The 71,614-nt window shown below is 46.1% G+C and overlaps 2 protein-coding genes across 6 annotated transcripts in view; one reads left to right on the top strand and one right to left on the bottom strand.

The window, feature by feature from the left end:
• The window catches only part of MED6 (mediator complex subunit 6), a 16,439-nt gene extending 15,312 nt beyond the window's left edge, over positions 1–1,127 (bottom strand). The window contains exon 1 of one of the 3 annotated variants that reach the window (XM_059692130.1): positions 893–1,127. In XM_059692130.1, coding sequence (XP_059548113.1) covers positions 893–914 — 22 coding nt within the window. In that variant the 5' untranslated portion in view covers positions 915–1,127. Of the gene's footprint in view, positions 73–892 lie in introns of those variants that run through there. The other 2 variants (XM_059692121.1, XM_059692110.1) reach the window with 2 other exon arrangements.
• Positions 1,128–36,265: 35,138 nt separating this feature from the next.
• Positions 36,266–71,338, top strand: TTC9 (tetratricopeptide repeat domain 9). 3 transcript variants are annotated; one of them, XM_059691847.1, is made up of 4 exons: positions 36,266–36,885; positions 61,578–61,760; positions 63,763–63,836; positions 70,193–71,338. In XM_059691847.1, exons 1-4 carry the CDS (start codon positions 36,480–36,482, stop codon positions 70,247–70,249), a joined length of 720 nt encoding a protein of 239 aa, XP_059547830.1. In that variant the 5' UTR covers positions 36,266–36,479; the 3' UTR covers positions 70,250–71,338. The 3 variants fall into 3 exon arrangements, with proteins under 3 accessions (XP_059547830.1, XP_059547824.1, XP_059547827.1); XM_059691841.1 differs by lacking the exon at positions 70,193–71,338 and adding an exon at positions 37,162–37,302 and having other exon boundaries at positions 36,267–36,885; positions 63,763–67,315; XM_059691844.1 differs by lacking the exon at positions 70,193–71,338 and having other exon boundaries at positions 36,269–36,885; positions 63,763–67,315.
• The last annotated feature ends 276 nt before the right edge of the window (positions 71,339–71,614 follow it).

Here is a 71,614-nt window from a genome sequence, read left to right as displayed (position 1 = left end):
TTCTGCAAGCGCAGGAAGTGTTGTGGAGACAGCGCCGCACGAAAAGGTAACGATCATGGCGGGCGCTCCGCGCTGAGTTTTTTGGGGGAGCTTCCAGGATCCCTCTTCCCGGCCTGGGGGAACCCGGCCTGTTGGGAACCAGGTTCCCACGCCTCAGCTGTTCTTCAATCGCCCTTCCGGCTGGTTCCCTCGCGGGAATACCAGAGCACAACTTCTAGGCTTTTTTCGTTTGGTTCGGTTCAGTTTTCAAATTCACTGAAACGGGGGGTGGAGGTGGGCAGAGAGGAGGATGCATGTATAGCTTCATGCCTCCGAGATCGCGCAGCGACAGGGGAATGCGCCTCCATCTATCTATTCACCGGTCGGCAAATATTTGAGTGCCTTGGCAGTTCAGCGGTAAAAAAGACACGACCCCTACGTAACTGCTGGGTGTTTGACGGGAGGTACTGCAGACTCAAACATAAAACTTCCCGAAGAAAATCTTCGGGGTTCAAGCTCAGGGGCGCCAGGGGCGCGATGTCAGAAAGAAAGCAGCCGCGACGCCAAGTCCCCAGGGGTGGACCGAGTCCCGCCGGCCGGTCACCCCAGCTCCCACCCCGCCCACAGGCCATCCCTTCACCCGGCAGCCCCGACGTTCACCGCAGAAACATGCGTGTGAAACAGCTCTGCGGTCTGAGGGCTCAACCCCAATTTCCCCAAGGCCTCGGCTTCCACGCTTCTAAGAGACACCGCGAAGCGGGGAAAACCAGGCTACTTTTCGCCAGTGAGGCTTTGAGTCGTCCACAGAAAGAGCTGGGAGACATCACAAAGGAGCCTGACCCCTGCCCCGCGAGCTAGAGAGCCCCAGACCAGACCCGACCAGCAAGAAACGAAGGCTGACAGCACGGGTTACCTCGGATATCCACCGCCGCCATAATTCCAAAAGTGTTCGCGGTTCTCCTTCCGGCGCAGAGAAGACGTAACCACTATGACGACGGAAGCGGAGGGGTGCAGGTCCTCGGGACCCTGAGGAGAAATGCAGAGGGGAGGACAGTGCGGGACCCACGAGAGGGCAGGGAAGGGGAGGACGCCAGGAGCGCAGGGGAGCTGCTGGGAGGTGGAGGGATAATTGTGCACTGGGGACAATTCCGAGAGGAGAGGGAAGCCGCTGGGAGGGGGCAGCGGGGGTGGGGGGAGGAGTGGGGCTGGGAAGTGGAGGGGCGGGGCTTGGAGGTGGAGCAGGACGGGAGCTGAGCGGCTGGGCTGGGAGTTGGGGCGGGAAGGGAAGGGGCGAGGCTGGTTGATGGAGCACCACAGGGGGGTGCTGGGAGGTGGAGAGGGGTGGGGCGAGGGGCGGGGCTGAGATGTTGAGAGAGGCGGGAAAGGGGCGGGGCTGGGAGATGGAGAGGGGCGGGAAAGGGGCGGGGCTGGGAGATGGAGAGGGGCGGGGCTGGGAGATGGAGAGGGGCGGGGGAAAGGGGCGGGGCTGGGAGATGGAGAGAGGCGGGAAAGGGGCGGGGCTGGGAGATGGAAAGGGGCGGGGCTGGGAGGGGAGCGCGGCGGGTGAGGGAGAACTAGGAAAAGAGGAACCCTGCGGGAAGGGGAACGCCGCGCTGCGGCCAGTGAGGAAGGAGGCCGGGCATGCTAGTGAAAAAAAATGTTGGAGACAGCGAGTCCTGCCCAGGCCCACCAGTGAGAGATTCGAATATTCGAGCTTACTTTCCTGTGATCGTTTTAAAAAACAAATGTTGATTATGCAGAGTTAGGGGTGGGAACATCTTCAAGTTACAAAGCGCCCTCCGGTGCATCCCATGAGCTATTAGATTTAGGAGCTATTGGCCATTTTCTACCCTCCCTTAAGGGTAGGGATGGGAAAGAACTTAGCTGAAAGAATTTGAAAGTCTTTAGCTTTTACTAGTATGTCACTTAAGTCCATTAAAAGTCTCGACCCGTTAAGTAAATGTATTAGATGCCTCTGAGGCAAAAATTTCACAAGACAGGAAATGTTTCAGAAGTAAAATATTAACAAAAGTAAAAGAAAGGGGATAACCCTGGCCCTATGTAAGGACCTTGTATCTGCATGCCAGGTCATCTGCGATAGGTCGCAAGATGCCAGAGAGGGAATAATTCTGTGGTAAGGGAAGCTGTAGAAAGATTCTCAAGCTCCAGCGTGGCCCCGTAAAAAGCAAAATCATATATCTACAAGCAAGACAAATACTTAGAAGAGAACCCCAAAATCTGAAGGTATGAGAAGCAGGTGCCTACATCTCCAAAATTTAGGTACTGGGAAGGCTTCCCCAGAATTTAACCACAACCCAGGGGCAAGAGGAGAGCATCATGAACTTACTGGTATTCCCCACCTCATAGACTGGAAATCCAAATTTTAAAAATCTAGGTGAAATAAAATTATATTGCTTTGTTGCACTTCAATTTTTGAACTGGAATTTTATACCTGAGATGGGATGGGATGTATATAATGAATGCCCCAAGAAAGTATGGAGGAAATTTTCAGGGGGGCTTTGGAGGGATAGTGGTACAGAGGGCATTTCAAAAAGGGGGAACATCATGTCCAATACACAGAAGTGTAAAACATCAAGATTTTGATTTTGTTTTCTTATGTTTTTATTAGGAGAAAAGGAGATTAGGAAGAAAAACAATAGAATAAGGATTTGTAGATAAAAAAATACATGGTAAACATCCGAAGCCAGACCTGGAAGCTCAGCCTTTAACTTACAGGCAGTGGGAGAAACGTGATTGGCCTTCCATTTTAGAAAGACTATTCAAGGAGAATGAGTTAGAGGCATTTATACAACTCAAATAGGGAGTCAGTTTAGGAGACTTACAAACTAAATGATGTCTATACTCATACAAAGGCAGTGATAACTGAGGGGAGAGAAAGGATTACAGACATTTAGGAAATAGCATCAAAAGGGAATTAGTGACTAATACAGTGGTTCTCAACCTTCTGGCCCTTTAAATATAGTTCCTCATGTTGTGACCCAACCATAAAATTATTTTCGTTGCTACTTCATAACTGTAATGTTGCTACTGTTATGAATTGTAATGTAAATATCTGATATGCAGGATGGTCTTAGGCGACCCCTGTGAAAGGGTCGTTCCACCGCCAAAGGGGTCGCGACCCACAGGTTGAGAACCACTGGACTAATAGATGAGCCTAAGGAGGGAGAGAATGGAAATAAAACATGATACCCGCCGAAACCGGTTTGGCTCAGTGGATAGAGCGTCGGCCTGCGGACTGAAAGGTCCCAGGTTCGATTCCAGTCAAGGGCATGTACCTTGGTTGCAGGCACATCCCCAGTGGGGGGTGTGCAGGAGGCAGCTGGTTGATGTTTCTCTCTCATCGATGTTTCTAACTCTCTATCCCTCTCCCTTCCTCTATGTAAGAAATCAATAAAATATATTTAAAAAAAAAAAACATGATTCCCAAGATACTGATTTATAAAACTAAGTGCTATTAATCAGATTAGGAATAACAAATAAGTGAGTAAGGGGGGGGGGGGAGAGCGGTAATAATTTAAACATGTCCATGTTGTGCATGAAGTGTCTACAGGACACTGTGCGTTAGGATTTCTCAGCCTTTGCACTATTGACATTTTGGGCCAGATAATTCTTTTTTTAAATATATTTTTATTGATTTCAGAGAGGAAGGGAGAGGGAGAGAGAGATAGAAGCATCAATGATGAGATAGAATCATTGATCAGCTGTTCTCCTGTACGTCCTCTATTGGGGATTGAGCCTGCAACCCAGGCATGTGCCCTTGACCAGAATGGAACCTGGACCTTTCAGTCCGCAGGAGGATGCTCTATCCACTGTGCCAGATAATTCTTTCCTGGAAGTATGGGTGTTATGCCCAGATTTCAAGATCCCCCAAGACAGACCACCAGGGAGCCGAGCCTGATGCAAAAGCATAGAGTCTTTTATTCAAGCCCGGGCTTGGTCCCCCTCTGCCTCCATGACTGGATTCGAGAGAGAGCCCCGAGTCCCAAGAGAACAAAGAATTTATAGGGCTTGGGGTTGGGGGTGGAGGCACTTGGTTGATTCCAGTTGGTTGAGTGAGGGCCGGGGGCTAGTTTTCCTTGCTTTCCCATTGGCTGAGATAAGGGCAGGCTGAGTAACTGATACATTCTGTGGCTTTCCTGGGAGAGGAGTTAGAGACACAGCTATCAGTTCTGTTCTGTTCTTTTACTATCAGTTCCGTTCTGTCCTTTCGTTAGGGACACAGCTATCAGTTCCGTTCCGTCCCTTCATGGGAAGCTGTCCTTTGCATTATAGGATGTTTAGCAGCATCCCTGGCTTCTATCCACTAGATGCCATTAGCAGCCTTCCTCTCAGTTTTGACAACCAGAAATATCTCCAGACATTGCTAAATATCCCCCACCCCAGGCAGTGGGAGCAAAACTACCCTCAGTTTGATAACCATTACTGTACACAGGTATCTACAGGAGTGTGCAATCAAAGCAGAAGGGTATCAGGAAGAGAGGAGTACTCAACAGTGTCAAGTAGACAAGTGGAGTAGGGGCTAGGATGCAGGCATCGGATTTGGTAAGTAGAAGGCCTCAAACAAGAATAGTTTCTGTGGGATGGTCGGGGCAGAAGCTAGAGGAGAGTATATGTTCAGGAGTAAAGGGAAATGGCCTTGGGTATAGACTGTGCTTTCAGGAAGCTTGGCTGAGAGGGAAGGCTAGACAGAGTTAGAGCCACTACCTGGACGTTGTACAGAAATAATGATGGGAAAATGTGGACATGTTGATAGGCTAAGGTGAAAGACCCAGCTGGGAAGATCTATTTGTCTTCAGTTAGTTCATTCCTTCATTCAGCTGGTCACCAGTTATGTCATACCGACTAGATGTTTTGCTTAGCTCTATCAGCGGTTCTCAACCTGTTGGTCGCGACCCCTGAAAATACATCCTGCATATCAGATATTTACATTACGATTCATAACAGTAGCGAAATTACAGTTATGAAGTAGCAATGAAAATAATTTTATGGTTGGGGGTCACCACAACATGAGGAACTGCATCAAAGGGTCACAGCATTAGGAAGGTTGAGAACCACTGCTAGTTGGATAGAGGATAAAGTTGTCAACAAAGCAAGCTTCTGGCCTCAAGCAGCCAACAGGTCTGATGGAACAGACAGATAATAAACTAGTAAACAAAGATGAGTAAGACAGATTAGGATACAAAAATGGTGGGAAGATGAGGTAGGAAATAGCTGGAGGAAGCTACTTTGGGTAGGATGGTCAGGACAGACCTCTCTGAAGAGGTGATATATCTGAGCTGAGACCTGAAAGAAGAGCATGAACCAGCCACATAAAGAGCTGGGGTACAAGCTTTCCAAGCGGAGGAAACTGCAGACCCAGTGGTGGGAAAAGGTTGGTCTGAGAACCAGAAGAAGGCCAATATAAAGAAACTGGAGGTATATAGCTGAAGGGAGGAATGGAGAGTAGAGACTGGGAATGTAGGCAGGGGCCAGATGATAGAGGGCTTTGTAAATAATTTTTTATTCAAAAAAATGAGAAGCTATTATAGATTTTAAGGAATAGAATGCCACAAAGGTATTAGTTCTAATCAAAACTTTGTTTAGGAATGTCAAAAATATTTGCTGTTTATTGAACCACTTGCTATGCCTCAGGAGGCACTGTGCTAAGTAAGCACTTTGATGAATTATCTAAATTTTCTCTCACAATTTTATGGGGCAGAAGCGATTACTCCCATTTTGCAAATGAGACTGTGGCAGATGAGCTAGCTGCTCTCAAACTTATCTACTTGAGTACAAAGCTAATCTACATTTTCCATTCCCCTTACATCTAGATGGAGCCACATAGCTAATTCTCATCAATGGAATATGAATGGAAGTGATGAGTTTTATCTCCAGGTCAAGGTGGTTAAAAACATTGGTGCCTTTCTCTCTCTCTCTCTCTCTCTCTCTCTCTCTCTCTCTCTCTCTCTCTCTCTCTCTGTCTCTCCAGCCACCAGCCAGATCTCTCTTACTAGTGAAAGAGTCCTTAAAGCCATACATTGAAAATGGGAGGGAGCTGGGGTCTCTGAATGGCTGGCCACAGGTGGTGAGCCACCCTGCTGACCTCCATTGGCCCTTGACAAAATCAGGAAATAAGATTTTATTGGGGGAGAACCAAGATGGTGGCATAGGTTAACGCCGGAGTTTGCTGCTTTGAACAACTACTTCAAAAGTGAAACCAAAAAACGGAAGGGACATCACCCAGAACCACAGGAACGCTGGCTGAGTGGAAGTCCTACAACTAGGAGGAAAGAGAAACCCATACGGACACTCAGAGGAGGTGCAGTGCTGAAGTCAAATTCTGAGGTGCGGAGTGCGCAGAGCGGGCTGGCGGCGGAGGGCGCGGTTGGCGTTTTCAATCGGGAGGGAGTCGCAGACTCTGAGCTCCAGATCCGGGAGAGTCTTTAGGGACCCAGACTCAAATGGGAGAAGCGGGACTGTCTGGCTTCGGTCAGAGCGAGTGCAGCTTTCTCTCTGAGCTTTGCAGCGGGTGCTGGGACTCAGAGAGGCAGAGCCCCTGGGGACAGGACTGAGAGCCGCCATAACTGCTCTCTCCGGCCCACGCTGTTGATCCTGTTCGACCCGCCCCGCCCAAGCCCTGCACAGAGGCATTTGCCGGATAGCCTCAGGCAAAGGCTAGATTAGCACCTCCCTAGAGGACAGAAGTTCTCTCACTGCTGACACAGTTGATTCTCATAGCCACTTGGCCTGGAGGTCAAACCCTCCCTGGAATTAGCTACAATAATCAAGATTTAACTATAAGACTGCGAACAAAGACCACTAGGGGGTGCACCAAGGAAGCATAACAAAATGCGGAGACAAAGAAACAGGACAAAATTGTCAATGGAAGATATAGCGTTCAGAACCACACTTTTAAGGTCTCTCAAGAAGTGTTTAGAAGCTGCCGATAAACTTAATGAGATCTACAAGAAAACTAATGAGACCCTCCATCTTATATTGGGGAACCAACTAGAAATTAAGCATACACGGACTGAAATAACGAATATTATACAGAGTCCCGACAGCAGACCAGAGGAGCGCAAGAATCAAGTCAATGATTTGAAATGCGAGGAAGCAAAAAACAACCAACCGGAAAAGCAAAATGAAAAAAGAATCCAAAAATGCGAGGATAGTGTAAGGAGCCTCTGGGACAGCTTCAAGCGTACCAACATCAGAATTATAGGGGTGCCAGAAGATGAGAGAGAGCAAGATATTGAAAACCTATTTGAAGAAATAATGACAGAAAACTTCCCCCACCTGGTGAAAGAAATGGACTTACAGGTCCAAGAAGCGCGGAGAACCCCAAACAAAAGGAATCCAAAGAGGACCACACCAAGACACATCATAATAAAAATGCCAAGAGCAAAAGACAAAGAGAAAATCCTAAAAGCAGCAAGAGAAAGAAGCTCAGTTACCTACAAGGGAATACCCATACGACTGTCAGCTGATTTCTCAACAGAAACTTTGCAGGCCAGAAGGGAGTGGCAAGAAATATTCAAAGTGATGAATACCAAGAACCTACAACCAAGATTACTTTATCCAGCAAAGCTATCATTCAGAATTGAAGGTCAGATAAAGAGCTTCACAGATAAGGAAAAGCTAAAGGAGTTCATCACCACCAAACCAGGATTATATGAAATGCTGAAAGGTATCCTTTAAGAAGAGGAAGAGGAAGAAAAAGGTAAAGATACAAATTATGAACAACAAATATGCATCTATCAACAAGTGAATCTAAGAATCAAGTGAATAAATAATCTGATGAACAGAATGAACTGTTGATTATAATAGAATCAGGGACATAGAAAGGGAATGGACTGACTATTCTTGGGGGGGAAAGGGGTGTGGGAAATGCGGGAAGAGACTGGACAAAAATCGTGCACCTATGGATGAGGACAGTGGGTGGGGAGTGAGGGCGGAGGGTGGGGCGGGAACTGGGAGGAGGGGAGTTATGGGGGGGGAAAAAAGAGGAACAAATGTAATAATCTGAACAATAAAGATTTAATTTAAAAAAAAAGATTTTATTGGGTTAAACCATACACACAAACACACAGAACAAAATGTTTACTATGTACTATCTCTTCTATAAAAGTTAGTAATCCTTGTTAATCTACTCCCTTCTCTATAGATATGCTAAAATTTTATACCTGCCTCCCTTATGTACATTGCGTACTTTGTGATTTGGGGACTTATATCATTTGATATGCAAGTACGAGAATACAAGTGAAAGAGAAAAATAAGAAGCTCTTCAATAAAGGGGTGAGAATGACTTCTGATTAGTTAAAGGAAATGATGCTTCTGGGTGATTGATAATGCACTATAGCAGTGATGGCGAACCTTTTGAGCTCGGCGTGTCAGCATTTTGAAAAACCTTAACTTAACTCTGGTGCCGTGTCACATATAGAAATTTTTTGATATTTGCAACCATAGTAAAACAACGATTTATATTTTTGATACTTATTTTATATATTTAAATGCCATTTAACAAAGAAAAATCAACCAAAAAAATGAGTTCGCGTGTCACCTCTGACACGCATGTCACAGGTTCGCTATCACTGGTCTAGGTCAGCCGTGGGCAAACTATGGCCCGCGGGCCAGATCCGGCCCGTTTGAAATGAATAAAACTAAAAAAAAAAAAGACCGTACCCTTTTATGTAATGATGTTTACTTTGAATTTATATTAGTTCACACAAACACTCCATCCATGCTTTTGTTCCGGCCCTCCGGTCCAGTTTAAGAACCCATTGTGGCCCTCGAGTCAAAAAGTTTGCCCACCCCTGGTCTAGGTGGATCTTCCTGTGCCTGGCTGAGGCCACAGAGAGATCCAGACAGCAAGCTGGGCCTTTATTTTATAGCCAGAGGTAAACAAGGTAGTGGTCACCATAGTTACAATGTTCTGGTGAGTTTCACTTGTTTTGGCGGCACTTGCTGCATCTCCCACAGCCCATTAGCTACCCAGATAAGATCTAGGTAGGGAGTGTCATAAGATCAACCTAATTATGCTAAGAGGGCTGTGCCCTCTAAGCTGGGACTTGTTTGTGACTTTGCCAACGGGTCAGTCCAAGGCTTAACCCTATAGCCGCTCCCTACACAAGGCTATACATTTTCCTTAAAGAAACATTTTCATTGTACCTCAAGATTTGATGTAGTGTTTTTATGATCATTTACTGAGTATTCATTAAGGTTAATTCCATTTCTTCTTTGACATTGGATTACTTATAAATATAGTTTTTAGCATCCAAATATATGAAATTTTAAAATATTTCTGTTAATAACTTCTAACTTAAGTGCACTGTTCTCAGAGAACATATTCATTCTATGTAATACCTATCCTATATAATAAAAGACTAATATGCAAATTTCCCCCTTGACCAAGAGTTCGACCAGGGGTGGGGCTGGCTGGCCAACCACCTGCAGCCCCTCCCCCTGGCCACCCCCCCCCCCCCCGTCACCCCTCCTGCCCCCTGAAACCCTGATTAGGGGTGGGGCTGGCCGGCCAACCTCCCACAACGCCCCCCCCCCCCCCCGCACACCAGCCGGACCCCCCCGCCCCCCGTGCACAAATTCTTGCACTGGGCCTCTAGTTCTTTTATATTTGTTTAGATTTGCTTTAGACTTATATGATCATGTACTTAAGAAGGAAATGCATTCTTTAAGTGTTGGATACAAAGATTGCAACTTCTCAAAACTATCTTTTCCTGGTCTCCATGGCCATACACACCTCCAGTATTTCTGTTGCCTCTCAGACCATCCCTTTTAATTATCTCTTACATTGCCTTTTCTTTCTTTTATTAGAATTAGGATTCCACAAATTCTATAATCCTTAGTTCCATGTCTCATCTTTTCCATCTTCCTGTATTTTACTCTCCTTTCTAGAGGATCTAACGCACCCTGTGGCTTCAGTCTCCATCAGGGTTTGCAACCCAGACCTCTCTCCTGCGCTCCAGGAACATATGTGTCCTTGCTTACTGGACAGCTCTCACCTGCTGTTTTGTGTCCCAGACTGAATGATTTTTCACTCCTGCCTGGATTCTTGATCTTAGCTAAGAAACCTGGTATCTCTGCTTCCTTACTGACCACATCCAATTAGCACCAAATCTTATCCATTCTTCTCATGCCCCTCTTTTTTTATCAACCTCCTTCTCTGCATCCCCATTGCTGCTCTTTTAATCCCCACACCCATTCTGCCTTATCTGATCATTGTCCCTAGGGGAAACTTCTCTTCAAAAAGTGCTTTCCCGCCCAGCCAGAGTGGCTCAATGGTTGAGCGTCAACCTATGAACCAGGAGGTCACGGTTCGATTCCCAGTCAGGGTACATGCCCGGGTTGCAGGCTAGATCCTCAGTATGAGGTAAGCAGGAGGCAGATGATCAACAATTCTCTCTCATCACTGATGTTTCTATCTCTCTCTTCCTCTCCCTCTCTAAAATCAATTTAAAATCTATTAAAAATAATAATTAAAAATAAAAAGTGCTTTCCTGTTCTAAAATATCCACGAACTCCCTATTTTCTAGCCACAGGATGAAATGTAAATAGTCCCCAACTTGCTTTTCAGCTTTGCCTCGCAACCCCCAACCACCACCCCACAGCATTGAGCTTCTCTCGGACTCCAGAACTGCATAAGATGCTTTTATTCTTGAACCCTTGAAGTTGGTTCTACCTGGAAACCTTGAATGCCCTTCTCTCCCTTCTCTCACTCATATCCTCAGCACAATACTACACAGGAGAGCAAATGTGTATGTGTACATATGCGAACACACACATTTACACGAACACACAAAAATCTACTCATGTATAAGCATGATTAGAATGGGAAGAAAAATCTTTTTTTTAAAAAAAGTTTATTGCTGTGTAGATGCTGCCAATTAGTAATTAATGTGATTTTATTTGGAGGGAAGTAGATTAGGAAATGGTTAATAGAATCTGAGTTAGCAAATCGTTCCCCTTTCTTCTCTCTGATGACTTGTTAAGAAATTTTCTTATGCCTCCATGAAATGATAACATGTTCATATCACTTCTTTCAGACACCTGATTGCCCAGGCATTTGGATGATTGGATGAGTCTATCTCCCAGTCCACTTTCATGTTACGTTCTCTTGGGATTGGTTGCCTGGTAACTCGGATACCAGGCTTGCCTTCCTAGTAATTATGCTCATTGTATTTTCCAATAATTATCTTCTGCTGAATTTTCCTGCAGTTTACATTTTATTTATTTCTAAACCTAAAATTGTGAACATAAGGAAATAATTTTATTTTCTTAGGGCCATCTGTAGAATATATATAATAACATTTACCAAATATTTGTTGGTAAGAAGAAAATTTCTGGGTTTGTTTCATTTCCTGCAAGATAAAGTGACCCTTTTATTCACAGATCTCGGATCTTGTGAGGATGGCTTTCTGTGAACCTGACATATAATCTGAGCTACTTCTTTACTTTCTTATGGGTAATTATGTGTAAGATGCAAAGTCATTTCACAGACCAAGATTAAAAAAAGATTAAACACAGCCAAGTAAAACTAAAAACAGAAAAGAGGTTTGAAATGATAGACTTTGTAATACAGCATCTTTTCTCCTGTCATCAGGCCATGCCATAAGTTATTTCCAAGTTATATGCAAATGAAGACTATCTGCATATATTATTTGGATATACAATGCACCCATGTAAAATGTAAGACCATATTGTATCTGCGGTAGCATCCAGGGCTTTGTTTTTTAATATACATCTACAAACCTGAGAATATCTGTCTGCTTCATGGACAAATCACTCAGAAAAATAATTTGTCTCCTCAGTATTCACTCATCTATTCATTTGTATTTGTCTACTCAGCTGTCAGTTGTGGGTGGGTACAGAATGGTCATGTGAACCAATCTATATAATAGAGGTAATATGCAAATTAACCCTCACGCCCTCACATCACAAGATGGCCACCCCACATCGTCACAAGATGGCCACGCCAACATTTTCACAAGATGGCCAGCAGGGGAGGGCAGTTGGGGGCAACCAGGCCTGCAGGGGAGGGCAGTTGGGTGTGTACCAGGCCTGCAACAACCTCATTTTTTCATTAAAAAATTTTTCAATTACAGTTTATGTTCAATATTATTTTGTACTGGTTTCAGGTGCACTGCATAATGATTAGACAATAATATACTTTACAAAGTGCTCCGCTGACACTTCCAGTACCCACCTGGTTCCATACACAGTTATTGCAATATTGACTATATTCCCTATATTGTACTTTACATCCCTGTGACTGTTCTGCAAGCATTAGTTACTATTAAATTTCCAACTCACAGAACCAGAAACTAAAACAGGGTTGACAGGAACTGGGGTAAATGGGGAGATGTTGATCAAAGGGTGTAAACTTACAGTTATAAGATGCATAAGTTCTGGGGACCGAACTGTTCATGTGCAGCATGCTGATTATAGTTAACTAGAGGCCCGGTGCACAAAAATTTGTGCACTTGGGGTGGGGAGAGGAGGTCCCTCAGCCCGGCCTGTGCCCTCTTGCAGTCTGGGACCCATCGGGAGATAACGACCTGCTGGCTTAGGCCTGCTCCCAGGTGGCAGAGGGCAGGACCAATCCCTAGGTGCAGCCCCTGGTTGGGCTCAGAGCAGGGCCGATTGGGGAGTTGGGGCACCGCCCCCTGTCACATTCAAGGCAGGGTCGATAGGGAGGTTGCGGTGCCACCCCCTGTCACACACAGAGCAGGGCCCATCAGGGGGGTTGGGGCTCCGTACCCTGTCACACACAGAGCAGGGCCCATCAGGGGGTTGGGGAGCTCCCCCCTGTCACACACAGAGCAGGGCCGATCAGAGGCTTGGGGCTGTGCACCCTGTCACACCCAGAGCCCGCAGGGCGATCAGGGGTTTGGTTGCTGCCCCCTGTCACACTGACCCCGGTGCTGGGAGGCCTCGCTGCTCCGCTGATCCAGGGGCCAGGACGCCTCTCAGCTCCGCTGATCCCAGGGCCAGGACGCCTCTTGGCTCCACTGATCCCTGGCTGGGAGGCCTCTCGGCTCCGCTGATCCCAGGGTCCTGAGGCCTCACGGCTCCTCTGATCCCGGGGCCTGGAGGCCTCTTGGCTCCACTGATCGCAGGGCCGGGAGGCCTCATGGCTCCGCTGATCGTGGGGCTGGGTCGCCTCTGGGCTCCGCTGATCCGGGGGCCAGGAGGCCTCGCAGCTCCGCTGATCCCAGGTCCCTGAGGCCTCTCGGCCTCGGCTCTGCTGATCCCCGGGCCCTGAGGCCTCTCTGCTCTGCCGCTTCAGGGCTGTTTGGCTTCGCTCCGCTTGGAGCCTGAGTATGCAAATTAACCGCCATCTTTTAGCTTCTATAATTGAAACATTGTATCTTTTGGAGTTGTTGCTTCAGGAGCTCAGAGCCCCGCAGCTGCAGACGGGGAACCTTGGCTTCCTCCATCGCTGGGGCACCCAAGCTTCCTGTTCTCAGCTGCCTGGCTGCCAGCCGCCATCTTGGCTGACAGTTAATTTGAATATCTCACTGATTAGCCAATGGGAAGGGTAGCGGTCGTACGCCAATTACCATGTTTCTCTTTTATTAGTGTAGATAATACTGACTTACAGCCTTGAATTTTGCTAAGAGAGTAAATTAAATTGTTCTGGTGCATTCATCATGTATACCTATATGAAATCATCACATTTTACAACATAAATATTTTTTAAAAATAGATTTTTTTTATTTGTCAATCATCCTATCTAATAAAAGAGAAAAATGGTAATTGGCGTACGACGATACCCTTTTCATTGGCTAATCAGGGCTATATGCAAATTAACCGCCAACTATGATTGGCAGTTAACTGCCAACTATGATTGACAGTTAACTGCCAACTATGATTGGCAGTTAACTGCCAACAAGATGGCGGTTAATTTGCATATGTAGGCACAATGCAGGGAGGCGAAAGGGAAAGCAGGAAGCAGCCCCCTGCCACTGACAGTGATTGGAAACCCAGGGGGGAGCTAAGAGCTGGGGGGCAGGGCAAAGGCGGCCCTGGGGGGCAGGGCAAAGGCGGCCCCCCAGCCATGATCGGAGAATCAGGTGCCTTTGCCGCCCTGGCCAGTGATAGCAGGAAGTAGGGGTGGAGCCAGCGATGGGAGCTGGGCACGGTCGAAGCTGGCAGTCCCGGGAGCTAGGGGTCCCTTGCCTGGGCCTAAAGTGGAGCCCACGATCGCGGGGCCGCTGCAGCTGCGGGTCCCCGCTGCCCGGGCCGGACGCCTCTGCCGGAGGCCTCAGGCCTGGTCAAGGGGCCGATCCGGTGATTGGTGATCGGAGGGTGATGAGGGTCAACTCCTCTGGCCGAGGCATCAGGCCTGGGTGGGGGGCTGAGCCGGGGATTGGGGGGATATGATGGTCCCCTTGCCCAGGCCTGAAGCCTGGGTCAGAGGCGTCAGGCTTGGGCGGGGGGTGGAGCAAGCGATCAGAGGGAGATGGGGGTCCCCTGCCCAGGGTTGACTCCTGGGCCAGAGGCCTCAGGCCTGGGCGGGGGCCAGAGCCAGTGATCAGGGGGAGATGGGGGTCCCCTGTCCAAGCCTGACACCTCTGGCGGAGGCGTCAGGCCTGGGCAAGGGGCCGATCAGGTGATCGGAGGGTGATGGGGGTCTACGCCTCTGGCTGAGGCATCAGGCCTGGGCAAGGGGCCGATCCTGCGATTGGAGGGTGATGGGGGTCAACGCCTGAGAGCTCCCAGTATGTGAGAGGGGGCAGGCTGGGCTGAGGGACACTCCCCCCCACACACACCCAGTGCACGAATTTCGTGCACCGGGCCCCTAGTACTTCAATAAAGTTGGAAGGAAAAAGTCGCTAACTTACACACGAGGAAACAGAAGTTTAGGGAAGTTAAACAAGTATTCAAGCTTTCACTGATCCATGGTGGAGCCCACATCCCCATACCTTTACTCTCCCATTTTGCTGTTCTTCCTTTAACATATGGAACACAACAAATGAAATCTGAACTAGTATCAAAAAAATGAGTATGGTTTTTTCCTAAGAGAGGGACAGAAGATGGGCACTTTGCTCTGACCAGAAGAATAGCTGCTGAAAAGTCATACAAGTGGAGGAATTTTGTTCAAAGGACAGCAAGTATATTGTGCCTTGAGTGTACAATGTGATGAAGCTGGAGGACGAGATGGAAGTGACACCTGAGACCTGTTTGTTTCAGATCTTATTTGGTTAGGAGGTTGACATGATCCTAAAGGCATTGGCTAATCCAGGGGTGAGCAAACTTTTTGACTCGAGGGCCACAATGGGTTCTTATAAACTGGACCGGAGGGCCGGAACAAAAGCATGGATGGAGTGTTTGTGTGAACTAATATAAATTCAAAGTAAACATCATTACATAGAAGGGTATGGTCTTTTTGAATTTTATTCATTTCAAACGGGCCGGATCCGGCCCATGGGCCGTAGTTTGCCCACAGCTGGCAATAGAGGCTTACATTTGATAATGCGAACTCAGATGTCAGTATAGAGCAGTGGTTCTCAACCTTCTGGCCCTTTAAATACAGTTCCTCATGTTGTGACCCAACCATAAAATTATTTTCATTGCTACTTCATAACTGTAATGTTGCCACTGTTATGAATCATAATGTAAATATCTGATATGCAGGATGGTCTTAGGCAATCCCTGTGAAAGGGTCATTTGACCGCCAAAGGGGTCTCGACTCACAGGTTGAGAACCGCTGGTGTAGAGGGTGAATTTAGATACATACTAAGCAATAGGTCCTAGCAATCCTAACAAGAGGTGATGATATACAAAACTAAGGCAGGAAATATCGAATTAATAGCAATAGAGACCTTGAAGGGATAAAAGAAATTTACTCTCTTCCTCCCTCAGGCCCACAGCCTTAAATGGCTATTGGATATGTGCAAAGATGGTAACACCAGCAAAGGAGTGTGGTCCTCGGTTTTTTCACACATCAATAATGTTTCCTGCTGTGGGTTCCTCTTTAACAATTCAGATGGGGAATCATCACTGTGGACTTCAGAGGAAAGGGTAATTATAAAATTCATTAGGCTTCCTGAAGGAAGAAGTATATTGTCTTCCAAGAAAATAATTGAACCACCCTGGGCAAAGAGCTTCATCTGTATAATTTAAAGCTATGCAGTGGGTCGCTGTCTAGTGTTTCAAATCTAGTCTACATGTAGCTAATTCATAATCAGGCTCCATCTGGCCAAAATTAGTCACATTATTCTGTAGGCCAAGCAACACTATCTAGAGGTTTCAATAGTCTGTCCAATGTAGTCTAATGTGATCTGGATTATCCATTCTCCTTTTCTCAAAATATTTGAATCTTGCTGGAGTGAAAAGAAAAAGTAGAATCTATGTATGGCATGTATCATAAAAAAGCTCTTGTTTCAAGAGCCCAAGGCCCTTACTAGAAGGGGGTTAGGATGGAATAGTCTTACACCCTTTTCAAGGACAGGGAAACCAAGCAGATGTGTGCTGAGCTGCCAGGTGTGGAGGTGGTCAATTAGGATAAGCCAAAATGAAAGTAATAGACAAACCGCTTTATTCACTTACTTCAGTAGTGCAGGCAAGAGGCAAAAGAGAAAGGCACTGGCTCTGTTGTTCCATTCCCCACCCCACCCCCCTGAACTCCCGTCCCCCTATGGAAGAACAGCAGGCAAGGATCAAATGGAAGCAGAAATGGGGAGACGTCACCTCACTGCCAAGTACCCTGAACAAAAAGCTCCTGCTTTTGTATGGACCTGTGGGGCCACAGCCAGGAAGAGAGGGAAAGACTAGGTGTCAAAAGGCAAAACTGCCTCCACAATGGTCCCTGATAATGAGGTCTCGGTGGAGGTGCTTGGAAAATGTCTCGCTGAAGCTCCCTGATAAAATGGACTCCAAATAGAAGTGCCTGGGCTGGGAATGCAGGATGCATTGGAGCATGGCTGGCTCCCAGGGACCTCCGTTCTCATCAGTAATTCCCTCCAGGTAACTACAATGCACAGGCTGTGCACCTTCTGGTGTGAGGAGGGCAGCTTTCCCTCTGAGGCCTGCCAGTCAAAGCCTTGTCATTGCCTATGCTCAGACCTGACTGATCACACAGAGAATATTGTTCTGGAGCCACGTTCCTCACTGTAAATCCAGAAGAACTCAGATCTGGTAATAAATGAAGGTGGTTTTGGGTGTCTAGCATGCCAGTCTGTCAAAAGCCATAAATTGTGAATAGAGGGCATAAAGGACATTTTTTGATCTGTCATGCAATCACTAAGAATAGTTGGCATGCCCTAACCGGTTTGGCTCAGTGGATAGAGCACCGGCCTGCAGACTGAAGGGTCCCAGGTTCGATTCCGGTCAAGGGCATGTATCTTGGTTGCGGGCACATCCCCGGTGGGGAGTGTGCAGGAGGCAGCTGATCTATGTTTCTCTCTCATCGATGTTTCTAACTCTCTATCCCTCTCCCTTTCTCTCTGTAAACAAATCAATAAAATATATATATTTTTAAAAAGAGCCCTAGTCTGTTTGGCTCAGTGGATAGATAGAGTGTCGGCCTGCAGACTGAAGGGTCTCAGGTTTGATACCAGCCAAGGGCACATGCTCAGGTTGTGGCTTGATCCCAGTATGGGGCGTGTAGGATACAGCCAATCAATGATTCTCTCTCATCATCGATGTTTCAATCTCTCTCTTCCTCCCCCTTCCTTCCTCTCTGAAATCAATAATATATATATTTAAAAAGAATAGTTGGCAGTCTTGATTTTATATATTATGTCTTTATATATTATATAAATGCAAGACCAAAGATTATATCTAGAGCTCTAATGGGGAGAAGAGAAACTGGAATTTTACTTCCTGTTCCCCAGCTCTGTTGGTTTCCTACCCACCTGTATGTCAGACTTGGAGAAGAGAAGGGAAGGGGGAAGGAGTGGTGCTCTGAAAATATTGGACTTTCCTCTGTCCTGTGTCAGCCTTCACCACAGGGGGTGTAGGCATCTGCACACATTGTGGGATTTCAGAGCACTGGCAAGAGCCTTCCTATCTGGCCTGGATGCAATTCATATCTCAGAAGTCTCTTAGATGTGTTCGTTAATTTCCATTCTCACTGCCTCCCACTTCGATTATTGTAATAGACTTCTGATTATTGTCCTTGCCTCTGATTTATGTTTCCACTGGGACATCTGATAAGCAATAAGAGACACAGCACTGGTGCTTCTTTGGAGGTTGGTTATGGAAATTTGGTAACTGTAGCCCTTGAAATGAACAAGCTCTCCTAGACAGTGAAGCAGTATTTAAAAAAATAACCACCACCAACAAACTCTCCTACTAATGAACTCGGGAAAGAGTACACACCATGTTTTCTGTTATTTAATAATAACTATACGTATTTATTATCACAGTATATTGTTACTATACTCTAGTGACTAAGAAATTCTACCCAGGAAACAATGGAGGCAATGGGGTCTAGTTTTCAGCAAAGGATTTGTTAATGGATGGTCGTTGGTGCCAACTCAACACCAACAGAAATCCCCAATTTGGGGTGTGGTGAGGAAGGAAACTTTATTCAGTGCAAAACAGCTCAATTGTGATGTGGTCCTGAGGCCAGGAGTCCCTGCTCCTGGTCCCTGATTGGCCCATCCTCATGCAAATGAGGACTCCAAATTTGCCCAGTTTGATTGGTCCAAAAGCCACTCTCCTGATTGGTCAGAGTAGAGCTGCTCTGAATGGCCTGAGCTGCATGGCTCTGATTAGATGGAGAAAGCCTCAGTCCTATAGAAATAGGATACCCAGGAACTCTTTTATAAAGGTTAGTTGAGATGGCAGAAATAGGTCAGGCAAGCAATTCAGCACAGGCTTCTCCATGAAGTGCAGTTTGTGTGAGAGGCCCCTGTAGGAAATGGCTGCTAGTCCCTGTGGGGTTTTTTTTTGTTGTTGTTGTTTTTTAAAATTTGAGCCCAGCTAGTGTGGCTCAGGGGTTGAGTGTCGAGGTCATGAATCAGGAGGTCACAGTTTGATTCCAGGCTCATGTTTTGGGCTCAGTACTCAGTGTGGGGCATGCAGGAGGCAGCTTATAAATGATTCTCTCTCATCATTGAGGTGTCTCTCTTTCCTTCTCCCTTCCTCTCTGAAATCAATAAAATTATTAAAATAAAAACTTGAGCCCAGTAAGCCACCAGGAGCCCTTCTTAGTAGATGTCTTTCTCCTGCCCCCTCAGAATTCACAGATTTGTATAGGAAATGACATTAGAGCTGATATAAAAGATAAGTTTTTTCCAGATGGAGTAGGAAGGGGAGAAGAGAGAGAAGAAGGGAGCAGAAAGGAAGGAATATGTAGACATAAAGCATCCTGGCATACTCAAAGTTTTGCAAACATTTCCCTATGTCTGGACATGGGGTTAAGTTTAAGAATGAGTGAGATGAAGGTTATAAGATACTAGAGGCCCGGTGCATGACATTCATGCACTTGGTGGGGGGGTATGGGGGTCCCTCAGCCCGACAGGCACCCTCTCCAATCTGGGAGCCCTCAGGGGAGCCCTATCCAATCTGGGAGTTTCTGTCTGTCTTTGCAATCATATGAGCGAATTGTCTGAGACCCCCAACCCAGTTTGGTTTGTTGCTCACAGAATAATAAAGGCATTTTTTTTCTTTGCTTCATTGGTGGATATTTCTTGGAAGTTTTAGGATATCTTCCCTTTAATTTTTCCTAAACACTCTGATTTTACTTATGTCTCTCACCTTTGCTTTCTATCCATCTGCCACCGCAACAGTAACTTGCTCCAGGCTCACTTTGCTCTATGTCTAGGTCAAGATCCGTCTGCCACCAGAACTATGATTCCCAGCATTCCTGGTGCTTCCCACACTCTGGGCTTCCACTTCTGGTCATGGGGCTGCCACCAGAACTACTATTCCCAGAATTCCTGGTGCTCCCCATGATCTTAGTTTTCCTTTCCTGCTCTGTCTCCGTCCCATGGCCTCCCACTCTGCCAAGTCCTCCAAGCCACCAGCTCTCCCTCTCTGCTCTCTGTCTGGTGGCTTGAGGAGCCAAGTTCCCTAAGCCGCACCACTCTCCACCAGCTCTCCCGCTCTGCTCTCCACCTGGCACCTGTGTATGCAAATCAACCTGCCATCTTTGTTGGGTTAATTTGCATACTCACTCCTGATTGGCTGGTGAGCAGAGCGAAGGGATGGTCAATTTACATGTTTTTCTTTTATTATATAGGATATAAAGGGGCAAATGAAGTCCTGTACCTCAAAGGCTTGTATTCCACAATAAGTAATTTGGGCTTTATCCTATAAGTATTAGGGGAACCATTGGAAATTTTTTTTATTTGGAGTAATTAAATGTCAGATTTTTTTTTTTAGAAAGCCTGATTTGGCAGTTATATGAAGGATGGTTGAAAAGGTATGACTGGAGACACTACTGATTATTAATTTAAGTAAAAAAGGAATATGGGCCTGAATAGGAAAAATAGCAACGGAACAGGCAGGATATTCAAAGCTATTCAGCAGGTCCATTCAAAGGTAGATGCAAGTAAAAGGTAAAAGAGGACAGATTTTAGGATCAGGTTTCTTCATTTGTAAAGTCATATTTGGGCTTAGTCAGGAAAATTGCATTCACTTCTATTTAAGATCACGAAAAATTCATTCTCTTGTACCCAGTTTCTGGGGGTGGTGGTAGTAATTATAACCAATTACAAAAACACCTCATTTTGATAATCATGTACTGTCAACAAATGACTCACAGTTTTGCTATCTGCAGCTGGTTGGGAAAATTCTGTGGAGAAACCACATGGCACCTTGGATGGTGCATTCTCGGTGGGGTTGATAAAAATTGATTCTTTGAAGGGGGGTGTAAAAATATCTGTTTATGTATAAAGTACAGATATAAATGTAGTACATAAGCAATTATATAGTAGAGTTGTTCTATTAAAATATCATATGGTCTTCATATTATATGATTCCTTTTATATGAAATGCCCAGAAAGGCCAATCTATAGCAAATAGATTACTGATCATCTAGGCTTGGGGGTGGGAAGGTAGGAGATGAGGCTAGGGGACTGGAAGTGATAACTAATGGGTACAGGGTTTATTTTGGGATTGATGAAAATGTTCTCAAGTTGATTATAGTGATGATTGCACAATTCTGTAAATATACTAAAGCCATTAATTTGTACACTTTAAATGGGTGAATTGCATGGTATATGAATTATATCCCATAAAGATTTTATTTAAGAAAATGTCATGGGGGGGGGGTGACTATGAACAATATCTAAAAAGTCTTCTTAAGGGGCCTCTGTGAGAAATCTAGAGACCAGTCATTTTAAAACAAAGACAGGATTCCAACAAAAGAGGTACAAAATTCTGAGCATTTGGCATAACTATCCCTGTTCTTCTCTTATGCAGTATAGTGCTGAGCAGCCAGGAAGAAATCCATCATACCAGGGCTCCCTCCCAGGATGGAAACAAAAGTGTAGACCATGTATCCAACATTCTAGCTTGTTTGGGGGCAACCTGGAGGACTGATTTCTATCTTGCCTGATTTGGACCACTGAAAGGACTGACGCCAGAGTTTGGAAGCCACTAAAAACAGAGGCAGGTAGCATGTTAGAGCTGCAGAACCACATGTAGACACCAGGGGGAGCAATAGATCAGGAAAGGTTTGCGATGTCCTACAACCTACAGCTAGTTGATTGGTGAAGGTCTTCCCCAGCACAAAGTCAATATACAAAGACTGGGAGAGATGGTTGGTTTTTCAAATGCCCAAATCCCATCGAAAGATTCTATGTCAAAGAAAGAAACAGAAACATGGACCAATCAAGGGATCAAAATAAAACTCCAGAAACGGAGTCTAAAGAAACGCAGGTCTATGAGCTATCTGACAAAGAATTTAAACTGTCATAAAGATGCTCAATGAGCTAAATGAGGACACAAATAGATAACTAACTTAAATCAGGAAAACAATGCATGAACAAAATGCAAATATCGACAAAGGAACCAAACAGAAACTCCAGAGCTTAATTATCTATAATAATAAAAGCATAATATGCTAATTAGACCAGATGTCCTTCTGGACGACCTTTCGGACAAAGCCAGGGCTACGAGGGAAGCCCGGGTCCTGGGTGCCAGAGGGAAGCTGGTGCCAGCAGTCGGGGGAAGGAAGGCCTACTCTTGCACAGATTTCTTGCATTGGGCCTCTGGTACAATAATAATACTGAAAACTTTACTACAGGAGTTCAACATAAAGCCTCATAAGGCAGAAGAAAGAGTAGCACACTTGAAGACAAGTCATTAGAAAGCATTGAGTCACTGGAGTAAAAAGGAAAAAATGAAGAAGAGCAAAGAGAACATAAGGTACTTAATGGGACACTATTAAGAGGACTAATTTAATATACATATTAGGGAGTCACAGACAAAAAGAGAAAGCAAGGGATTGACAGCTTATTTGAAGAAATAATGGCTAAAACTTCCAAAATATGAGGAAAGAAATGGATATACAGATTCAAGAAGCTTAAAAAATTCCAACTAGGATAAATCCAAAGACAATCACATTGAGACACATTAAAGTTAAACTGTATAAAGTCAAAGGTAAAGAGAGAATCTTTAAAGTAGCAACAGAAAAACAATTTCTAACATACATGGAAGCTTCTATAAGATTATTAGTGAATTTCTCAGCATTCTAGTACAGAGTAGCATACTCAAAGTGCTGAAAGGAAAAAAATAAAACACAAATCTACCAACCAAGAATACTGTATTCAGCAAAACTATCCTTTAAAAATTTAAAGAAAAATTAAGATTTTCCCAGATAAACAAAAGCCACTAGAGACTAGACCTTCTCTATAAGAATTACTAAAGAGAGTCTGTCAAGTCACCATTGCAATTAAGGTGATATTCTATTTTAAACTGATAACAACTCCAATATGTCCATCTATTTACCTTTACCAGAGAATTTTATATTTTCATACATTTTCATGTTACAAATGGACATGGACAAATATAGTAACCTGTAACTATTGTAATTTTGGAACATAGAATTTAAATTAAAAAAAACATTAAAAATAATTATAAATCAATGTTAGTGGGTATACATATATAAAAACAAAAAAATTCATGTACTCACAACCTTACATACCAATAGCAGAGTGGATCTCAGCACTTGGCAAAACAGGCTGCTGCTAAGTAGACAGAATTTGAGAGTGAAAAAGTACAGATTAGCTCTAAATAGCTCACCCAACTAACTGAAAAATGGCCATTAGAGATAAATTACATCGAGTCTTTCAGTATCAGGCCTTTAAATATCTCCTAGAAGAAATAACATCTTGAGAAGAACCAAGATGGCGGCATAGGTTAACGCCGGAGTTTGCTGCTTTGAACAACTACTTCAAAAGTGAAACTAAAAGATGGAAGGGACATCACCCAGAACCACAGGAACGCTGGCTGAGTGGAAGTCCTACAACTAGGAGGAAAGAGAAACGCATACGGACACTCAGAGGAGGCGCAGTGCTGAAGCCAAATTCTGAGGTGCGGAGTGTGCGGAGCGGGCTGGCGGCGGAGGGCGCGGTTGGCGTTTTCAATCGGGAGGGAGTCGCAGACTCTGAGCTCCAGATACAGGCGAGTCTTTAGGGACCCAGACTCAAACGGGAGAAGCGGGACTGTCTGGCTTCGGTCAGAGCGAGTGCAGCTTTCTCTCCGAGCTTTGCAGCGGGTGCTGGGACTCAGAGAGGCAGAGCCCCTGGGGACAGGACTGAGGGCAGCCATAACTGCTCTCTCCGGCCCACCCTGTTGATCCTGTGCGACCCGCTCTACCCAAGCCCTGCACAGAGGCATTTGCCCGATAGCCTCAGGCAAAGGCATTTGCCGGATAGCCTCAGGCAAAGGCTAGATTAGCACCTCCCTAGAGGACAGACGTTCTCTCACTGCTGACACAGCTGATTCTCATAGCCACTTGGCCTGGAGGTCAAACCCTCCCTGGGATTAGCTACAACAATCAAGGTTTAACTATAAGACTGCGAACAAAGACCACTAGGGGGTGCACCAAGGAAGCATAACAAAATGCGGAGACAAAGAAACAGGACAAAATTGTCAATGGAAGATATAGAGTTCAGGACCACACTTTTAAGGTCTCTCAAGAACTGTTTAGAAGCCGCCGATAAACTTAATGAGATCTACAAGAAAACTAATGAGACCCTCGATGTTATATTGGGGAACCAACTAGAAATTAAGCATACACGGACTGAAATAACGAATATTATACAGAGTCCCGACAGCAGACTAGAGGAGCGCAAGAATCAAGTCAATGATTTGAAATGCGAGGAAGCAAAAAACACCCAACGGGAAAAGCAAAATGAAAAAAGAATCCAAAAATGCGAGGATAGTGTAAGGAGCCTCTGGGAGAGCTTCAAGCGTACCAACATCAGAATTATAGGGGTGCCAGAAGATGAGCGAGATCAAGAAATTGAAAACCTATTTGAAGAAATAATGACAGAAAACTTCCCCCACCTGGTGAAAGAAATAGACTTACAGGTCCAAGAAGCGCGGAGAACCCCAAACAAAAGGAATCCAAAGAGGACCACACCAAGACACATCATAATTAAAATGCCAAGAGCAAAAGACAAAGAGAGAATCTTAAAAGCAGCAAGAGAAAGAAACCCAGTTACCTACAAGGGAATACCCATACGACTGTCAGCTGATTTCTCAACAGAAACTTTGCAGGCCAGAAGGGAATGGCAAGAAATATTCAAAGTGATGAATACCAAGAACCTACAACCAAGATTACTTTATCCAGCAAAGCTATCATTCAGAATTGAAGGTCAGATAAAGAGCTTCACAGATAAGGAAAAGCTAAAGGAGTTCATCACCACCAAACCAGGATTATATGAAATGCTGAAAGGTATCCTTTAAGAAGAGGAAGAGGAAGAAAAAGGTAAAGATACAAATTATGAACAACAAATATGCATCTATCAACAAGTGAACCTAAGAATCAAGTGAATAAATAATCTGATGAACAGAATGAACTGGTGATTATAATAGAATCAGGGACATAGAAAGGGAATGGACTGACTATTCTTGGGGGGGAAAGGGGTGTGGGAGATTCGGGAAGAGACTGGACAAAAATCGTGCACCTATGGATGAGGACAGTGGGTGGGGAGTGAGGGCGGAGGGTGGGGCGGGAACCAGGAGGAGGGGAGTTATGGGGGGGAAAAAAGAGGAACAAATGTAATAATCTGAACAATAAAGATTTAATTAAAAAAAGAAAAAAAAGAAATAACATTTTAAAATAGTATTTATAACAGGGTCATGACAGGAAACAAACTCTAACTGTAATGGTTCATCTGCAGAGACTTTCAATACAGAGGCTATTTACAAAAGCTTGGGCATGGTTACAGGAACCAAAGAGTGTTGAAGCATCCAGTGACTAGCAAGAGAGGGAAGGCATTGGGCAAAAGGCAGAAATTGTGTTTCCAGGTAGACCGGGGTGGGGGGGGGGCACCCAAGCACAACTATCATAATGACAGGACATAACCACCCCCAAAACCATGGTGCCAACACAGGGAGGGAGTGGTAAAGCAATACATTTCTTGCCCTATACAGTTTGGCTCAGTGGATAGACCGTCAGCCTGCGGACTGAAGGGTCCGGGGTCCGGTCACAGGCACATTCTGGGGTTGCGGGCTTGATCCCCCCAACCCACCCCTCACTTGCAGGAGGCAGCTCATCAATGGTTCCCTGTCATCATTGATGTTTCTACCTCCCTTTCCCTTCCTCTCTGAAATCAATAAAAATACATTAAAAATCTCTCTCTCTCTCTCTCTCTCTCTCTCTCTCTCTCTCTCTCTCTCTCTCTCTCTCTCCCCCCTCCCCAGTCTCATGTTGATGCTTTCCTTGCAGCAAAACTGAGCAGCAGTAACAGGGAAGAAAAGCCTCATTGGTTCAGGGGTCAGTCTCCTGGCTCACAAAACCAGACAGAAAAGGGCAGAAACTAGATGGTGGGAGGTGGCACAGTGTTAGAACACTTCCATATTCTTTAAAGAATCTTAAAGATCATCTAAGACAATCGGTATAAATCCTCTTTATTTCATCCCTAGCAGAAATACCAAAAACGCCATTGGTGGCAAAAGTATGGCCTTTGGATTCAGGCAGGTCCAGTCCCTGCTTCCAAGCTGTGTGACCTTGGGCAATTTACCTAACCTCTGAAAATCTCAGGTTTCTTCTTTGTAATGTGAGCATCATAATAACCTCATGAGGTTGTGGTGAAATTAAATATATATGCAGAGGTGGGGAGACTGACCTCATCCCCAGGGGGAGCTATTGACTTAGTTCAGCATGAAAAATTTGATCACCAGATTCACAGTGCAGTCTGACTTACCAACTAATTGAGTGGCTCACCAAAATATCTTCATTACTACTTAAATATCTAACAACTGAAACCTGGTGAAATATATTCTGATATATCTGTACAAGTACCATATAGCTATATATATATTTTTTAACATATTTTATTGATTTTTTACAGAGAGGAAGGGAGAGAGATAGAGAGTCAGAAACATCGATGAGAGAGAAACATTGATCAGCTGCCTCCTGCACATCCCCCACCGGGGATGTGCCCACAACCCAGGTACATGCCCTTGACCGGAATCGAACCTGGGACCTTTCAGTCCGCAGGCCGACGCTCTATCCACTGAGCCAAACCGGTTTCGGCTAGCTATATTTTTTAAATGTGGAAGTTCTTTATATACAGAAATACAATGATTTTCAAGATAGTACTTATAATTAAAGATGATAGATAGATAGATAGATAGATAGATAGATAGATGATAGATAGATAGACAGACAGACAGATAGATAGATAGATAGATAGATAGATGATAGATAGATAGATAGATAGATAGATAGATAGATAGATAGATAGATAGATAGATGACAATCTCTGGAGTGATGCATAAGAAACAAGTAACAGTAGATGCCATTATGAAAGATTTTGGAGGACTGAGAACAGGGTTAGAAGGCAAGTTTAATTTTTATTTTATACTCTTTCATAGAGAGTACTGTTTGAACTTTTCCCCATGTAAATGTACTGTCTTTTGAAAAACTTCCTTGAGACCAAAAGTCTTTCAAGTTGGTGTCTTATATTCTTTTATTTATTCTATTGATTCCATAATCATTACAAAATGCTTACCAGTACTACCATAGTAGGTGCTGGGGCTACAAAAAGAATAAGACACAATCCCTGCTTTCAAGTAGCTATAATCTAGTTGTAGAGACAGAAAAATAAGCAGATAACCATCATGTAGTGCAATAAGTATGGCCTACCTGATTTTCCTTATTTATTCATTTATTTAATTTTTTGTTTTGTTAATCCTCACCCAAGACTATTTTTCCATTGATTTAGGAGAGGGAAACACAGAGAGAAACATCGATGTAAGAGAAACACATCAATTGCTTGTCTCCTGCATGAGCCCCGACTAGGGCCCAGGGCCTGGGCCAGGGAGCAGCCTGCAACCGAGCGGATTCAAACCCGGGACCCCAGGGAGCAGCCTGCAACCGAGCGGATTCAAACCCGGGACCCCAGGGAGCAGCCTGCAACCGAGCGGATTCAAACCCGGGACCCCAGGGAGCAGCCTGCAACCGAGCGGATTCAAACCCGGGACCCCAGGGAGCAGCCTGCCACCGAGCGGATTCAAACCCGGGACCCTTTGGTGCACAGGTCAATGCTCTATCCACTGAGCCAAACCGGCTAGGGCTGATTTTCCTAATTTAAAATTTGAAGACGTACACATGCCCAATCCCCCTTACACTCTTCCTTTTTTTGTTGTTGCACTTATCACATTCTAACATCCTATATAAGTTATTTATTTATTTTTAATATATTTTTAAATTGATTTCAGAGAGAGGAAAGGAGAGGGGAGATACAGATAGAAACGTCAGTGATGAGAGAGAATCAGCAATCGGCTGCATCCTGTATGCTCCTGCAACCTGGGCATGTGCCCCAACCAGGAATCGAACTGTGACCTCCTGGTTCATGGGTCAATGCTCAACCAAACTTGCAAATGGAGACCAGTAAGAGTTCACAGTAGAAGTGACACTTGTGCTAAATCTTGAAGTAAATCTGGGTGACTTTTGCTGAAAGACCCAATGTTCTAAGAGCAAGCAAATGAGAAATACAGAATGATGAAGCACACAGGGAACCATGAGTCCAAAGGCACAGAGATCTAAGAGACAATATAGCACATATGGAAAACTGAACATATGATAATAATACTGGTTGCTGCTCATTATTTTTGCTGGCTGGGTGTTGAGTTCTTGAAGGTTTATTATACTACTACAGGCCGGGTGCACCAATTCATGCAGCAGTGGGGTCCCTCGGCTTGGCCTGAGAAATCAGGCAGAAACCGGCTCTCTGACATCCCCCAAGGGGCCCCAAAATGCTAGAGGGTGCAGGCCAGGTCAAAGGATTTCACTGGTGCACAATCAGGGCCAGGGAGGGACACAGGAGGTTGGTCAGCTGGAGAGGGATTGAGGGAGGGCTCCAGGGCGTGTCCAGCCAGTCTTACTCAGTCCTGATAGGCCGGACCCCAGCAGCAAGCTAACCTACCAGTCAGAGTGTCTGCCCCCTGGTAGTCAGTGCATGTCACAGCGGGCAGTTGAGTGGCCTTAGCATATCATTAACATATTATGCTTTGATTGGTTGAATGGATGACCAGATGACTGGACACTTAGCATATTAGGCTTTTATTATATAGGATTCTTTCTTTTGTGTCTGTTTAAAATTTTCCATAATACAAAGTTAAGAATAAATTAGTAAGTAAATTGTTTTTTAATCCTCACCCAAGGATATGTGTTATTGGTTTTTAGAGAGCAGAAAAGAGATAGAGATAGAGAGAGATAGGTTGATAGATAGATAGATAGATAGATAGATAGATAGATAGATAGATAGATAGATATGGGGGGATCAACCCACAACCTAGGTATGTGCCCTGACCTGGAATTGAACCCGCAACCTTTTGGTGTACAGGAGGATGCTCCAACCAACTGAGCAACCCAGTCATAGCAAGTAAACTATTTTTTAATGTGTAAAAGAAATTGAAAAATGAATGCTTTCTAGGCAAGGGGAACATGGCTATAATTACCAGCCACATGTAACAGTCAAACCAAGCTGGCAGCAGGTGGAAGGCAAAGAGGGTAAATACCTGAGAAGGATTATATAAGTCAATAGTTTTTCCATTGTAAATGATAACTCAAACTAGATAATGTAAAAAGAAATTCACTAATTCACATATTGGGCAGTCTGAAGGTGTAGCTGGCATTAAAACCTGTTGGATCTAAGAACTTACATGATGCTACCAGAGTTCAGTCTCTCCCTCATATCCTCTCTACCTCTGTTTGGTTTCATTTTTCAGATAGGCCTTCTCCAGGTGGTAAGCAAGATAGTCATTGATAGTCCTCATCTCAAACCCTCCCAACTTAAGGAATTTTTCTCTCCCAATGTCCATATGTAAATCTCATGGAAATTTCTCATCAATCTCTACTTAGGTCATGTGCCCCTCTCTGAACCAATCACTGTGGGGTAGGGAGATGGAATAATATGATTGGCCAAGACTGAAATAATGATAGCAAGTGTGGGGCTGGGGCTCAGACACCATGACTGACAGCTCCACCAGGACCACATGAATTGGGAAAGGAAGAACCCCCTAGGGAAGGAATGCCAACAGATCCAAATAACTGACACCATAGCCCCCATGGAGGGCTACAATTGATATTAGAGACGGGAAGGTTGGGGGGTGCGGAGTCAATTGAGTAATAGGAGAATAGGGTTAAGTAGAGACACCTTATTTTTCTAAATAAGGTCAGACTGAGCTGGACTCTGGAATTATAGAGAAATTTGTTGTTGGGATAGGAGTGAGGGGTAAGATGAATGAAAATATGAATCTCACATTAGCCTCATATGGCTAATGCTACATTTGGGCATGAAATAGTTAAATCATCACTTTTTCAAAGAAGGATGATTGAAAATTGAATAGAGATAAAAACTGGTGATGGAAATTCTGTAATTTTCTAAGGTAAATTGTGAAGTTGAATGCAATAGAAAAACATCCTCAAAATGGCTTTGTTTTGGTTGGCATGTGACCAAATCCTGAACAGCTTAGATTAATATAAAGAGATTCAAATATGTGTCTTTCATATGTTGAAGAAACTGAACTGAAGGAAGAGAAAAGGCAGCACATGCCATCTGTTTAGGAGGTATGCAAGCTCCACAGTGACTTTGAAAAGGGAGGGGGCTTCAGTCTTCTAAGACCAGTTGACCTTGAGAAAGGCAGAGACTCAGAGAAGCAGAAACAAGGTCAGAACCCAGGGCAGACAGAGTCTGAGACCCATAAAGCCAGCAGAAATGCTATGCCTTCTGCTGTGTACTACACCAAGTTCTTTCCATCAAAATAGCTCCATATACATCTTCTCTAAGAAATCTCCCAGTATGTCTTGGCAGTAATGAGTTATTCCCTTAGTGGTATGATCGTCCATAGGATGAATTAATTGGGCTGTAACCAGTGCTTGCCCATGATGAATGAAGGGAGAGGTTTTGGTGACATTGGGCCAAAGGGCCATGAGTCTAGAAACCTACTCTGGCTCAATCATCCTTCTCCTCAGTAAGGTTCATAAGCAAGCAATACATTCAAGAGCCATCAATGGATAAGACATCAAAATACTACTTTATTTTCATCTGAATAGATGCCCAATTTTTAAATGCAGAGTTATCTTGTAAATACAGCCTTGGAGCAAGTAGCCTACAGTAAAGACCCACACGAGCCTCCCCTTCCCCCCACACATCAAAGTCTTCCTGCCCTCTGTCCTGCCACATTTGAACCAGAAATGGAAGCAATAAAAAGTTGCCGAAACCGGTTTGGCTCAGTGGATAGAGCGTTGGCCTGCGGACTGAACGGTCCCAGGTTCGATTCCGGTCAAGGGCATGTACCTGGGTTGCGGGCACTTCCCCAGTGGGGGATGTGCAGGAGGCAGCTGATCGATGTTTCTCTCTCATCGGTGTTTCTGACGCTCTGTCTCTCTCCCTTCCTCTCTGTAAAAAATCAATAAAATATATTTTAAAAAAAAAGTATGCTTGGCGATACATTTGAAGAAGAGAAAACAAGATGGCCAGCTCCCAAGAGGAGGACCTGGCTTAGCATACCTATTCCTGCTGCATAAAGTGCAGGTTCATACCCCTGCCCTTTGAATGTGGACAGATTAATTTCCGGGAATCTGACCACATGTCCTCTCTGGGGTGAGGCAAAGGCCAGGAGGTAAGGGGAGAGATGGAATTTCTTTCATCTAAATCAGGGGTAGAGAACGTCTGGCCCTTGGGGCCATATAAGGCCCACAAAATCATTTGGTCTGGCCCTGCCCAGGCAACCCAAAATTCAATAAATCTAGGAGTTTTTTTAAAAATCATATTTTTATTGATTTCAGAGATAGAAACATCAATGATGAAGGAGAATCACTGATTAGCTTCCTCCCGCATAACTCACACTGGCGACCTGGGTATGTGCCCCAACCGGGAATCAAACTGCAACCTCCTGGTTCCTAGGTCGATGCTAACCATTGAGCCATGCCAGCCAGGCTAGGAGCTTTATTCATAGCAACATACATTTATATTAAGTGAATTACATTAAGCAAATTATGTTATAAGTATCCAATTGGCCCTTGGCAGAAAAGAGGTTCCCCACCCCTGATCTAAATATTTGCTCTTTAAAATGTGGTAGTTTGTTAGAAATGCACACCTTGGGCCCATCCTACATGAATGGAATCGGGAAATTGCATTAATAAGATTGGGATTCATACGTTAAAGTTGGAGAAGCACAGAGTTTCTGAATCCTAAATCCATGCCCAAATTGTCTGTCATTTCAGTCTTTGCTCACTTCCAAAAATAGTAGTCTGCATATGGTCAATAGTTAATGACAGGATACTTGAGAAATTCTTTTTGGCACCTCTTTAATTACATTTGAAGGGAGACAATTTCTGAGACACCAGCACAAATTTATCAATGAGTGGCTTAGACAGAGACAAACATACTAAAAACAAGTAAACAAAACAGTTCTAGACATACCCACACAGCTCTGCTAAGCGGGACAGATGGGCATAGTAAGTCTGCTCTCACTGCATCCCGCCGCCCATAATATTCCCTCCCTTCCTCACTCAAGCTCTCCTTCATCCAAGCTAGTACTAAGCTCTCATGTTGAGCTCTGTTTCATACACCGTTGAGTACCACGTGGATTACATGTCTCTTGCAGCCCTGTCCTCAATCCCAAAATCTAAGCACAAGCTACTGTACTATTAAGCCAGGACGGAACAGGAAATCAAAAGGTAACTTGGCACATCAGTATTTCTCACCTTTAAACAGTTATGGTTGTCATTACCCACATCTTATTTTGGACAGTAGCCAAATCCCATGCCTGGATCTTCGCCCAATATTTGCCTTCAGTAGCTCTTCCTATCTGAGCAGGAAGTTAATGATAAAAACTCAGAGCACCCAAGCCCCAGTGTCTTCTCTTTCTTCTACCTGATACAATACCTTAAAACAAAAAAGGCCAGGGGATGGCAGATATGTCTGCCATAACTTTTTTGACTCTTCATCCGGAGTATATGTGTGTGTGTTTTTTTTTAATATATTTTATTGATTTTTTACAGAGAGGAGGGGAGAGGGATAGAGAGTTAGAAACATCGATGAGAGAGAAACATCGATCAGCTGCCTCTTGCACGCCCCCCACTGGGGATGTGCCCAAAACCAAGGTACATGCCCTTGACCGGAATCGAACCCGGGACCTTTCAGTCCTCAGGCCGACGCTCTATCCGCTGAGCCAAACCAGTTAGGGCTATGTGTGTGTGTTTTAATTGATTTTTTTTTGAGAGAGAGAGAGAGAGAAAGAGTATGGAAAGAGAGGGAGAGAGAGAAAAAACCATCTATGTGGAGACACATCAATGATTGCCTCCCATATGTGCCCCAACCAGGGTTAGAGCCTGAAACCTAGGTATATGCCCTGACTGGGAATCTAAGCCTTGACCCTTCTGTACATGGATGACACTCCAACCTACTGAGCAACACCAACCAGGGCTGCCATAACATTTTTATGGGATCCAATAACGACAGGATTTAATGAGTAATGATTAAACTTACCATCTATTCAGCACTCACAGTGTGCTTCACAAGAATTTTATGAAGTAAGTAGTATCTCCATTTAATGAATGAGGAAATTTGAAGTTTTCATAAGTTGAATAACTTGCCCAGGAAGCAGCAAAGACAGAATTCCAGCCCACACCTATCTGAGCCCAAAACCTCTTAACCACTGAACTATGATACCTCACTGGTCAGAAACTTCTGTGTGAGTAGAGAATCATTTCCTCCTCTGAGGCTAAGGCGAGGATTAAATGAGATTGAAGATGTTGAAGAAATGTCCTATAACATATAAGGTATCATTTAGTACAGTAAGATTGTGTCAAAAGGCCCTCAGTACTCTATAAATGGCAATTATATGTATGAAAAATGTCCAGTCTTATAATTAAAGAGATCCCAGTTCATTCAATATAGAGTTCTCATTTATTAGGTTAGAAAAAAATTTTTTTTTAAGTTTAACTCTCAATGTTGGCAAGGATGTTGTGAAACTAGTACATTGCTGGTGGAAGCACAAATTACTACACCCTTTCTGAAATGGAAACTGACAATATGCTTCAAGACATTTTTTTAGAAATTGACATCAGAATTTCTTATAAAGAAAAGTAAATTACGACAAAAACTTAAGTATAAATATAATTAAGGGTATAGATTCTGAGCTGCTATTGAAAATGGTGTGGCTAGGTGGTTGAGGGCGGACCCAGGTATCGAGAAGTCACTACTAATTCTATTTATTCCCAGTCAGGGCACATACCTGGGTTTCAGGCTTGATCCCCCCACTAGGGGGCGTGCGAGAGGCAGTTGATCAATGATTCTCTCTCAACATTGATGCTTCTATCTCCCACTCCCTTCCTCTCTCTGAAATCAATGAAAAAATATATATATTTTAAAATGGGGATAATAATAGTGCCTGTTTCACTGGGTTGTTATGAGAATTACATGGATTACTATATGTAAAGTGCTTAACCTAGTGCCTGGCACAAAGTAAGCACTATGTGGAAATCTATTATTTTTATCATCACAGTATTCAATATGATAGCAAATGGTTAAGTACACTAACACAGACATAAAATGAATATTATAAAGCCATTAGAATGAGGCTATAAAAGACTTATCACATATAATGTAAAGTAATAAAGAGCAGAGCATTGTATATATTGTCTCATACCTTGGAAGTGCCCGGATAGCTCAGTCGGTAGAGCATGAGACTCTTAATATTGTCTCATACCATTCATGTTTGTTAAAAGAGGACTTGGTACAAATATAGATGTATAGAAAGCAACCCATAGAGATTACATCAAAATATTAACAACGAATATATCTGAGTGACAGTGTAAGGTTGGGGGTTTTATCTGCTTCTCTACTTGGCAAATCCTTTAGAGTGGTGCTTCTCACACTCATATAGGCATAGGCATCACCTGGTGATCTTGTGAAAACGCAGATTCTGGGTCAGTAGGTCTGGGTTTTTAGAGATTCTGCATCGCTAACAGGCCTCTGGGTGGTGCTGATTCTACTTGTCCAAGGCCTACACTCTGAGTAGTAAGGTTTTGGAGCAGGGGTTCTCAAACTTGTGTGTGCGTCTGAACCAGCCAGAGGGTTGTGAAAGGACAGGTGCTGGACCCTGCCCCTAGAGGTTCAGATTTTAATTGAGCTGGAGCACGACCCTAGAATGTACATTTCTTACAGATTTCCAGGTGACACTGATGCTGCAGGTGTGGAAACCATGCTTTGAAAACCACTGCCATATGTATATATATTTATTCACCATAAAGAAGTGGGGAAATACTAAAAAAAAAAAAAAAAATTAAAAAAAAAAAAAAAGTCAGGCTTCTCCATTGCTTACAAAATAAAATCCACGCTCTTCATCCAAATGCCTCCATAATTTAACCCAATCACTTCTCATTACTTCTGTGTAGGCCACTACTGCCTTAAACACACTCGAGATTTCAAGCATCATTATTTCTGCTCTATTTTCTCACTCTGGCTGACGTGTCACTTCCTTCTGTTTCCTCATGCCCAAGTTCTACTCCCCACCCCTCAAAGCCCTCCAATGCCATTCCTCCAGAAAGTCTGCAGATCCACCACTGCTTAAAGGGCCACCTCTCTCCCCTCCTCCGCGCGGCACGGCACCTTCTGCCCTTCCCAGGTAATATTTACCCACCTTTATCTGGGGGAGTGACTCTCAGGGTGGGCGGGGTCCCCCTCCCCAGGAGACTGGGAGTTAACTTGAGAGCAGGGCAGTCACTGGCCTATCTTCGTCTGCCGCTGGGTCTCCACAAATCCCTGCGGTCGGCCGACCTGCGGGGCTGACCTGAGAATGAATGAAGGAAGAAATGGCCTCCTGCGGAGGGGCGCGGAACTGTCCGGGAAATGGAAGCTAGACCGGCCGCCGCCAAGCCTGCTGACCGACAGTAACAGGTGTTTTCCATCTCGGTGTCCGTGACTCAGGCGGCACAGCTGCCCGCAGACCACGGTGTGGGCGCACGGCGGCTTCTGGAGCACAACGCCCCGCACGCTGCGTGCGCTGTGCCCTGGGCGCTCCGGCGGCCGCGGCGCGGAGACACACCTCGGCTGCACCCGGCTCCGCACAAAAAAGGCGCTGCCACCTTAAAATGGGACTGCCTTACCGAAAAGAACAGCTATGGCTTGTGCCTATGCCCCTTACTCCTCGCCGCACCTCTGTTTTTAGTTTCTAAGAAATCTATTGAGGGTGAGTCTGCACGCGTGTCGTCGCTGGCGTCCCCCCTCCCTGCACACCTACACACACACGCACACGCACACACACACGCACACGCACGCACACACACACTCCTTCCCCCTTTCGTCCCTTTCAGACCCGGCGCGTCTCAGAGGACTGGATTGAATGGGAAAGAGCGGGGCCGTCTTTGTCATTAATCCTCCCCTCTTTCGGGCGAGCCAAGCTTCTTCCGGGTCAGCGACGATCCCCGCCACCCCAATCAGGCCCGCAGCCCCCCAAAACGCTAGCCCCAGAGGGCGCGAGGGCCAGGTCCTCACCCCCCGCAGGTTGCGGGAGGGGAGGAGGGCCAGCAGCCGGGCGGGCGGCGCGCGAGTGGGGGAGGGAGGGAGGGGAGGGAGGGTGGGAGGGGAAGGCAATCCGAGGAGGAGGAGGAGTGGGAGGAGGAGGAGGAGGAGGAGGAGGAGGAGGAGGAGGAGGAGAGCGCAGCTTCCCGCAGCTGGCGAGGAGAATGGGAGTGCGGGACGACAGACCGCCGCGGGGTGTCAAGGCCGCGGCCAAGCTCGCCCGACGCGGGGCAGGCGCCCGCCGCTTTTAAACCCGGGAGGGCGCGGCGGCGGCGGGCTGATCGCGGCGCGCGCGCGGTGCCGGGCGGCGTCCGAATGGAGAGGAAGGGCTCGGCGGCCGGGACCAAAGGGAACCCGAGCCCGCCGGGGGCCGGCGAGGTGCAGCGGCCGCCGCCGCCGCTGTGCGTGCCGGGCGGCGGCGGAGGGGCTCCGGCGCGGGGCCAGGCTGGGGCGGCGGCCGAGCCCGCCGAGTCCATCCGGCGCGCGTACGAGTTCAAGAGCCAAGGCTCGCAGTGCTACAAGGACAAGAAATTCCGCGAAGCCATCGGCAAGTACCACCGGGCGCTGCTGGAGCTGAAGGGGCTGCTGCCCGCCCCCGGGGAGCGAGAGCGGGACTCGCGCGCGGCCTCTCCGGCCGGGGCCCCCAACCCCGGCCGCCTCTCGGAGGAGCAGAGCAGGACGGTGGAAGCCATCGAGATCGACTGCTACAACAGCCTGGCAGGTGAGCCGCGCCGCCCGCGCCGCGCACGCAACCCCTCCTCCCGGCCTCCCGGCCTCCCGCCCGCCGCGGGCCCCCATTCCGCAGCCCGGGCCTGGGGTGCAGCGGACCACTGCGGCGCCCCGCGATGCACACTCCCCCGCTGGGACCGTGCTGCTCTGGGAGGGGGGCGCTTTGGGAAAAGTGTGACTTTTAGCATTATACCTTCCAAAACTCATTGTCATCCCGCGTCCCTTCCCCCGCACCCATCGTAAATCGCGCCTATAAATAACTGGACAGAGACAGAAGGGATCCCAGCTGGCCTGGCGGCGGCTGCTGCTACTATCACTCCCCAGCAGACGTGGGTCCGATGCGGGCAGCAGCGCCAGGGTGGGCCACCCGCGCCCACGATACGCCCAGCGACCCCGTTCTCTCTCGCAGGTACCATTGGCGCCAGAGTTGGCCCTCATTCACCTCCTCCCCAAATAACCGCATCCCTCTGGCTGAGGCCCTTCCCCAAGTTCACTTGGCCCCAGTAGCAAAGGCAGTAGCAGCGAAGGGAAGTTTGCCAAGATGCCTTCAACGTCTTGCGCAAAATGGATTCCAAGATGCCACTTTCTTCTCTGGGAGCCCTGCTGGGGCCCGGTTGCCAGGTGAAGAGGGTGGTCTCTAAGGGAGCCTAGTTCCAGGTGGGGCTGGGCTGGGCTACATTCTCGCTCTCCTCCCTCCCTCCCGCCTCCTCACTCCGTGTAGTGTTGGTCCGCACACCAGCTGGCTGCTAGGTGTGCAAAGGAAGTCCTTCTCCTGGGATGAGAAGGTGAGGTATGCATTCCCCAGTTCCCTTTGGGGATTGTGGGCCAAGTCAAGCATTATTGAAACATGTAACTTTGGCACAGGAAAATTTAAAGTCTCTAAAAATTAGGGAAGAGACTGGGTCTTTCCAGGGCCATCCTCTTAGAAGGTGGGAGATGCTGAGAGAGGCAGTGGCCTTACATGTTAGACACATTTTCTCCTCTTCTCCCTCCCCATTTGGTGGGATTTTGGCATGGCCCAGCTCCTCTGACCAAACAAAAGTCCGTTAACCCTTGAAATTGCCTAAATTAGCTACAGACATTGGAGCTGAGTAGGGCGGGGAGAGGGACTAGGTGTGGCTGGGGATGTTGCTGGAGTCCAGGCAGTTGGGGCATGAAAAAATATATATTGATAATCCTGCTCTGTTCCTGAGTGCAGATCGGCTGTTCCCTTTGAGGTTTCTAGTGCCAGCCTGCCTTCCCATAATGCCATGTCCACTATTATCTTTCATCAGGCAAAACCCAGGCACTTTGAAAATCGTAGTTTACAAACTTAATTAAAAGCAATAGCAGCAGCAGTTGTAGAAATGGTGGTGCTGATAGCAGTTCTAGTAAAAACAGCAGCAGATGAAGTAGTCGTATAGCAAAGATGGAATATGTCCATCCCTCATAAGGTACAGCACGATTCCCTGTATTTCCTGTAAGTCTCTGGCATGCTTCTTACTGCCTGATGAATAGTTAAAGGGCAGAGTGGCTGTGGGTGGAGGAAGAGGCAGTCTGGATCACTAATGCAGTGATTTCAGAGTGGTAATGGAGTCATATTTGGTATTATCCATGGGCATTCTGGGGTTGCCCCTCACCCCATACTTTTGGCTGCTGGCCTGTGGCTAGCACTGCCCATCGCCCAGCCCAGAAGTGGTGGTTATATTTCCATGGTGAGACCAAAGATGTGTCTGTCCTTGGTCAGGCCAGCCCAGTCAGGGCGTGGTTAAGATCTGGACAGCTCCTCCCCTTCTACCCTTATTCCACATACACTTTGGAAAACTTCAGTGTGTTATGGGTAGGGGTGGAGGTGGAAGAGCTGTCCACTCTGCTGCCTTCTCCAGTTCTTACCACTAATAATTTGTGTGCACTATCCTGGGCTCTCTACATACATAGTCTTTTTAAATCCTTAAAATAACTCAATAAAAGAAATATGAGCATCGGTTAGCAGAGAAAAAAACCTCTGCAGTTCTATAGCCATGTAATTCCAAATCTATGTTCTTGTCATCACACCCTGCTGGACAAAATCAGCATCCTCTAGTCTAGACTCTCTCTCCCTGGAGTCCAGGCTCAGATAGACTCTGGAGCCCTTACACTCGGAAAATTCTGTTGGGAGCTCTTAGCCCTGATAACCAGGAGAAAGAAATACAGTATCTTGATTCACAGTTCTGACAGGGCTATTTCCAAATATTGACAAGTTTCACATAAAAGAGCAGTCTTGTCAAAGCCAAAATAGATATCCTGTATAGAAAATTCAGCTGAGAGAAAGGATCCACACAGAAGTCACCTGGAGAAGTAGAAGCCTGATGGTAGAAGCCTTTGGACAGTGCATAGCATCAGTTACTACTATTGCAGAAATCCTGGCAAACAGAAACGTGTCCTTTCTTGTTGGATTACAAAAGTAATACCTACCTACAAAATGTACTGTCTTTTAGAAAATACCAAAAAGTTTAAGGAAGAAAATAGAAAAGTCCCTTTAACCCCACCACCTAAAGGAATCCATTGTGATATAGTTCCTTCCTCTATTTTTTTTCTATACATACATGTAAACTGTTTATAAACAAAGGACCTCCGGTATCCTGCTTTTATTTCCACTTACCATATGTCCGAAGCACTTTACATCTCATTAAAACATGTTCATGAAGATTCTTTTAAATGGTGACATACATTTTTTTAAATGTGTATTTACAGTTATTTAATGGAAAGGGGAGGAACGATTATCGCTGTTTTTCTTGTTAGAGTCAGAGCAATGCAGTGTGGCCTGTAAGATGCCCTTTCTCTCTTGTGTCTGCCAAAAGGAAGCAGACAGCTACTGCAAGTTTGTTCTGGCAAAAAGGGGAACCGACTTTTCCATCGGGGCTGCAGTGGCAGCTGAGGAGCCCAGCAGGCTCCCGGCGGGAGCAGTCTGAAGGTGTTCTCTCAAGGATCCATCCTCCTCTACACAGCGGGGCATAGAGGGAGAGGTTTGGGGGTTAGAAGGAATTTGGACTAGCCCAGAAGTACCTGCAGGTATAGGCCGTGTTGCTAAGGGTATCACAGCCCTAAACAAAAGGCTGTTGTGAGGCTTCTGGAGGAAACTAGGTTCAGTGGAGTCTTGTACTCTGCATGGAAGGCTCCAAGACAATAACAAGGGGGCAGCTAGGAGAAAATCCATTTGGGTGACTTCAAGGGACCACATGAAGGGGGTGCAGGCAATTTGCAAAGTGCTCATAGTTGTAGTTTCTTCTGGATTGGCGTTTCTTCTGATTAGTAGGGATCTGGCCAATGGTACAAGATGCCAGGACTTGGTTATTCTATTCTCTAAGAAATTCAAGGAAAGAGATGGGAAGCATCTTGTTCCTTAAGAATTCTAATGCCTTTGAGACAATGGTTAGAAAAGACTTCCTCACTTGCCTGGGGCAATTTAGGAATCCAGCCTTTACCAAGGCTGCAAAGGAAGCATGTATTGGCCTGTTGATCAACTCCGCTTGACCTTCAACAAAACAGGACTCGCCCAGGGCCTTGGAATATTCTGTGCAGAACCTCTTGAAGGGCAGAGCCTTTTGCTCTACATCTGTTCCTGTGGGACTGCTGTGGCCTCAGCTGGGGTGTGATCAAAGGTTGCAGCACATAATGACTTTGTTGGTATTTTCAAATGATGTTTGAGACTGAAATACCAGTGGTGATTGGTGCAGACAGGCCACGGCATTGGATCTAAAGACAAGATGGGAGTCAGCTTAGGCCTCTGTCCATGGCATACACTGTGACTTTGGGTAAGCCCCTACTGTGTCATTTTACCTCCATTTTCCCATTGCAGTGGTTCTCAACCTTCCTAATGCTGCGACCCTTTAATACAGTTCCTCATGTTGTGGTGACCCCCAATTTCATTGTTACAAATTGAACATAATTAAAGCATAGTGATTAATCACAAAAACAATATGTAATTATATATGTGTTTTCCGATGGTCTTAGGCGACCCCCGTGAAAGGGTCGTTCGGCCCCCAAAGGGGTCGCGACCCACAGGTTGAGAACCACTGATTTAGAGCTATGTTTGGGAGAGATTTTTTTTTAGTTTATTGTCCCAAAGGGGAAAATAATCTCCATTGGTCCCAACTGAAGCCCAGAACAGGGTCTAGAGAAGTCACACTGGGAAAAGGCCTTGGGTGGAAACCAGTTTTATCAGTGCTTATGGATATGACTTAAAGCCATGGGACCAGGGCCAGTTACATAATTTGTGGGGCCCAGTGCAGACTGGAATTGTGGGGCTCCTTGTTCAAAAGGCAGGGGAGAGATGTCATTAAAGTTCTTAAAAGGTAAAGCTTTTTTCTTTCTCTCATGCTGTCTCTCTCCCGTGGCTTGACATGGTGTTTTTATTTGCTATTTAATGTCAATATAAGAATATTAAAAATTTAAATTATTGGCATGCAGTTTAATGTTCATCTTTATACTGTGCAATGCCACTTTTAAATGGATATACAAGAGCACGTAATTTGTATATGGAATCATATAAATTACACATTTCACATTTTGTAGCTTATATATGCATATTATTCTTATTGAAACAGTGGAAATGCTGATAAAACAAACTCAGCTGTTTTTATTTCACTTCTTTATATGCATACTTTATGTACACACTTTCTGTCATGCTTGGCTTTCTGTTGAGTAAAAAAAGGAAAAGGAACTATAGTTTACCCTGGCTCTTTCTTCCTATGTCATCATTTTCAGCCTGAGTGGTTGGCTAATACAGGGAAGTGACATAAGTAGAAAAGGCTATGACAACACTATTGCTTTCTTTCTGCATTTGAAGCAATTTCTGGATTGAATGGAAAGCCTAATTTCTTGGGGCTGTCAGCATCTCTGCTTGCATATAGAGCTAAAACTCTTACCGTGTGCTCGAGTTGGGTCCTTCTAAACTGTCATGCATTGTGAATCCATTGGAATTCTGTGCTCATTGGGCATCGTGATTGCTATATGCAAATAGGGCTGCAAAGAATGACGTGCTTATCTCTTTTGCTCATGTTTATGCTCCATCGTCCCATCAGACTTCACTTACAAAACACAATTTCAAAGATAAAGTTATTAAGAATTTTAACAAGGCAACAGCAGAGCATTAAGTCAAATACAGGGCCCTTCTGTGTATGAGTCTTATGTGACTATATAAGTCGCCCACCCTTGAAGGGGCACTAGATGACTAGGTGGATGCAACTAAAGTGGGCACAATTAGATACAGACTTTGAGGCAGACAAAGGGTGTTTAATAGAAATTGTTGTGGAACCAACGAACCAAGCAAAAAGATAGGTGAATTACAAATGCAAGAACTCAGTGGTAAAAAGGGGGTCAAGAGCTTGAGACAAGAGGTAACCTGGTAGCCAGAAGATGAGTTGTTGGGGTAAGAATTGGTCAAAGGAAGAGGAAAGAAGGGCTTTATGCTAAGATGCTCAGGCAGTATCTTGCCATCTGGATGGGAGAACCTGACTGGCCAAATCACTGTTAACCTGAAGCTGTTTGTTGGGCAGCACCTTGACCAATAAATCTTTAAGACTGTGAGTGTAGCTTCTAAGACCATCTTTCAAAAAAGGATGTGAGAATTGAAACTTGTAGAATGCTTTCAAGGAAAGAACATTCTGAATGTAGACTTTGGGCAGAGTTTCTAAAGTGGATTCTGAAGCTCCTTGGTTTACATCCAAGGGAAATGAAAACTCGTTAGGACATAATGAAGTCAGAGACTCTGTAGCCAAATACATGGGAGTGCCCCATCCAAGGCAAGGGGATTCGGCAGCAGCACAGACAGGAAGGCCAAGATGATCTCTCCTTCCAGCTGTTTTCTTTCACCGCCAGGCTATGCCTACTCCACGCAAATAGGATGAAAACCAAATGTTTCAACAAACCAATCAGCAATTTCCTAATTAACATAGAGGAAGCATAACTTGATGAACCGGGACTTGAACTACAAGTTCTGGCTCTACTATGCTGGGTGCCTTGGCATTTAACCTTTTGGGCCATGGTTTTCTGATTTATGAAAAACCTAGGGTTGGATTCCAGGTTCTCAAGGGTCCTTTCCGGCTCTTAAAAGAAAATTTCTCTCTAGATGTGAAGGCAGTCTGGCAGCGACATCTGTCACCCCGTTGATCACCAGGGTTGATTAGGCTGATCTGGGTGTCACCTTCCTCACTGCTCCATGTACATCCCTCCTGACACTACACACTAGGTCAAAGAGGAAGACCTTCCCAACTAGAGGAGGATCGCTCTTCAGTCAAGGGTATACAAGTAGCCGCACTCCCCTGCTAGAACCTCTAAACTAGCTCTCAGGGTCCATTTGTAGAACACATGGTAGTCAAACTTCCAAGGCTCCAGACACATCCACATGAGGCACTGCCTGTGGCCGTCTGCCATTCTTTATGAACATTGTGGCCCTTAACACAGAAAGGGGTAGTTCTGTGTGTGCAATATAGACCAGTCTCCAAAATCAGTTATTACATGGAAAGGCAGAAATACAGAACAGCATTTACTAGTAATATGATTCACTTGTGTAAAAATAAATAAATAAATGACATAAACTAGCAGATGAATATATGATAGTATAGTGTTTGCATTCAAGATTATCTGAGCAGTCCCCTCGGCGGTCCCCTGGATCTATCTCTCGCTTCAATAGTGTTTGGATGGAACAGGGACACTCCTTCTGCCAGCTTCCTACCACCCTACAACCTCTTTTCCAGTCACCACCTTTAGAACCTTCTCAACCATCCTCAGCCTCTGAGACCAGCCAACACTATTTTTTTTTAGTTTAACTCCTTATTGCCAACCATGAGCTCCCAAATTTGTCAGGATTATTCCATTGGGGTGAAGGCTGCGGTCAGCCATCTGGTAAACCTGCTTCTGTGAGCCTCCTGCACCTACCTTTCTCGGGGCTTCTGTTTCCACTGTGGCGATGTGGCTCTGGAGGGCCTGGACCACCTCGTCCTCAAGAAGGCAGAGAAGAAGCCCGAGGGCACCAAGTGTCTCTTAAGGATGCAAAACCAGCTCTGTGTCCACATTCTCTTTTAGGACGAGCTGAAGCCTTCCCAAGGTGAGTGGGGGCAAAACCCAGGAAAGCTGCTGTGGTCCTGGAGAAGAACCTGACCCAGGCCCTTTTGGATCTAGATGCCCTGGGTTCTATCCTCACAGACCCTCATCTCCTGACTTCCTAGAGAACCACTTCCTGGGTGAGGAGGTGAAACCTATCACTAAGATGGGCGACACCTGACTCAACTCGGCAGGCTGGTGGGCCTCACCTGGGCTGGGCCAGTATCTCTTGGAAAGGCTCACCCTCAAGCAAAACTAGGAGCCTTTGGAGCCCAGAGGCCTTTGAGTGGCCCCTGTGCATCCCCCTGGTGTCTGGCTTCTGCCTGAGCTTCTCCCTGCAACCTCTAAGCAGCCTTTTAACCACCCTAGAGCCTTCCCCCATGCCTTGGACCAAATGGGAACAATAGAGATTTTTCAGCAAGAAAAAAAAAATCTGAAATCATACAAGTGAAGCTGTTAACTGAACTTGAAAAAGGGATGGGGCAGAAGAGTTGCAGACAGAGACTAACTTTTTTATTATTCAGATTGTATTGTTTTTAGAGTATTTTAAGATTCACAACAAAATTGAGGAGAAGGCACAGATATTTTCTCCCTGCCCCCACACAGGCATAGCCTCCCCCATTATCAACATTCCCCACCAGAGTGGTACATTTGTTACAATTGATGACCCTACGATTGCCAAATCGTAATCACTCAAGTCCACGGTTAAACGTTCGGGTTTGCTTGTGTGTTGTACGTTCTCTGGGCATAGACAATACTAGTATATGACATGTATCCATCACTGTGGTATTATAGAGTGTTTTCACTGCCCTAAAACTCTCTGTGCTCAGTCTCTTCATCTTGTATCTCCTGCTCCTAACCCCTGGCAAACACTGACTTTTCTTTTTACTGTTCTCCCTGGTTTTGCCTTTTTCAGAATGTCATGTAGTTGGAATCATACAGTGTGCAGCCTTTTCAGATTTGCTTCTTTCATTTAGTAACATACATTTAAGGTTTCTCCATGTCTTTTTTTAACTTTTTATTTAAATTTTCTCTTAATAGCCCATAGTAGGCCACATTCCCCTTTCTCCAGTGGCCACCACCCCAGTCCACACACAGGGCTAGGTCCTGGCAGCATGGTACTCCCCACCCCCTTGGAGGGGGGTGCCCTTCTGGACTCAGTAGCATGTTAGTGACAGTTTGAATCTGCTGGTGAGTCAGGGAAGAGAGTTGGGTCAGAGCTTGTGATATACCCGGTCCTGATCATGAGCGATGTACCTCTGGTGTTAATAAAGGGATAGTGTGGGTGCTCAATGGCCAAGGTTCTTGTAAGCCCCTGAGCCCAGTGATGGCTCAGGCACAGCAGTCTGAGAGCATCAGAGGGAAACTCACTCATTTGTAGTCTTTTCTGGCTCTTCAGAGGCCAAATTTAAATCCTTTCTCCTCAAAACGTGGCATGGGCAGTGGGAACCAGGGGTCTGGCCAGATCCTGCTGCTAACTTGCTCTGTGACTTTGGACAAGTCACACAACTCTGCCTTCAGGTTCCCCTTACTTAAACAGTGCAGGTCAGATACCCTCCAGGTCTCCTTTTAGAAGAGTTAAACATCTAGTATTTTGAAGGCCCTCAACCCCCTACCCCCTTGGCCCATCCTCTCTGGTAACAGCCAGATTTGGTAAGGAAACCGGAAGCAAGCTCTCCTTTATTCCAGTTTACTGGTATCTGCTGATGAATAATCATTAAACGATCTCAACTAAGATTTCTAAGGCCACCCTTGCAAACTGGGTGATAGACCAAAATAAGGCCGCAGCCCCCCAGGTACATCTCTGGGAGGTACCAGGGTGGGGGTTGGGAACCTATGTACAATATTATCTGGGTCCCAGAATCTAAACTGATGGCACCAAATGTTACCTATTACTGCTATATGTTCCCAGATTGTTCCAAAATTCAGACTTTGATTGTGGGCAGGCAGTCATTCACCATCAGAAACCTGGCAATACTGGCTACATTAGACCAAGACATCCTAATGGCAAGAAAGAAAAAAAAAAGCTTTTAAGAAATGGACCGGCAGGACCAAGAGTTTCCGTGAACAGTTTGGCTCAGGGATAGCGTCTCAGAGTTGCCGCCCTTGGTCCAAGGCCGGAGGTGCCTGAGGAATGAGCATCTGGGGATGTGATTCTGGGCCTATTGCTCAGGCTGAGTCCGAACTGAGCTCCTTTCTCGAATGGACCTGCACCCCCAGGTTGTGGAGGCCCCTGGGCCTTGGGAACTTGTGAGGACTCTTCCCAGACCTCGATATAAGGGGAGGACTGTATCCCTGTGTGTGCCAGTGAGGGCAGGAAGGAGGAGAGAGGATCCAAAGGAACTGGCAGGCAGCAGAACTAGATCCCAGGAAACCTGCAAGGCACATGGCCCAATGGAAAAGAACTTCACTTAGCATAAGAGGATCTGGGTTTGAATCCTGACTTCCCACCAACTCCTCCGTTAACCTTGCACAGGTCCCCACCGTACACAGGTCTGTTTCCATTACAGCATGGAAGTAATAATATGTACCACACAGGATTGTGATGGTGAGTAAAATTAAATGATGCAGGCACACATGCCTAGCACAGTGCCTGGCCTATAACAGATGCTTAATACATGATGGTTATACATAAATGTAACTCCTACCCCAGTAGGTACTAAAGCAGGAAAGTATGTGAGAGGGGAGGAAAAAAGGACCTAGCAAAGGAAGCTGTGGGGGACTATGGGAAGCAAGTGAGTGGGTCAGGGAAGTTTTACCTCCCTGAGTGGCTGCAGGATAGGGGAAGGTGAGCAAGGTGTGAACCAACAGCGTTCAGTGTGGTATTTCCTATCTAGTGCATTCTTGGGCCTAACGAGGGTGGGGGGCATGGGGATGGGTAGAAGATGGATGGGTAGAGGGTGCTGAATGAACAAGTGATCCACCAGGCTTCCTCTGTAGGGCAGCTGAGCTCCAGAAGAACCAAGTGCTCCTGGGCCAGGGCGGCTGTGCCTACTTCCAGCTTCTCAGCATATAGGCCGGTCCAGGAAACCCTTAGAAACTGCTGGGTCTCTGGCCTGAGACTGTGCCAGCGAATATGCCTCAGTTAGACAGCATCTGCTCTCTGCCACTTCCGTACTCTGCCCCAGGGTTCTCTGACCCTTTCTTTGAACTGAACTAGCAACGCAAGAACCTCGGGCTCTCCCACAAGTCAGACCAGTTCAGAGACTGAGAGCAGAGAGTGAGGAGTTGCCAGGAAGAGAAGATCCAGGCTCTGATCAGTCAGTTCTTGGGGCGCTTCACAAGCAAGAAGCTTCCTGGTGGGGAAGGGAGATGGAGGAAGTCGAGGCCTGGGAGAGAGGGAGACAGGAGGAGAGGCTGCGAGGCTGGCAGCCTCGTGTCTGCTCTGCCTGCTCCGTACGCCTCATGCTTGTGCCAGCTTCTGGAGCCCCTTCTTTTTTTTTAAATTTCTTTATTGGTTAAGGTATTACAAATGTGTCCTCATCCCCCCATTAACTCCCAGCCTCCCCCCTGTCCCCCCCCCCCCACTCATGCTCTCATCCCCCTGTTGTCTGTGTCCATTGGTTTGGCTTATATGCATGCATACAAGTCCTTTGGTTGATCTCTTCCCCTTACCCCCACCCTCCCCTACTTTCCCTCTGGGGATTGGTAGTCTGATCGCTGTTTCTCTGTCTCTGTTCATCAGCCTATGTTGTATTATGCTAAGTGAAATAAGCCAGTCAGAGAAAGATAAATACCACATGATCTCACTCATTTGTGGATTATAGAGAACAACATAGACTGGAGCCCCTTCTTGATGTCGAACCAGGAAATGTGCACGTGAAAGCACTAGCAAGTGTGCGCCTTGGGCCCTCCTTTTAGTCCCGCCTCCAGGCGCTCCTCCACCAGACTGCCCAGCAGTGCCCTCTCAGGTCTGGGTTCCCCGAGGCGGTGCCCCATGAGCAGGCAGTGCTTTCTGCGCTGGAAAGCAGAAGCCTCTCCCGCACCTCTCCTCCCTGCTGTCTTCGAAGACACCATGGGCAGGGGTGATGCTTCAAAATAGCTTTCTAATTACAAAAGGCAAACATCGTCACCGCAGAAGATAATTGAAAATAAATGGCATTCAAATCAGAAAATAAAACTCAACTTGTCACCCGCCCACCCCAAGATGCCCACTCTTTCCTGTTTGGGTTTATTTCCCTCCAGTCTCCCCCTCTGTGTGTGTGTAACATGTCTATGTCACCCAAACATCAGCCAGCCCACTTCGAGGTCGACCTCTCTCCAGCTTATTTATAAAAGCAGGGGTTTGCCCAGCCGCTGTCCATCAGTGGTTGAGCATTCACCTATGAACCAGGAGGTCACAGTTCAATTCCCATTCAGGGCACATGCCTGTGTTGCAGGCTTGATCCCTAGTGTGGGGAGTGCAGGAGGCAGCTGATCAATAATTCTCTTTCATCATTGATGTTTCTGTCTCTTTCTACCTCTCTCTTCCTCTCTGAAATCAATGAAAAAATAAAAATAATAAAAAAGGAATTGTCCTTATCAAGTTAAAATAACATTATCCTATATAATAAAAGGCCAGCGACTGTAACGGCGGAATGACCGATCGACCAGTCGCTATGAGGAGCTGTGACCACCTCTCGGTCCCTCCCCCAAGCCTGCAGGCTCTGGTCGCTGGATGGCCAACAGGGAACCATGGGGAACTGGGTGGGTGGCAGCAGGGCAGGACTGGGGACTGGCTCTTGGTCCCTCCCCCCAGCCTGCAGGCTCAGATCGATCGCCCAGCCAATGGGGAACTGGGGTGGGTGTAGGCGGTAGAGCGGGACTGGGGACTGGCAAGCGGTCGGAAGATGGCCCTGATCACAGGCGAGGCCTAGGGACCCTGCCCGGGCACGATTTCGTGTGCTGGGCCTCTAGTATATATAAAAAAGCCGGGGTTTGCCTCACATGTGCTGGGGCTGCTGCTGAGAACTCCATCTCCTTTTCTTCCTCAGCCCCCACAGGATGCTGCCGTCCACCTGGGGGTCAACCAAGGGCCAGTTCTGCTTCCCCTCATTGCCTCTTCCCTTTCACACCCCGTGGTGCCACATCGGGCTATAGTCACAATAGCTTTTACTGAAGGTTACAGGACACAGAAGGAGTTTCCATCTCAGAAATGGAATATTCAAAACTCTTTTTCCTAAAACTCATTTGACCATCAGGCTACCAGGAATTTCTTATTGCCTTCTCACCTTGTGTGGCAGGTTCCAACTCCCTACCGAGCTTCTCAGACGTTCCCCCCCTCCAGCCCCTCTCCACATCCTAGGTTCTCCTACTCTCAGATTCCTGTCATTTCCTATGCAGAGCAATTTGGCCATCTTTGCATCTCAAATCTTCACTTCTTCATGAAGCAGTTGATGAGGGTATTCTAAAAATAAGGTAATTTCTTCCCTAAGAAGCATTCTGATGCCCACTGTTAAAATTCTACACACACACACACACACACACACACACACACACACACACACACATTTTCCACAAGATTCCATTCTACTGCACAAACTTTTACAACCTTTATTTTTTTCCACCAGTAATTCCCATGGGAAACGTTTTTTCAGTGTCATTATGTATTTTTCTACGGCATGATTGTAATGTCTGTGTCATGTTCCATTATACCAACGTCCTGTTATTTATTTAGGCGGTTTCCTGCTGATGGATATGTAGGTGGTTTCCAACACTTTGCTCTGCACACACAGGGCTGCCACAGAGAAACCACAGAAGTGCTCTTTCTGCTACACACATGCCTGTGAACTAACTTCTCCCCACATAAACTGGTGACATGATGGTTGCTCCGGTGTCATGGAGGGATGGTGGGAGAGGCCATGGAACAGGAGGGATGTTGCTGGGCTCACAGAGAAATGGCGGGAGAGGTGATAAGGACACGGGAGGCATTCTTTAAAGTCCAGAAAGAGAACAGGATGGAATTTTGGCTTCTGAGATTCCCCCCTCACCCATCCTGGCTCAGAATTCCTGCCGAAGGGCATGACATGTGTCCTTGGCCAGAGCCAACAAGGAAAAGATCATGTCAGGCAATGGATTTCTTCTGAATTATTTCTGGGCATATACTCATTATTACATTCCAAATGGCCCAGCTGGTCCCGTTAAAGTCCCACTGCCAACCCAAGAAAGGGGTGTTAATGAAGATTCCAACAAAAGTAACCCCGTCTGCCTTCTCCCTACTACTCCTACCCCTCTCTGTGTATACCGCATTGAGATCAAGTGTGAGAGGGGCACGGGTGGGATAACTTGTATGGATGCTCCATAGCACCGGGTCTGTGTCTTCCCTCATGAACACTGGCATGTGACAGGCACCAAAAAACTGAGCTGACTTCAGGCTTTGGCATTACAACTCTATTGAGCAGATTCCAATATTTCTTAAAGGACTATCAACATAAGCCTTCTGCCTATAAGATTTTTAGACTGGCTTTTCACCTTAGCTCTTCTACCTGCCACTTTGACAGCAGTCCTGGCCAACAAAGGGTGCATAAGACTATAAAGTCGTTGATGATATCAACACCTTCTGAATGCTTTCCCTTTTCCTCCTAAAGCTCTGAGCACAGGCCATGATGAATGCATCCTTATGGAACACCTTTACTAAGAGCCTCTGCCCAGGATTGTGTGGAGATGGTGAGAGGGGTGCAGCAGCCCTTGTTTGAGCAGTCCTGGAATGCTGGGACGGGGGAGAGGGGGGGTCCAAGGGAAGAATTCAAAGGGTCGGAAAACAAAGAGCAACTTGGGAATGGTGAAAAGCAGAGATCCCCAAGGACAGTGTTGCTAAAACAGAGAAAACAAAAGAAACACTTGGCAGTGTTTGCATCAATCAAATGCAAGCTGTGCTAGATTGGGGGGAAAAAATAGGTCAGAAATGAAAGTGTGTGGCATCGGAGGGGAGTCAGCCCACTAGGTAAAGCCAAAGGACTCCTGGTAGAGGGCGCAGCCACTGCAGCAGTGGGAGGACTCTTTACCTGGGCACCAGGCACTGCCATTCTACTTTTGTCGTAGCTTCTCAGGGCCTTCGGCTTGGAAGAGGCCTTTAGAGATCAGCGTGTCCAGGTTTCCACTCTTTACCACCAGCTCTGCAGGAGTGGAATCAACATGGGACTTGGGCTGAGACAACCCTGGCTCTTTCCCTACAAGTCAAATGGCCTCGGCAAGTCCCTTAACTTCCCCTGGGAGCTTTTGGAAGCAGGGCTGAAAGTACCTATTTCCCAGAGTCACTGTGAGGGTCAATGAGTTATATAAGACCATACAGATGTTAGGTATTGCTACTTACTGAGCATACAATATGTGCAAATCACTATGACGTGGTTTTGCTGTGAGTGGACTTAGAGATGCCCTACCTACAGATGCTTGCTGGAAGGGCGAAGGAGACACGGTCCATTAATGACTGCAGGGATGGGCATCTCCTGAGCCTAGCCTGTGGCTATGAAAAGTAATTTTTCCCTTGGGAAAACGAAAGGGTCAATTGGATGATCATAACTGTAGATTTGACCACGTCAGAAAAAGACTCCCCATCATGTTGTGTGAAAGCATTACTATTAGGTGGTGGTGGGGTATGTGTGTGCATGCTATAATCCATAGGTCATAGAAAAATAATAACTTCTCAGCAAGTTAGAAACAGAGGGAAAGTACCTAATCTTAATAAAGAGCATCTACCAAAATACTTAATGGTGAGAGACTAAATTCTTGCCCTTCTGACCCAGGAATTGCACTCTTGGGCATTTATCCCAGAGAAATGAAAGCTGTCTGTGAGTGTTCATAGAAATGTATTCATAATAACCCAAAACAGCCCAAATGTCCTTCATCATATGAATGGTCAAATAAACTATGGTCCATCCATACCATGGAATACTACTCCTCAATAAAAAGGAATGAACTATGGATCCATGCAACAACTTGGATGTATCTCAAGCGGAGTATGCTGAGTGAAGAAGAAAGAAAAAATAAGTTCCAAAAGACTTCATACTGTGTGATTCCATTTATATAACACTTTGAGATGTTAATTTTAGGGGTGGAGAACAGATTCGTGGTTGTCAGGGGTTAAAGAGATAGGGCCCAGACCGGTTTGGCTGAGTGAATAGAGCGTTGGCCTGTGGACTGAAGGGTCCCAGGTTCGATTCCAGTCAAGGGCATGTACCTTGGTTGCGGGCACATCCCTGGTGGGGAGTGTGCAGGAGGCAGCTGATCAATGTTTCTAACTCTCTATCCCTCTCCCTTCCTTTCTGTAAAAAATCAATAAAGTATATTTTTTAAAAAAGAGGTGGGATACAGGAAAGACATGGATGTAGTTATAAAAGGGCACCAGGAGGAATCCTATGGTGATGGAACTATTCTGTAACTTAACTTTGGAGGCAGAGGAACCTACATATGTGACAAAATGAAACTAAACACATGCACACTCGCATTCAAGTGAAGCTAGGGAAATCTGAATGAGATCTGTGGATCGTATCAGGGTCAATAGTATAGTTGATATATTGTACTACGGTTTCATAAGATGATACCATTGGGAGAAAACCAAGTAAAAGGTACATGGGGGATCTCTCTGTGTTATTTCTTACAACTGTATGTGAAGCTACAGCTACCTTGATTAAAAAAAATTTCAATTAAAAATAATGTTGTGGGGGTTAGTTTGCAAGCACCAGGTAGGTTAGGAGCTGTCTCAGGAAGAAACCAGAGATGTGTCGTGTCAGCTGTATTAGGATAACAGTAGACTCTCAATGAAACCGGAGATCATGGTGGTTTTAGAACTTAAAAAAAAAGTGTTGGTGGACACTCTGCACTTGGTTTCTCTTTGAATGCAGAGAAACAAGTGGGGTAGAGGGTTCTGGAACATTCTCTAGGAAGCTTCCAGATGAGAAGTATACAGATAAAGTGAGCACAGTTTGGCACCATCAGGTCTTACATGTAAGCCTCACAAGAATCAGAACTCAGAGCTCAAATCTACCTGATGAAGGAACTGAGTTAATATTCACTACAGCAGTGGTTCTCAACCTTCCTAATGCCGCAACCCTTTAATACAGTTCCTCATGTTGTGGTGACCCCCAGTTTCATTGTTACAAATTGAACATAATTAAAGCATAGTGATTAATCACAAAAACAATATGTAATTATATATGTGTTTTCCGATGGTCTTAGGTGAGCCCTGTGAAAGGGTTGTTCGTCCCCCAAAGGGGTCGCGACCCACAGGTTGAGAACCGCTGCACTACAGGCAGTTGAACATCCTAGGAGTGCAGTATGCGTGATGCTTGAGCACAGCCTTAGGTGCCAGAAGGCTTAGTCTCAAATCCTAGCCCTGACTCTTACTAGCTTTGTGATCTTGGGCAAGTGACTAAACTTCCCTGGGCCTCAGTTTTTTTCCATCTGGAAAGTGAAAATAATACTAGAACCTCAGTGCCTGGCCTATTCATGCTTAATAATCTGCTCTTATTCTTATTACCCTTCTGGGAGGATGGATAGAACATCTCAGCCTTTTGTTTCTCCATTTCCCTGGCCTGGTCTCCTCTTCTCCAGTGAGAAGTCTCCAATCACTATGAAGAGAAAAGCCTAAAGTGTCACAAGTTGACTAAGAACAATTGTTTGTCCACATGTACAGATTTTCACATGGTCATCTGGTGGGTAATCCTGGAGCTCCACATGGCTATCCTGGGTTCTAAAAGCTTAACCAATTATATGGTTCTTAAGAAATGTATATCCAAAGTGCTAGAACATAAAATCTCAGGCGATAAGGAGGCCCACCTATAGGTGCCCATTAAGAATGTGGATTACTGCCTTGCCATTGTGGCTCAGTTGGTTGGAGCATCCTCCTGTACACCAAAAGGTTGCCAGTTTGATTCCTGGCCAGGGCACATACCTAGGTTCCATCCCCTGTATGGGCACATACAGGAGGCAACTGATCAATGTTTCTCTCATATATCAGTTTCTCTCTCTCTCTCTCTCTCTCTCTCTCTCTCTCTCTCTCTCTCTCTCTCTCTCTCTCTCCCCCTACCCCTCTCTCTAAAAGCAGTAAAACATATCCTGGAGTGAAGTTTATCTTATCAATAAAAATATGGATTACTGGACTCTTGGGAATCTGCATTGCCCGGCATGGGGTCTGGGAATCTCCGTCTATACTAATAAAAGGGCAATGTGCTAATTAGATCAGACGTCTTCTGGACAAAGCCACAGTGGCAGGGGCTGAGGCAGAGGTGGTTAGGAGTGATCAGGCCGGCAGGGGAGAGCGGTTAGGGGTGATCAGGCAGGCAGGCATGCAGAGGCAGTTAGGGGCGATCAGGCAGGCGAGCGGTTAGGAGCTAGCAGTCCCAGATTGCGAGAGGGATGTCCGAGGGGTCCTAGATTGGAGAGGGTGCAGGCTGGGCTGAGGGACCCTCCACCCCTGTGCACGAATTTCATGCACCAGATCTCTAGTGTTGAATAAGCTTCCATGGATGATTTAATGAGAAACACTTGTCTGTAGGGTTCTGTTCAGGTGTCAGGGTCTGGAGCTTGGGAAGCATGGGCTATTTTCATCCTGCCAATAAGCCTTCAAGGAAAAGGTAGGTAGCAACCAAAATTACCTTCATTTTTACCCACTGCAACACTGAGACCCTGAGAGGTGAGGTGTAACTCAAGGACACCAATGATGCCAGTGATGCTAGGGACGTTGTCGTGCATCAACTAACTCAGAGGCACCAAACCTGGCCAGCAACTTCTCCATTGAAAGTACTTCCCTCTTCCCTCATAGGCTCTCTCATGCCTTACAGTCTCAGGAACCAGGCCTATTAATTTTCCTGCCACTCTGGCTTTTGGAGCTCCTAGCTCTCTTGAATCTAGGACTCCAGAGGAGCCCAGTGACTTTGGGTCCCTCCCTCCACCCCATCCATAAAGCTGTCAGCCAGATACTGACTATCGAATCCACTCATCCATTCGTGGTGAGGGGAGGGGCTGAGAGCAGGGAGCAGGCAGCTCTAATGTTTGGGGTGTGGAGGGGTGGGGGTAGAACCAGCTGTTGACTCAGAGGCTTTCTAATCTATGAGAAGAAAATAGGCCCAGAACCCCACCCATTCTTTCCCTCGAGCCCCCGTTTCTGACTGTAAAGCTGCTTTGGTGATGTTCTTTGCCTGTACCCGCCTATCCCCAGGGGGGAAAACACACCTTTGAAAGGAAAACTGATAAGTAAAAGCAAGCCTCCAGCCTAGGTTTGGGAGACATTCGTGGCAGGTGGGAGTTTATGTGCAAGCCAGACCGTGACACAAAAATCAGAAATCAAAAGAAGAGAGTTGTTTGCAGAGCTCTGAAGGCAAGCATCTGTATACGCAGGAGCGACCATCAGCACTTTCGTGGAAAGGTGAGATTGAGTGGGTCGCTGCAGTCCTGTGACGGAGCCTCCTAAGTAAAAGTCACCGTCATGTCACTGCACACTGTGTTCCCATCGCTCTGCCATAGGAAGACCCACCACAATGCGTCTGACCTATTCCTAAAAATGTGCTTTAAATTCAGCTGTAGCTTTGTGTATGTATTATCTATTGTGTGTAGGACTCAAAGGGACATTTTCTCTGATGAAGGTACATGTTGCTGGAGAAGCCATATTTGACAAATGGCTTCCTAAAGAACTAGCAGTTAGGAGATTGAGCTGAGTGCCAGCACTGTGTGAGACATATAGTACATTAACTATGTCATCTTATCATCACAGGAGTTCCCACAAAGGAGATATTACCTCCATTTAACACATGAGAAGGAGGCCCAGGGAGATTAAGTAACGTACCTGAGGGCCTGGGCTAGTGGGTGGCAGAACTTGGGTTCCAGCCCGGGAACGTGTATGTCCAGATCCACCGCTGCTGTTCAGCCAGGACCACCCAGAACTGGCACGATACTCTGTGCCTATTCAGTGTGGTTATGACCCATACCAGCGGCTGAGTATTCTGAATGTCACCTCTGTCCAGATCCACGCTCCTTCCACTTGACTACTATGCCATTGCCCTTTGAAATCAATTCGAAAACCAATCAAATAATTTGGTTAACTTTTGGGAAAATTTCTCCCAGTAATGTCATAGCCCCTTCTTGGTGCCACCTCCCAAAGGAATGGCCAGCAAGGTGTATGAGTTTCCTGAGGCTGCTGGAATAAAGGACCACAACTGGGTTGTTTCAGATAACAAATGTATTGTCTCGCAGATCTGGCGGTGAGGAGTCTAAGATCAAGGTGTGGCCAGGGGTAGGTTTTTTCTGACCTCTTTGAGGGAGAATCCATTCCCTCCTACCTCTGGTAGCCTCCAGCGTTCCTTGGTGTGTAGCTGGCTGTCTTCTCCCTGTGTCTTTTCACATTGCCTTTCCTCTGTGTGTCAGTCTCTGTGTCAAATGTCTCCTTTTTTTTTTTTAAATATATTTTATTTATTTTTTTACAGAGAGGAAGGGAGATAGAGAGTTAGAAACATCCATGAGAGAGAAACATCGATCAGCTGCCTCCTGCACATCTCCTACTGGGGATATGCCAGCAACCCAGGTACATGCCCTTGACCGGAATCGAACCTGGGACCTTTCAGTCCGCAGGCCGACGCTCTATCCACTGAGCCAAACCGGTTTCGGCCAAATGTCTCCTTTTTCTAAGGACACCCACCGTTTTGAATCAGGGTCCATCCTAATGACCTCATTTTGACTTGATTACCTCTGTAAAGACCCTCTCACCAGATACGATCATGTTTTGAGGATTCCAACTTATCTTTTGGGGAGGACACAATTCAACCCCTAACAGTGAGGCAGCCGCATAGAGTAGGTTCCTTCTCCTCGCTCCTGGCCCCAGATGGGTCTTTCCTTCCCTCCCATCCAGGGAAAACTACCGTGAATCAGCTGAAAACCAATGGCTACAAAAACTTGTTCGGCCTCCTCTCATCCAGTTTCCCTTCATCTCGTGCCAACGAGTGGCGTGTTGCCCAGGCAGTCACTATGCCCTGCGTGCACCAGGAAAAACAAAAACAGGTTGCCAGAGCCAGGAAAACCTGACATGTTTTAGCCCGAGGTCTCACAGTGGTTTCTTTGGGGAACATCAAATGATTTCCCTTGTCTGAGTGCATGAGTGTGCAATGGGGTTAAGTTGCTAGTTGTCTTAAGTTTTCCTACCACAGATCCCTTAAGAAAGCCTGCCTGGCCTTTTCATAGAAACATCCCCTAACCACCCAAGGTGGGCAATGGAAGAGGAACCTCCACGTGGAAGGGGCGGTTGGAGACTTACAGCCCCAAGTCTTGTCCCAAATGTACCTTTCTCTTGTAAGTTGCACATGAGGCTCAGGGAAGGCTGTTTCTCTTCCAGCACTTCTTCCCAAGCATGAAGAGAAACTCGCCTTAATTCTCCACCAGCCCATCAGTCCCAGGATGCAGTGTTTGGTTCATTACCTGATCCCAGTGGCCTGTGGGGTGCCCAGTGCAGTTAGGCATCTCTTCTGGCCTTGACCGTGGAACACAGAGGAAGGTAGTTTACACAGGTGACCTGTCCTTTGCCAGGGGTTACGTGGATTTCCAAAGGCTTCAAATGCAAACTCGCAAGCACCCATGGTCAAGAGCACAGTCTGGGAAGCCTGGCAGAGTGGGTGGATAGCATCATTCTTCCACCTCCTACTTGAGTGACCTTCAGTAGATTACTGAAATTCTATGGAACTGGGTTTCATCATCTGTAAAACAAACAAAAATAGAACCTGTTTCATAGAGTTACTGTGATAATTTAAAGACATAGGATATGTATGTAAGGTATTGAGTTCCACCTCTGACACAGGGGTGGTGGTGGTGGGGATTAAAATGGAAATAAAGGAAGGGCAGTGAGATGACCCAACCCATTCTAAGGGTCTACTGCACCCCAGACCCTGGGTAATGGGCAGAGGGACGTGGAAGGGAACATCAGAAGACTGCTGGTCAACCTCTCCTTAACTTTCTCAGCTCTAAAATGTGCCTTAAAAACATCCCAGCTTATCTATCCCATGGGCTTGTTACATGGACCCCAAGTCGCTCCCCAGACAAACTAGAGAGGTCTCCCAAAAATTACCTGTAGGTAGGGCTGAGGGCAGCTTTCCAGACTCTCTCTTACCCGCTCCACCCTGGACCCTCTTGAGAGCTCTGGCCTGGCACCCCTGCTTCCTTATCTGGATGGCAGCCCATCCGGACCGGAGCTAACTCTAGACTTCTCTGTCTTCCTGGGCTCTGCCTCTGATGCCAGCAGGGACTCCACACCCTGGGACCTGCCTGGCCTCACCGCCCAACAGGTCTGAACCCTAGGCCAGAGCCAGGTATCACAGTTCCCACCGGATCTGTAGGGGAAACCATGACATTTTCACCAAATGAGTCCCAGAAACTGTTATTCCAGAAATTGATTGCTATTGTTCCTTTAGCCCTGGGGACGAGGGATCTTTTCCATTTCCAGGCCTCTTTCCCCCACCCCCACCCCGCCCCACCTCCCACCTCTGCCCCTCACCATTTTAGATGTTCAAAAACTGTGTTTTAAAGAAAACGAAGTTCCCTTTCCTAGACTGCTCAGGTCAGCAAACAGTGTTTGGTGGAAAACTGGACAGGAAGGAGCTGAGATCACATTGGATAGGCACGGGGAAGCTGAGACAGGAAATCCATCAGTTCTGGGGACAGATGTTGAAGCCCGAGTCCCCCACAGGTAGTAGCCAGAGGTTTACACGCAGGCACCTCGTGGCAGAAACCCCTCCATGTCTGCAGAACTCTGTGAGCACCAGGGCCGACCCCACAGCTGGGGGAGGAGAGGGAAGGCGAGTCGGTGGCATCCGCCCAGCGGGATAGCCCCTGGTGTGTCAGCAGATACAGATCATCTGTGACAACAGCCGCCCACGCCCAGGCCCACCCCAGGCCCAGGGGGCTAGCGGCAGGTGGCTTTAGCTGACTTGTTTGGCTTTCTGCCTTGTGGCCAGTGGAACCTGACAGGTCAGTTTCCAGATCTGGGCTGATTTTCTTTCACTTCCTGGTTCTCACACCTTCAACTTGAGAAGCTGTGGTTCCCCTCCCCCTCACTCTGCAAGAGGATGTGTTTTGTCCACAATGCCCAGGGAAAGGTCTGGTCTCTTAATCAGCCATTCTGAACCCTAGGAAGTTATTTAAGGGATCAAAACAGCTGAAGTTAGACCCCTGAAGATTAAAATCAGTGACTGGCCTCTATCTGAGGACAGTTCTTCCCATGTGGGAGAGACCTGAGCACAGAAACCCGCCAGGACGCCCCTCGCCCCACCAGCCAGGTCTCGGCAGGAAGGAGCAGCTTTGCCTCCTAAGTCTGTTCTTTTAAATTGATCTTTAGAAAGAGAGAGAGAGAGAGAGAGAGAGAGAGAGAGAGAGAGAGCGAGAGAGAGAGAGAGAAACATCAATGAGAGAGAAATATCAATCTGCTGCCTCTTGCATGCCCTACTGAGGATTGAACCTGGGCATGTGCTCTGACCAGGAATCAAACCGTGACCTCCTGGTTCACAGGTCAATCCTCAACCGCTGAGCCATGCTGGCCAGGCTCCTAAGTTTGTTTTTATTTGCTTCGGAGAAGGTGCCTTTTTTTTTTTTGCAATCCCTTTCACACTTCTTTACTGAATATTTGAGTGATTGAATGGAGATGGCGGTAGCTCAGCAGGGCTGGGATTATGGCAAGGCCAGTGAGGCGACCAGGGAGCCAAACTGCAAGAGGCACTCGCTCTCGGGTTCATACAAGTTCTCACCCTGGTCGGACCCTGACTGCTGGTGAGGGGAAGCTTCAGGGGGAGATGGTTTGCTCAGAAATGGCTGACTGTGGAATAGTGAGGGGCCCCACCACAGGCACCTGCCAGCCTTGCTTCCTCTTGCCTGGGACGTCCAGGCCTCTCATGTCCACAGGTGTGCCCTGTATGGCGGCTGGGCACTCCCTATTAGAAGGCCTCTGCTCCTGGGAACTGAAGAGTGAAACGTGTATGAAAGAGAACTTGAATCAAGTCAGAGGTAGTTGTCACTGCAGGGGTGCAGGGCTGAAAAACATTATAATAATATTAAATACCGCTTTGGGTACTTACCATGTACCACGCCCTGTGTTAAATACATTATGGCCATTATTTTATATAATCCTCTCAACTCAATAAAGAACTTGGGCTCTAGAGCCAGACAGCATGAATTTAAAGCTCAGCCTTGCCGAACCGGTTTGGCTCAGCGGATAGAGTGTTGGCCTGCGGACTAAAGGGTCCCAGGTTCGATTCCGGTCAAGGGCATGTACCTTGATTGTGGGCACATCCCCAGTGGGGGGTGTGCAGGAGGCAGCTGATCGATCTCTCTCATTGATGTTTCTAACTCTCTGTCCCTCTCCCTTCTTCTCTGTAAAAAATCAATAAAATATATTTTTTAAAAAATAAAAAATAAAGCTCAGCCTCGCCTCTTTCATGATGTGTGACCTTGGGAAATTACTTAACCTCTCTGGGCTTCAGCTTTCTCATCTGAAAAATGGGAATAATAATAGAACTGACATCATGGTATTCCAAGGATCATATCCGGCAATACAAGGAAAGCAATGAGACAAGCATCTGGCACAAGATAAGCACTGGACAAGTATTAGCCATGGTTAGTATTGTGATTGCCTCTTGTAGCTTATTCCTGGGGTTGCCACAACAAAAGTCTCACAGACTGGTGACTTAAACAATAGAAACATATTGTCTCACAGTTCCAAAAGCTAGGAGTCCATGATTAAGGTGTTGGTAGGGCTGGTTCCTTCCATGAGCTGTGAGGGAGAATCTGTTCCCTGCGCCTCTCCTCGCTTCTGGGGTTTGCTGGTTTATAGATGATCATCTTCTCCAATGTCTCTTCACTTCTTCTTTCCTTGTGTGTCTATCTCAGTGTCCAAACTTCCCCTTTGTTTGAGTCTGTTTGGGCTGCTAAACAAAAATACCATGGGTTGGGTGGCTCAAACAACAACCCCTTATCTCTCACAGTTCTGGAGGCTGAGAAGTCTGAGATCAAGGCACTGGCAGATTCGGTGTCTGGTGAGGACCTGCTTCCTGGATCTTAGCTGACTGTTTTCTCACTGTGTCCTCACAAGGCAGAAGGGGTAGAGGAGCTCTCTGGGGTCGCTTGTATAAGAGTACTAATCCCAATCATGAAAACCCTGTCCTCACGACGTCGTCTCCTTCCAGAGGTCCCTCCAAACTGGGAATTAGTTTTCAACATATGGATTAGGGGAGGGAGGGTGGAGAAACACACACATTCAACCTATAGCACCCTTTTTATAAGGACATCAGTAATAGTGGCTTAGAACCCACTCTCATGACCTCTTTTAACTTGATTACTTTGGTGAAGACCCTATTTCCAAATTAGGTCACATTCTGAGATACTGGGGATTCACAATCCAACACATCTTTTGTAGGGATGGGGTGGGGGAGGGGGAGAGACACAATTCAACCTATGGTACAAGACTAAGGAATTTGCTCAGTGTCACACATCTCATTGGTGATGAAACTGGGTCCTAGACCCCAGGATTATTTGATGACACATTTCATGGCATGAACCCCATGTGAAGCCCCAACATTCTTGAACCTTCTCTGGATGGGGAGAAAGAACTAAAGAGAGACATTCAGAGCCTACTGCTACTGTGTTGATGGCATTTCCCCTGCTTTCTCTCTTCTCCAGCCTGCCTGCTCCAGGCTGAGCTGGTAAACTATGAACGAGTCAAGGAGTATTGCCTCAAAGTCTTGAAGAAGGAAGGGGAGAACTTCAAGGCCCTTTACCGGTCTGGTGTGGCCTTCTACCACCTTGGGGACTATGACAAAGCACTCTACTACCTGAAAGAAGCAAGGACCCGACAGCCAACAGGTAAGGCAGAAATTGATGTGTTTTCTCATCGTCAGCCACCTCTGGCAGCTCCTGGAGCCCTCTCATTGGGATGGGCAGTTCTCATGATATAGGGCCAGGCAGGTGCAGAAATGGCAAATTAGGGGTCAAGTGGCCGCTAGAACCTACAATGAGGAGAACATACAGTCCTTGCATTTGCCCAGGGAACTTGGGCACCTCCTCTCTTCAAATTGAATATAGAATTCTTTGTCTTTTCTAATCCAGAATCCAGCTTTCTTCACTTATTCAGTAAATACATATTGAATTCTTATGATGTGCCCAGATTTCTACTGGGCACCAGGGATGTGGATGAGAAAAGGTGGCTCATATATTTGAGGAGCTCACACTCTGGTTGGCAAGACAGAACACAAAGGAATGATTTGGGTGCTGAGCCCAGTATCTTCCAGGAAGCATGCTCTGCCTTCTCCAGTCAGATCCCATTCCTGAGAGGATGCGTTATCTGTACCATTCTTGCAAATTCACATCCACAAGCTCAGCCATTCTTTCATCCCACAGATACTGATTAAGCAGTTACAATGGCCCAGGAACTGTTCTCAGTGCTGAGTAGATGTCAGGGAACGAAAGAAAGCTGTTACATTCAAAGAGTTTATGATACAATGGAGGGAGATGGACAGTAAGCACCTGGACAAATAGATAATGCAATATTTAGTAGTGTTAAGTGCTATGAAGAAAATAAAGCAGAAAAAAAGGATCAAGAGTAAATGGGGTGCTATTGTAGACCTGGTGGCAAGAAAGAACCTCTCTGAAGAGATAACATTTCAATAATGACTTTGACTTGATGTTGCCATTGTTCATGGGGCTGACTTTTTAAAATGCATTTCTCTTTCCAAGAAGTCTTTAAGAACTTTAGGATCAATTTGCAAATCTCCAAATGTATACAGTTTTCTTTATTTTTGTAAGAGCACCAATATCTTTATGTTTTGATTAGTTTTCTGAAATCAGTCATGTTCCCCCAACTGTACTGTAACCCACTTGAGGACAAAGAACTGGACTCAATCAACAGAATTTTCTTGAACACCTACTGTATGCCAGCACTGTTCTGGCTGCCATGTGTGCCATGTGTGGCATATTTTAGAATGCTACAGCATTCTTTTCTACTTCTGGAAGCGAACATCTCAAGCAGCCCTGTAACTCTTATATGCTGGTATGTGCAGAGCTAAACAGCTCTTCCGCATCATACCCCACTCACCAATTTAAAAGCTGGGATTGGGGGATAATTTCCCAGTTTGAGGTGTGGTGGCCTGACTCTACTTATAAGGACAAAAATAAGACAATGAAGCAAAGTCATTTTAAACTCTTCAATTTAAAAAATTACATTCAAGTAATATTTCTTCGTCATTAGATTAGCACTGTTAGGCTAACCTATTTTGGCCCTCATAGAAATGTCATGAGGAAGGTATGACCCCCAGGAGAGGCAGGCTTTGGAGTCGGATGCACCACATACTGTTTGTCTGCTTGGGCATCACACTTAACCTCTCTGAGGCCCAGTTTTCCCTTTTGTCACAGGGAGGGTGATGCTACATACCTTGCAGGGTTTCAAGGAGGGTTAAATGAGATAACATGGCACAAACTAGGCATTCATAAACGGAAGTTATTTCTTGCAGACAAGACAGGAGGCTCCGAGAAGTTGGTAACGTGCCTGGACTTAAACTCTAAACAGAGCCTCCGCTCACTGTGCTGACTCAGGAGCACGGGGATATGCTGTTTCGTAGAAATAAAGGGGGACATCCCTCCCCCTCTCCTCGCCTTCCCGTCTGTCCCTGGGTCAGGGTGACCTGTCCACATTTGCTAGGGGGAGGCCATGGAGGAGAATGCCAACGTCCTGGCTGCCCTCTCAGGACCTTGATGACAGCTGACATCATGGACCTTCGTTGACTGAGGATGGCCTGTCCAGGATCTATAGCTGTAGGCCCAATACTTCCCCTCACCACATGTCCTCTAAGGTGTGTTTCTCTCCTCACAGACACCAACGTGATTCGGTATATCCAGCTGACGGAGATGAAGCTCAGCAGATGCTCCCAGAGAGAGAAGGAAGCCATTTAACTACAACACCTCTCTAGACTTGCACTTGCGCCCGACCCTGGACTTGTAGGCATCCCCTGGCAGAGAGCCCCTCCCTGGTTTCTGGTCCTTTCTCCCAACTCCTTCCACCAGCCCCTCCCCCCACCCCCGCGCCCTTCCCATCTCTTCTTCCTGTTGCCCCTCAACTATTGTCTACTCCCAGTGTGAAAAGAAGGAGATGCAAATTTGGAATCTGGTGGGTTGCCCTGACAATGGAGATATCTTCTTCTCTAGCAGGTCATTCACTGAGAGGGACCTGACATCTGTGGGGACAGCCAGGGAGGACTCTCACAGACCAGGAATGCCTGGGTTTCTGACAGAGGCAGATCCTGGCGGTTTACCGTCCCAAAGGCAGCAGGCATGAAACCCATGGCTGGACCCTGCACACCTTTCTGACAGACCAGAGCATCTCAAGGCAATTGTGACAGATCCAGGGTTGAGACAAACACCAGGAGCACTGGTTGAGGCAGGAGAGAGACCGTGAACTTGTACACTGGATTTCCCCACCTCTACCCCCAGTAGCCTCCGCCCCTGCCTCTCTTCCTTGTCTTGGCTTGTGCTTTCTTCTCTTGCCCTTGGGGATCTGAGACTGTGCCAGAATTCACATGCCATTGACACCCACTCTCAGTGCCCTCTGGTGACCACACATACCATCCTCCCATCCCCCAGCAGACAGCTGTGACAGCAGAAGGGTAGGGTCAAGTGGGCCAAGGGTTGACCACTAAGGGGATGTGGGGAAGGAGAGGTGACGTCCAGGGGAGAGAGCATTGTATAGACTGGGCGACTCATTAAGTGTAAATAAAAATAAATTAACAGGCAGAAACTCCTGTCATTTCTGTTGGAAGCAGCCCACTCCCCCACTGTTACTCCCTCCCCCAGCGAACTCACTCAGAGCTACTTCCAGCCAGGCAGGATGGGGCTTCCCCAATGGCCATTTGTTCCCTGGTCTACAGCGCTGGCTGCCTCCTCTGTGTGTGAGAGTAGGCTGGCGTGGGGATTCTGCCCACGGGGTTGGCTTTGTGGGACTTTGTGGGACTTGTACAGCCTCTTTGATGACATTAGCTGGACTCAATATCTAGCACAGAGAATGTGTTCAACAAATATTTGTTGAGTGAATAAATTATGACTGCAGACTGGCTCTCCTGCCTTAAACTAATTTTATCCCAGCCTAGTCTCCTGATATCTATGCTCTTCATGCCATGTTGCTTCAGTCAAATAAGAAACATTTCCTGAGGGCTTCTTGTTTGCCTGCCATTGTGCAATATGCTGTGGGACATAGGACATGGTCCTATGGAAGAGTCCAGAAATGCTCGTGTGAGATTATTACCAATGACACCTTTCATTTATACGATGCTTTAAATTTTTCAAAGCACTTTCATGTATCTTCCGTGTGATTAGTGAAAGAAACAGTATTGTACAAATTAAAATATATACAGATGCAATAATGTTCATAGTTAGCATTTATTAAATGCACTATCCTCAGCTCTTTACATGTATAAGCTCATTTCTTTCATGCAATTACCCTATGAGATGGCATTTCTATTTGAAGGATAAGAAAACTGAAAACCAGAAAAACTAACTATCCCAGCCCAGCAAGTGGTTGAGCATCAGCCTATGAACCAAGAGGTTACGGTTCGATTCCTAGTTAGGGCACATGCCTGGGTTGCGGGCTCGATCCCCAGTGTGGGGCATTCAGGAGGGCAGCCAATCAATGATTCTTTCTCATTGATGTTTCTATCTCTCTCCTTCTCCCTTCCTGTCTGAAATCAATGGAAAAAAAACTTATAAAAGAAAAATGAACTGTTGCAAGGTGGCATGGCCTTAAGTGGAATAGCTAGGATTCGAGCCAGGTGTGTCTGACCCCAGAGCTCTAGCTAAAACTACTCTATAATTAGTTTCTGCTCTACCAAGTATATTGAGCAGTTACAACCACTCAAGAGCAGGACCGTGTGTGTTACATTAAAAAGTTTTGACTGTAGTACCTGAGCTGCCTCTTGTGTTTAAAATGCCCAAAGGAAAAGAAAAAAAAAGGTCCCTAACACTAAACTCGCCAGTCGCCAGGGTGGTAATAGGCCAGGAAAAGAGCGCTGAGCCCCACAGGTATTTCTGCGTATTGTTCATCCTACTTGCTGATGGGCCAGCATGTGTCCAGACAACCCGCCTAGCTTTCCTCACCTCATCCCAGCTTTGGGGAAGAGTCACAATTACAGGCCGAGGATGAAAGGGAGTACCAAGTTGATGATGGGTTATTTGTTTAATCCGGGGCTCCGCCACTGCAGGGTCTCATGGCTGCTGAGGGGCCCAGGAGCCAGCAGCCCAGGGGTACTCACGTGGCTTCTCAAAGGCTTCTCACCGGGACCGGAAGAAAGTTCCAGGAATATCCAAGGGCCCACAGTTGCTTGCCTGTAGCTCAGCCTCTGGAGAAGGGGAAAGGAAAAGGCTGTAACAGCTGCCCCATTCTACCCCACCCCTAACCACAGCCCTCTCCCTGCCCTCTTCCTCCAAAATGGTTTCACGTGACCCCAATTCAAAGCCACCCTGCAGTGTACATAGCACAGGCAACCGTGCAAAACCCCCTGCCCCCAAGCCTCCAGTCCAGAAAAGCTCACGAGTTGGCGAACTGCTTGTTAGAATCCGAAGGATAAGATGAGGTCAGAGGTGGCCTGTAGAACGAGTTCAAACTGGCAGGGTCTTCCTTTGGTCTTGCATTCAGGAAGGACTCAGTAACTATTCCCAACATGGGTCACAAGAGAGGTCAAAAAGTGAGTTGCGGTGAGACCGGACAGATGGGACTAAGGTTGTTATCATCCTTCCAAAGAAAAAGGTTGGAAACCAGAACTAAATGAGCACAACCTCATGGGACATCCTAGTACAAGGGTACAGGCTGTCTGCTTGTCTGGTGACTTAGATACACATGCTTATTGGAACTCCATTCACTGTGACCCAACGTTAAATGATCCCAAAGGAAAAAGCTGCCCGGGGTATTAGCTGATGTCCGGGCTGAGTGGTGAATCTTCTGTTCACTTGTCCAGCAGAGGCGTCAGGGAGCTGCTAAGCAAAATCAGGGGTGTTCGCCTTCCCGCCCGCTTCCTTCTCCCCGCCCCTCGCGCACACAGGGCTTGCCATGTAACTGCACGCTGTGTTTGCAGATGTCACTGCTGAACTCTACCTGGAGCACGAAACCTGGATCTGACCTGCTTTGTCATCTCCTGCTTGGACTTTTGGGATAGACTCTTTGGGAAGAAAAATTATACCTTTCTTGTAATGATTATAAATGTCTCACATGTGTATTGTGAATTTTAAGGCGGGGGGGGGGGGGGGGGGAGACAAACTCCAACCCACAATCCTAGTACCCAAGACAAGCATTATCTCCCTTTGGGATATATCTTTTGGTTCTCTTTGAGATAAATGCACACATGCACATACACAGTTTGTTGTGGGGTGTTGTTGTTTTTTTAACAAAAACTAGAGCACATTGTATATATATATTTACTCTTTAATAACTTACTTTTCAAAATGTGCATATTTTAGAATATGAAATACCTACACAGACACAAAATTCAAAAATTACAAAAATCTCTATAGTCAGAAGTAAATCTCCTTCCCACCTCTCTGCCAGCATCTAATCTCGCTCGTATATCCTGTATGTCCTTCCGGAGACATTTAAGCATTTTCAAACATATGTCCATGGTAGCATATGGACGCACGTTTTTGCACCGTGTGCCACTTCACTTATTATGTCAGGAGCATAACATCTTGACATCTTTTTTGCGTGTCTCTCGAACTTTTCAACATCATTCCCATTCTACAGATGGGCCCTTATTTGATAACCAATCTCCTAATAGTGGTTATTTCATTTGTTCCCAGTCTTCGTTGTAAATAAGGTTGCAACAGACATTCTTGTAGCTAAACTGCGCACAAGGAAAAAATTGCTTGGCTATCTTTAAGAATTTTGATAGAAGTTGCCAACTGTCCTCCAGAGTTTGTACCAAAGCGCTCTCTTATCTGCCGCTTGAGAATGCCCTGTTCCCTGCACCCTCACTCGTGGTGGGTATTAGGCCTTATCACATCTTCACCAATTTGTTTAAACTTGCATTTCTTTGGTTATTATTGATGAACATCTTCATATGCTTATTGATCAGTTGTACTTCTTTCTTTGTGAAATTTCTATTCATTTGATATTGGTATGTTTACCTTTAATATCAACATGTAATTTTATTACAAATATTATTTTTGTCAAGAAACACTGCAAATGGGCTTTCCAAGTGCTTTGCTTTCTAATTTTGCTGATGGTGCTTTTTGACATACATAAATTCTTAATTCTGCAATCAATTTGTTCCTCTGTTGCCAGCTTCTTCTGCCTGTGGCTCACTCTCCCGTTTCTGCCAGGTGGCCCCTCTAAAGCACACGGATGGTGTCGCTCTGTAGCTTGAACATCTGTAGTGGCTCCTCATTCACTTTAAAAGCCAAACTCCTTAGCATAACACACAAGGGCTGTCATGTGATTTCCCCCACTGGCTCTTCTGGGCTCACCTGCTGGTCTTCTCAGGTGCCCTGCATTCCATTGCCACACAGCTGCTTGGCAGTCCCTGAACCCATGTTCGGGGTCTCTGGGCCTCTCCATGCTGTTCCCTCTGCCTAGCTGCCCATGCCTTACCCCTCCAGCTCCCTCTTTGCCTTGCTAACCCTGTTCGGACCCTAAGCATCACTCATTGAAAGCAGTCCCTGACCCCTTAGTCTGCGCTCCTAAAGCAACGTGGGCCTACCTCTGGCCAGCATTTGCTACAGCGAATTGGAATTTCCTGTTTATGTCTCCCCCGCTACCTGGATATTCAAGGCAGGCTCTGTGGTTTGTTCATTTTTGCAGCCAGAACGTCTAGCACGACGCCTTCACATAGCAAGTGCTCACTAAATGTTGAGCATGGAGCTTGGCACGGATGAATAATGGATTCAGTGGCAGATGTTACTTGAGGTAAATGCAGGGCCGGGCTGGGTCTGTGCTTCTGAGAAGTGAAGAAATCCTAGGAGACTTGGGTTATAAGAGAAGCCAGGTGCTCCACTGCTGTGCTTTCCAAAACATCAGAATCACTTGAAGTAGCTTTTTAAAAATGCATCATCTCAGGCTCTGCCTTAGATCCATTGAATCAGACTCATGGGGATAATGCTCAGCATACGATTGTGTGTGTGTGTGTGTGTGTGTGTGTGTGTGTGTGTGTGAGAGAGAGAGAGAGAGAGAGAGAGAGAGAGAGAGAGAGAGAGAGTCCTAAAGTGTTTCTGATGACCAGCCAGGTTAAAAAGCTGCTGCTGAAGTAGTCCAGCAGATAAATCAAAGCCCCTGGCTCCACTATTTCAAATCATGTGACCTTTGCAGTGGATCGATGGAGCTTTATTCAAACACCAGCTTTGACATCTACTGGCCGTGTGACCTCAGGGCAGTTGCATGACTTTTCAGGCCCTCATTAGCCTCACTTAAACATGAGGACAATATTATATGCCCTTACAAGGGTGTTGGGAGGATTAAGAACTACCTGTCTCCTAGCTCCGTGCCTAGCACAGAATAAGCATGAAATAGAACATTCATTTCCTTCCCCCCACCCTCAGCCTCAGTTTCTTCATCTATAGTTTGGCTGCTAATACCTGTATGTTTGCCTTCCACATTCCCACACCGAACTCCAGAAGGTACAGGACCAGGACTTGGGCGATGCAGGGGGCAGAGGAAGCCCCTTCTCCCACCGCATGCTCTCTCCCAGCATAGCAGAGAATGCATAGCAACCACCTGGAATGATTCTGATGCTTTTCAGACCCAGTTGTCTTTTAGTCGCATCCAAAGATCAACACAGTTTTCTTCCTGTGGCTCCACCCAAAGGCCAGTGGCTTTTCACCTCCAAAGTGAAGGCGATTGATTGTCAGAAAAGGGAGTAGTCATTGCCTGCTCCCCTTCCCGCACCCTGGGATCCTCATCCCATGCCTCAGGGTTGGAAAGACAATACTGAATGTGAGGTCAAACTAGCTCATTAACAGCCACCTCAATTAAGATGCCCCTGGTTCCCATTCCCGGGCAGCCGAGGCAGGGAAAATGCCTTCAGTCCCTCAGGCCTGACAGAGTTCAAATTACCAAGTCAGCATGAAAAGTCCCACTCTAAATGGACTGAAATTGGATTCTATTAAAAACCGCACTCACTGAGGCCCTTGGCTATTAATATTTGCTCCAACATGGAGGAGCGGGAGGAGGCAGAGGCTCCTGCAAAAGGTTGGAGATTGCAGCTGTTCCGTGGAATTGCTTTTCTGGAAGCGAGCCTACATTTGAAAGCTAGATGTGCCCTGTTTTCAACCGTTCACAGAATATTAGGGCTGGAAGGAGTCCTGAAGCTCTCCTGTCTTATAGATGAGGAATCAAGTCCAGAGAAGGCAAGTGACTGATTCAAGGTCACACGGCTAGTCAGTAACAAAACCAGAACTGGAATGCATCTCAGTTTTCTGACAACGAACTTAATACTCTTTCCACTGAACCTCCAGCCGATACACTTACAAAGCATCTCTCTCTCTCTCTCTCTCTTTAAAATATCTTGCTGTAAAATTATTCTCTTTTAAAGAAATGTAACCTAAAAATAAAAGGCCAAAGTAAGAGGCAAAAAAGTATTTATTTGAGATAAAAAAAAAGAAAATAGCTACTCAAAAAGCACTGATTCAGGAAGAAACCCTAACTCAGATTTGGGCGGAAACCCAAATCCAAACTCCTCAGCTTAGGAGACAAAAGCAAGAGGTATTTATGAAAAAGGGGACAATTCTATCACTTGAAGGAAGGCATTTCTACTGGTGCAGATAAGCTAACAGAGTGACGCTAATTCAAAACAATGTTTTAATTTTCAGTCCAGTAGTCATCAGCCCAGTAGTCATATCTGCTTCTTGTTACCCTTGCAAACAGTTCTTTGGGACACAATGTTGTCTTAGGCCCAGTGCAAAGGTTCCTTTGCTGCTTTAACATCCAAAGATTTGAGGCATAAGACGTGCAAGAAGGGTCCTCTGGGATGGCAGCTCCAACTCCATTTTAAAGTGGCTCCGTGTATATGATAGAAAGAAGGAACATAGTACTCATTCATTCACTCCTTCACTCGATCTTTACCATTCCAGTCCCTTCGGTATGGGCGGTTCAGTGGTTAACAAGGTATTTTCTCTGCTTGACAAGCTTACAGTCTACATCAAGCATGTCAAACTCAAATGCTAACACGGGCCAAATAAACAAGGTTTAAGTTTCTGTGGGCCGCAAAAAAACACACAAAAGCTTCAATTTTCATAGAAACGTAGCTTTATTTCAATAGAGACATGCTGAATACAAAGGGCTGAAATAAATGAGTAATCGTTAACATAAAATAATAGAACATTTTAAGAAAAATTAATATTTTTTCTTGAACATTAACTTACCAGACACTGAATAACTGCACAAATTAATAAGCGTAAGGCAAATAAACCTATTTTTCTTGTTTTCCAAAAGCAAAATATTCCCTGTTGCGCACACCAAACTAGTCAGCCCAAGACTAATGATGTGGCCATCGGCTGCTAAAATATTCGCTGCTAGTATTAGCGTAGAGAAATGGTGCGCCTGTGCATAAGGCGCGTAAGGGAAATGAATGCAACACGATTATAGTAATTAGTCATTAGCAAATGTTGTAGTTTGTTATTAATAATTACGTAGAACAGGATATTGTAAAAATTAAGTTATGAAATTTTTATTAAAATATTTCTTACATACCGTT

Source organism: Myotis daubentonii, chromosome 1, assembly GCF_963259705.1.
Source record: "Myotis daubentonii chromosome 1, mMyoDau2.1, whole genome shotgun sequence".
Classification (NCBI taxonomy): Eukaryota; Metazoa; Chordata; class Mammalia; order Chiroptera; family Vespertilionidae; genus Myotis; species Myotis daubentonii.
This window is presented reverse-complemented; position numbering and strand designations above follow the sequence as displayed.

What these genes read in the sequence shown, in the direction of transcription:
- TTC9 (XM_059691841.1), top strand. Translation starts at nt 36,480, where the DNA reads ATGGAGAGGAAGGGCTCGGCGGCCGGGACCAAAGGGAACCCGAGCCCG. An exon ending in GACCCCGTTCTCTCTCGCAG is followed by an intron (nt 37,303 to 61,577) that starts GTACCATTGGCG and finishes TCTCTTCTCCAG; the next exon opens with CCTGCCTGCTCCAGGCTGAG. An exon ending in AAGGACCCGACAGCCAACAG is followed by an intron (nt 61,761 to 63,762) that starts GTAAGGCAGAAA and finishes CTCTCCTCACAG; the next exon opens with ACACCAACGTGATTCGGTAT.